This window comes from Gouania willdenowi, chromosome 10 (assembly GCF_900634775.1).
Source record: "Gouania willdenowi chromosome 10, fGouWil2.1, whole genome shotgun sequence".
In the NCBI taxonomy this organism is placed as follows: domain Eukaryota; kingdom Metazoa; phylum Chordata; class Actinopteri; order Blenniiformes; family Gobiesocidae; genus Gouania; species Gouania willdenowi.
The window spans coordinates 4,816,648-4,888,736 of NC_041053.1; the positions used below are offsets into that span (position 1 = coordinate 4,816,648).

The 72,089-nt window shown below is 38.1% G+C and overlaps 1 protein-coding gene across 1 annotated transcript; it reads left to right on the plus strand.

Moving 5' to 3' along the window:
- The first annotated feature begins 23,897 nt into the window (after positions 1-23,897).
- LOC114471535 (uncharacterized) lies at positions 23,898-55,947 on the plus strand. Its single transcript, XM_028460377.1, has 6 exons — positions 23,898-24,044; positions 53,948-54,017; positions 54,106-54,174; positions 54,359-54,430; positions 54,791-54,865; positions 55,736-55,947. The coding sequence occupies exons 1-6, from the start codon at positions 23,898-23,900 to the stop codon at positions 55,945-55,947; spliced, it is 645 nt and encodes a 214-aa protein (XP_028316178.1).
- Positions 55,948-72,089: the final 16,142 nt, after the last annotated feature.

Below are 72,089 nucleotides of genomic sequence, written 5' to 3' on the forward strand. Positions count from 1 at the left end.
CATGATATGTACCGGTAATATCTGCCCTTTTTCTATTTGAGCACCTGCCCATTTACAGGTCTCTGCACGGGCCTGGTAACGAGAGTAAATGTAATTGATTAGTTTCCACCTCTGGCAAAGAGACAAGAAACTGCTTGAACCTGTCAAAAAAAGGTCTTTGGAAACAATGAACTTGGTGAGTCACGCCTCTCTTATTACGTATTACAAACAATGTGTGTGCCTTTTATTTAAAAACACAAGGAACGCAATAGATAAATTCAATAAGTATTGTCACCCTCCGCTGTTGCCTGGTAAGTTTGGAATAGAAGCTCGTACACAGGAAACACCAAAAAACAAGTTGATTTTTCTAAATAAATGGCCGAAAAATATTTGACACAAGAGGCAAAATTTTCCAATTTAAATGTATTTTGGTATATGACTGAATCAATGAAAACAATAAATGAGCATTTCACAAAGCACTAGCTTAAAATTAAGCTATATTCATGCTTTTCTGGATTTTTGTAAACTTTCTCAAACAAATGTCGACAGTGGTCGACTATGAAGTCATTTATCTACTGACTTTGTTCATTTGTCACTCATGGATTTATTCATTGGAGACACTTCTGCTCCCACTAGCACCGTTGTCCCTGCTAGCTGCTACATGTTTAGCATTGAAGTGATAGCTGCTACATGTTTAGCATTGAGGTGCTAGCTGCTACATGGTTAGCATTGAGGTGATAGCTGCTACATGTTTAGCAGTGAGGTGCTAGCTGCTACATGGTTAGCATTGAGGTACTAGCTGCTACATGTTTAGCAGTGAGGTGCTAGCCGCTACATGGTTAGCATTGAGGTACTAGTTGCTACATGTTAGCATTGAGGTGGGAACTGCTACATGTTTAGCATTAAGGTGCTAGCTGCTACATCTTAGCATTGAGGTGTGGGAACTGTTACATGTTTAGCATTTAGGTACTAGCTGCTACACATTTAGCAATGAGGTGCTAGATGCTACATGTTAATCATTAAGGTGCTAGCGGAGCCTAGAAGAGCTCCGGTGATCCACAAACTCTTTCTTGCACAATTTTCACACAACTGGGCTTTTGTTTTCCATCCGCTGTTTTTAAAAAAATTAAATGATTGTCCATGAAGCCATGCAATGACTTCTCCTCTGGTTCTCCTGTTTCTTGTGTTGTGGTCTGTGTATCAGTTTTATGGGTACACCAGGAACTTGAAAAATGAGAAAGGCTTTGTGCTGTTTTAGAGCACAAAAAAAAACTAATTAATTGTGGTTAACGTTAAAGTCCTACCACGAGTATTAATGTCTGAAAAAAGAAATATTTAACCCTTTTATTTAATTTTATTGGAACAAAAGTGTCCCAAATTATAATGTAATTTTACTTGCAGTAATAAATAAATGTAAATCCAATTGTATTCTCTCATGTTAAGGTCTTTGATTTACATTTTCAGAGCAAGATTTGTTAACATAACATTTCTTATTGATGCAGCAATAGTGAAACTTCACGCTACTTTTCAAATCTTTGAGCCATTGAGTTTTAAACTAAATATTGTGTCTCATACTGTATTTATCAGTCAGAAAGTCAGCTGCCCGACCATACAGAGAACACCTTAATCCACTTTGAAAAGGTTTTCACATTCAGTAATAAGAAAAAGAATTAGAACGCATCAAGAGACTAACAGACCAAGTCGGACTAAAGATAATCGCTCATATGAGATGGTTATTGATGTAGAAAGCTTAGAGAGGAAGGAGGGCCGACAAGAGGATTAAATGTCCTAAGAAGGACAACGAGAAGGAGGATGGGAGGAAATACTTGAGATGGAAAAAGAAAAAGTCAGATATGAATGCAAGGAGAAATGAGGAAAGAAAGAAGCCATTGTAAAAGACAAAGTGGTGAGGAGAAACCTGAGAGAAGGATGTTTACGGGCAAGCTTGGCAGATGATGGTCTAGCATTACTGTACTTTGTCATCCTGCAGCCATCCATCGTGGGATGAGAGCTACTCCTCTGCTTTCAGGAAGGAATTGTTCTTAAGGAAATGAAATCAGCTCAGCTATGATTGAGTTGAAGCAGGTCACTTTACCTGAACCATAATATTTTATCACGGTGCCACAATGCCATTACCAGACAAATGGAAAGAATGCAACGTGTTACTAATACTGCATTCTGATCACATCGTCTACTAGCATTGAATTATTTTAATGTAGAAATGAAAAAAATAAATAAATAAATACCGAAGAAGGCACTAAAATTCTTAACCCAGTAGGTTCTCAAACCAGAAAAAAAGGCACCCAGTGAAAAGTATTTATAAGATTATTCTATTTCGCAATTGAAAATTGCCACTTGTAGGAGTTCTTATTATTATTAATATTATCCCCTGACACAAAGTGTTAGAAGGATATAGGTTTGACCTTCGTTCGTCTGTGCGTCCATCTGTCCGAGTTAAAGTGGACAGCTTTTCTCAGAAACTGTATAAGATAGGAAAACCAAATTTGGTGTGTGGCGTCAGGGTATCAGATCCTTGATGGAGTTTGAAAAAGTGCGCAATTATTTTTTTCCGGAGTTATTGCCCTTGTTCCATTTTTCTTTACTCTGGGTGAGTTTGTGTGTTTTGACCTACCACTGTTGCCGTAGTAGTTGGAAGTCACCATCTGAAAGCCCACGGCCTACTGGTCTCTACTAACTAAGTTCTCGTATTTTCGGCTTGAGAAAGCATATGCTTGTGAGTATGTTTAAGTGTACTGTTTGATAACACTCCTAACACTGTGTTTGTGAAAGTTAAGCATAAACGGTGTTATATAAATCACCGCCAATCGCGGTAAATGTTAGCATGGGGTTTCCCAAAGATGCTAGCATGAAGCTAGCAAACATTTTGTATAGTGGTATTTTCTATTTATAAGAACACTAATATGTATTTGTATGTTCAGTTTACAGTGTTTCCTGAGTAAAGACTCATTTGCTAATAAAATGTTCATATATTGTAGCGTCAGGTCGAAATGAGTAGGCCAGAAATGTGACTTTTTATTTCCTTTTCCTTACTGCTAAATCAACGTAAGAGCTGGATGAAAATAAACCACAAGAAAACAAATAAAAACAGTTAGCTTAGCTCTTAGAACACAGGCTAAAGTAGCTCAACACATCTACATAGATACCCAAAATTAACTAAAAGCATTTACATTGTCCTTTACATGGATTCATATATAATAAACATACCTTGGTCCCACTTTCGCCCGTAGCTAAAGTTTTTTCTGCTCTCCCAGTTATTATTTCTGTACACTTCTTGCTTTACTTCTGTGTTTGTTCCGTTTTTCTTACACTGTCAATTTCCGTGTTTTCATACGTATCAACACCTTCAAAATAAACTTCCGGTTTAACAGGAAGTGCTAAATTACTAACAACAAAGCACATAATTTAACGTTTTCTTTACTTTGGAGTCACTTACATATATGGTTCTGGAATGTCTTCTGATGTTACTTCAGTGCATGCGTCTGTGAACACCTGACAAGGGCCAACTCCATCAATGAATTTAGTAATTTTATATTCTGATGTGATAATATTTTCTTATGTAAACATCTAATTTATTCCATTTAGGACAATTAGGAAAAGGTTGTGAGTTATAATGAGAACCAATCTGGCATGGGACGTTGATGATTATGTCTTGTTTTCTTTCTACCGCAACTCCTTTGTCCTGGAACTCCTCCTAGGCTATTAATGTAGCACTAATATGTCATCTTATAAGGGCAATGTTATGTATCAAAAACCAAAAATTTCCATATCTCTACAAATATTTATTGTACAAGTTTGATGCTTACATTTATGAAAAGCTCATCTCAAGTGGAGTATTTTATTTCATTGGACCAAAGCTGTACGACCAACCAGTAAAAAGATCGGTAGGGGTCAAAGTTCATTACTTCACTAAAAAAACAAAAAATAAATTTACTATAACTTGGCCACAAAATGAGATACAGTGCTTTGACTGGTACTATTGAACAACATTTCATTTCAATTTTTCCTGCATTATTACATTTGATGTAATTAGTAAAAATAACAAACTTCAATCCAGATACAGGTTGCAATTGCTGTTATTTTTTTTTTTTTCAAATTGCCAAATAAGTATTCCTCTTGTGAATACAGGTCTTGCCTAGTTATTATTATTATTATTAAAATAAAATTACAGCAGGATATTTTTTTTATCCAGTATACAGTTATTTTAGATAACACAACCAGTAAAAACTCCAATTATCAAATTGAATAAATGAATGAATAACTGGCAAAAACAGGCAAAACAAAACCACAGTGCTCCTTTCAGGTGATGGAATACGTTTCAGCTGATGGTACTTTTGTCTCTTTTTTTCTTGTATTTTGTGTGTTTTTTTTTAATACATGGAAGATGTTGAATACTTCCTTGATCGGAACAAATAAATGAATGAACCAACCAAATAATGTAATAAAAGAGCATAGGGCAGGATTTGTGAAAAAATAAACATTTTAAGTCTTTTAATGCTAATGGGTGATGAAGTGTTCAAAATCAAATTTACTGAGCCCACACACATTCTCCCTACTACCTTGAACAGAATACAGTATGTGATGCATATGACGCTGATGTGCGATTTCGACAGCTTGAGGCGTCCACTCTTCTGGAACTAAAGAAGATGACGACGGCTTGGAGACTGAAAGAAGACAAGCGCGTTGGACAAAACTACTGTTTGGTTTCCCGGAGGCATGCGCCGAGGTCTTGCAGTTAAACACATTTTAACTGACAGTTAAATTCTCCTTTTTTTCTCATACAAATGACATATTTACATTTGTTTTCGTGGTAAGCCCGCTTTTATTAACAAACAACTGTCAACATCAGATCAACAAACGGGTAACAAGCGAACGTCAAACACAAACAGGGGCACAGTGCACGCAACAGACCCATTGGATCTATTTACAAAATCCATGAATCAAAAAAAGGATCATCCATGTTCTTGTGCAGAAAAAGGAGTGTTTCAATGGTGAATGCTTCATAGCTGTCCTCCTCTGCTCCATGGTCCTGCAGCGCTGATCCTGCTCTCATTTCTGCTGCAGCAGGAATGGAAGAAGGTTGTGCGTAAAGGACACACTGGCCTTCATTTATCAACCTTGTGTGAAATGCATTTGATTTCAGCAGAATAAAGTATTTTTGGGGTTTAGTTTAGAAATAATTTTCATTTCCTGAAACAGTTTTTGTAGAATGAATTTCTGGAATATTTTCAAACAACTGAAGTATTTTTCCACAATAGCACAGAGAACCCAAGTATGTTAACTTCCTGTCCATTTATGATCAGTGATGTGTGTGATCAGTGAAAAAGCTGGAGAACGGCTGCTGGGTGCAAATAAACTGCAAGAGTCCTCAGACACAGAGTTTCTGTGTTTTCAGCTTTTATTTATTTTCTTTGACCGACCTTGTCCGTACAGTAAATCACAGATAACAAAAACTGCCAAACTTTGTTTGAACAGATGCTTCTGCTGTTTTCACTGATTGAAATTTGTTGATATTTCGGCTTCCACGGAAACACCCGAATACAGTCGAAATCCGAGTGACGTCATATCATCAGATCAGAACAAAGAAATGGAGTCAAACCAATTAATGTCCTCCTTGTCTGGTGAAGACAATGCACATTAATGACATGCTGTAAATGAGCCAGGTTTGGTCAAAAGAGGCTAGTTTTCATTTGGTGTCCCTTGCCAGATTTTAAAAGGTAGGAAATGTTTCCCAAAGTTGAAGTCACATGACCATTTGTCAGGCAACCTGTTTATGATGGAGTCAACAACAAGTCCTAATTTCTACCTTTGTGTGTACATTCTCCCAGTTTTCAGAGCAAATATTTGATGTCATCGTTATCGTTCCCAGCAGCTTTAATATCAAGGTTTAATTTACATTTGCCTGGTCAGAATATTATTATTCATCTGTTTAGTGCCCAACTATCTTTTATTTATATTTGGAAACTTATTTTTAAAAAAAGTTTTGCAAAAGCACGTGACCTCAATTAATCATGAGTTAGTCACAGGTTCTTGCAAATATTTCATGTTTTTATCCAGTCTCTGTGGCTGTTCTTTGGGTTTTCTGAGTTTCTCCCACAGTTCCATATAAGATAATGTCCGTGTGATTCCGATGCACACTCCTATGTAATGGACTGATCTCCTGTCGACTTGAAGGCGTTTCCCAATGTGAACTGGGATTAGCACCAGCATACCGTTAAAAGAGTGTAGAAGATTAAACGAGAATGATGTAAATGTGTTGAGTCATTCACTGGAGTAGATGAAAGTAACCTTTAAACCTGATGTGTGTCACCACTTTGACGTAGGTCAGCTGTGAGCTTTATGGGTGATGGTTCCACAGTTCAGACTCAAACTCCCACTGGGAGCATCTGAACTATTGCAGTGATGTTAAAAAGGTTCAGCTCAAACTCAGGTGTTACTGGGATTTTTAAAGAAACAGTGTCTCATCTCTTTGGTCCTGATGAAAAGTAGGAAAAATATTATGCATTGCTGCTAGGGATGGGAATTGATAAGAATTTAGCAATTCCGATTACATTATCGATACTGCTTATCAATTCAATTCCTAACCGATTCTCTTATCGATTCTCATTGGGTGAGGGAATGAAATAATACAAATGGATCTGTTTGCTTTAACTCTTTATTTGTCTCTTTAATATCAGCTCTGTTTTAATCCACCAGGTAAGGCAGATATAGATTGTTTTCACTGAATAATAATTTATAAAACACTTTGGCTACAAATATTTGAAAATATTTACAGTGCTTCATTTAAACTTGAACAACTTGATCCAAAGCTAATTCAAACAAAAAACAAATAATTATTCTGTAAAAAAATAACATATCAACCAAAAGTACAGCTGCACTTATCAACTGTGGTAGATTAACTCTTTTTGTGCAAAAAAACATAGCAAGTTTGCCTTGTCAGGAAGGATACAAGATCGCTCTGGACTTAGGATGTCTCCAGCTGTGGAGAACACCATTTCAGATGGTGTTGAGGATTCTTGTACACAGAGATATTTCTCATTTAAAGCTGACACCATTGGCAATGTGTCCCTCTTCATCCACCACCCTACAAAATCCATGTTAACAAAATCAACCAATGAAAACGGAATTCACTGTTGAACGCGGAAATAGACATTATCGGCATGAAACGTCTGGAACGTTTTTTTTTAATGGGGAACTATTTCCAGGGACTGCTCATTAGGTGCACCACCCGCCCCCCTCCCATCCTGGCTTCAAACAGGCTTCAGGAACCGATAAGCGAAATTGACAGGCAAGCAAACAAACGATTCCTAGGAATTGGATTACTGGGAACCGGTTCTCAGAAAGAACCGGTTTTCGATTCCATTCCTAATTGCTGCATAGCAACACAAAAACTCTGGACATTTACAAGGCCTTAAAAAGTGTGGGTAGCTTAGAGCTACTTTTGCATTGAATGACACATGATCTGCTCTTAAAGCTTCTGTTTGCACCTCTTTTCACCTCTTTTTTATCAGTCTTCTATCTGTTTCTGTGGTTTATTTTTCATTATCATGTTCCTATGAAGTGAAGCATCTATTTAATTTCTCCTGTTGACATTTATTTTCCATGGGATGTTGTACAGCATTTACCACTGCAGAAATGTCATTGAAAAGAGATCAATACACCTTGAGGAGTCATTTGAGTCAGGGTTTGGTTGGATTAAGAGATATCTATCAACTGAAGTGGGAGCATACATGTGAGTCCCCCTCTTCATTCACTTCTTTTAATGTCAAATGTATTTGAAAGAAACTTAAACTAAAAAGGGAATGTTCTGTAACTTTATCCTCTTCGTGGTTTTTGAAATTGATTTCCATATCCTTGATCTTGTCTTGGTCTTGTCTTGGTTTTGGTCTTGTCTTGGTTTTGTCTTGATCTTGATCTTGATCTTGATCTTGATCTTGATCTTGATCTTGTCTTGGTCTTGGTCTTGTCTTGGTCTTGTCTTGGTCTTGTCTTGGTCTTGGTCTTGTCTTGGTCTTGTCTTGATCTTGATCTTGTCTTGGTCTTGTCTTAAACTTGATCTTGTCTTGGTCTTGTCTTGGTCTTGTCTTGGTCTTGTCTTGATCTTGTCTTGATCTTGATCTTGATCTTGTCTTGGTCTTGTCTTGGTCTTGTCTTGGTCTTAGTGCATTCTGGTCTCGGTCTCGTATACTATGGTAAGCAGTCGTGTTCTGCTCAACACCAGTCACTGAGTCCAGTGTGTCCAGGGTTTGTTATCTATTCTTTATACTGAGTTAATAAGAATTATTCAACTTCTCAAAGGTATAACCTGAGTATCTTTTGAAATTCTCCGAATCAAGCCAAACATGCTTAATACAGTTAATGGAGTTAACTTTGTACACAAAAGAAACAAGCATGTGCACTCGGTTGGTCAATGAAAGCATGATAAATAAAAATAAAGTTTCAGATAACCTCCATTAGAACCTTGCATTAGGTTTTAACATTCAGAGGATGATTTAAGAAGTCATTTGGAAGAAAAATAAGATATTTTAGAGGTTGCACAAGCTGCTCAAAGTTTCCTGGAAATTGCCTAATTACATATACATTATACATATATAACATTATGAAAAATGAAGGCTCAGAGATTCCACCAAAGCGTTGTGATGCCTTTAATCAAGAAGATTATGAAGGGTAGAAAATCAGATAATTTATTATCACCAGAACAATAAGTTTCTTTGAAACTCTGAATTTGTCACAAACATTCTGAATAATTCATCCAGCAGATGTAAACAAAGCCACAATGGTTGCTGTACTTTCTAAGTAACATTTTTACGCAAGTTTCAGTTTTTGCAGAACAAAACCACATGTTATTCCAATATGCCTTTTTAATTTTGCTCACTACGTTATAGTATGGAGTAATTGTCTCTTAATATGAATACATTTTCAAAAAATGTTGACCCAAATCATTTGGACTGATGTGTAACCAAATGCATGGTTCTAATGCACAGAATCTAGAAAAAAATAATGACCACCCTAATGTGCACGTGCTGAGATTAAGCTCAGATATTTAGTCATTTGCTACACTTGCTAAAGCTATCATTAGACCACTTTTTGTTGAGTGAAAAATATGGTGGAAATGTGTGATATTATTCCCCAAACATATGGTTGAGAGTTTAGTGCGTGTCATAGAGATTTACATTTGAGGAGGTGAAGTCCATCATATTCTTACATATTATGTCATATTTAGTATTTGACATTTCTGTCTCACTGACCACCGTTTATAAAGACAGACTTTGTATAATATTTTCCTACATCATGAATGTCAGGTTATATTCAGTATCAGGTTGCAATTTCCGCTTGAAGTTTTTTTTGTTTTTTGTTTTTTTTTCTTACCTTGTCTGCATTTTCTATCAACAATATGTGTAGTGAAATAATAATAATAATAATAATAATAATAATAATAATAATAATAATAATAATAATAATAATAATAATAATAATAATAATAATAATAATAATAATGTGAGACAATACCACAAACCGTGATTCTTGGGACAACACATATACTGATGTCCAGTGTGAATTGGAGACACTGCCTGCTAGGACTAGCACCGTTGTCCCTGCTAGCTGCTACATGTTTAGCATTGAGGTACTAGCTGCTACATGTTTAGCATTGAGGTGCTAGCTGCTACATGTTTAGCACTGAGGCTAGAAGACCTCCGATGATACACAAACTCTTTCTCGCACAATTTTCACACATCTGAGCTTTGGTTTTCCATCCACTGTTTTTATTTAAACTAAAATTAACGTTCTCAAAGCACAGCAACAACTTCTCTGGTTCCCCTCTTTTTTATGTTGTGGTCTGTGCATCAGTATTATGGGTATACTGGGAACTCTTGCAATGAGAAGTGTTTGAAGTGCCAAACAAAGGGATGAACTGTTTTTTTCTGCGTTATCTTTCTGTAATGAATTTCTCGCAGTTAACGCGATAAAGTCCCAGCCTTAATTTAAACACTTAAATGACACAGCAGCGGAGTTTGCCTATTTTTAAAAGCAAATACAGAACATCCATCCATCCATCTTCATACCCGCTTATTCTCGTTTAACAGGGTCGCGGGGGTCTGCCGGTGCCAATCTCCGGCTCTCATAGGGCGCTGGGCGGGGGTACACCCTGGACAGGGCGCCATGAAATACAGAACAAATAAGTCAAATAAAAGTAAAAAGACATTATATAATTCTATCTTTACTCAATATATTCATTTACAAGATGCAACATGGGTTTTCTTCCTTTCAGAAATGTGTTTTAAGACATATTGTTTTGCGTGTGACATGACCAAATGATCATAATTATTAGCTTTTACTTCTAAAATGTACTTATTGTGGTTTACTGCTGCTGCTTAATGTATGCTCCTCTCACAACTTCTCTCGTTCTGTTACTTTATGTATTTATTCTCACCTCTGCTCCCAAACGGCATCTTAATACTTCCTGTTTTACATCTACTGTAAGTGGTGTTATTGAAATGAGCTGAGGCGAACATGTTGAAGTGGTGTGACCAGGGGAATTTATTCTTCTTCTACTGTATATATTCATTTTTAGCGTGCATTAATACCTCCTCAATGGACAACATATTGAAAGAATGTAATTATACAAGAAGCCAGGCTGGATTTATCTACTGCTTCTTCTGAGCAGGTGTGTGTGTGTGTGTGTGTGTGTGTGTGTGTGTGTGTGTGTGTGTGTGTGTGTGTGTGTGTGTGTGTGTGTGTGTGTGTGTGTGTGTGTGCGTGTGTGTGTGTACACTCCAGTTTATTTAAAAAGAAGAAGAAGAAGAAGGAATGCTTTCTCTAAGAACAATAAATCTCCACAGTTTTCCTTGTGTTTAATTAAATAAGCTGCCAAGCTCAGGCCTTTTTTCACACATCCAACAATCTATGACTGTGTGCATCTCATGAATCTAAATGGAAGCCGACAAAGGGCATTGTTTGATATTTTTCTCATTATAATCCCATAATGTTTCCTTAGGGGTTGATCATTTGTGATATCTGTGCTTTTAAAACTAGTCATTCATTAGGCGTCAGTTAAAAAATCATGTGATGTCTTTTGAAAATGCAGTTGTGACAGTTCAAAACACTAATGGAGTCTTGGAAAACAAGCTTCAGTCACCGGCAGCAAATGAGCTTCAGTTTTCAGTAGGATTGTGAGAATTCTTTTTGCTGGTGTTGAATATCTTGTGTGTAAACAGTAAAAAGAAACCCGCCAGTTTGTATAATGTTGTAGAATTTTTTTTATTGATAATAAATATTAATATTATTAATAAAACATTTAACTCATCTATTGTTAGTAAGATTATATATTCGATTATTAGATGAAAAGACATAGACATAAAGTGACATAGAGCAAGGCAGAAGTTGGCCCGCAAGCATTTAGCTTTGGCCCGCTGCCCATTTTGAAAATTTTAATTTTTAAAAACATTTTAAAATACATAAATGTATATAGTTGGTAGTATGGAGTTTTAAAGGATTGTTTCAAGGCAGTGGAAAATGTAGTGTTTTGATCCTATAGACATTTAGATGTTTCATAATTGTATGCCATGAAACACAATAAAGGAAAGTGTTCTTCAATGTCATACTACTTTAAGTGTGTATTTTGCACAGTTAAGTTACTGACATTTTATTTCATGCACTGCAACATGAATGTTTTTTTTTTATTCAAAATCTCAAAGAAAACACATTTTTGTGCGTTTACTTTGCACAAAATTACGGGTAGGTCCCGTGCTGTCAGTTGCCCATTACTGGAGTAGCACTAGGAAGCACTATGGCTTCGGTTGACGAGGACCCCCGTCCCTCAGCAGCTTCACATCCAGAGCCAGGAGGACGGTGGGAAAAGGCAACCACAGTAAACATGGCGTCAGTGCTGCTTCCCTCATCAACATTCACACACGTTCTAATCAATCACTCACTCACTGCTGCATCCCTCCCTCCTCGTTAATATGTAAATTCCAATTTCATCCTCCATCCTTTGTAATATGTAGATTGCTATTTCAGCTGAGCAGTATACCTTATGTATGAGTAGCATCCACACAAAGGAAGAATGTGACCTTGAATGTTGCCTGGCAACTTAACGCAACTCATCCACTTTAATCATTTCAACTCTTTTGCCATTATTGCTGAGAATAAGGACCAGAAGGAATAGAACTTTTACCCTCCTATTAACCTTAAATATTACTCACACATTGGATCCCTGGGCTCAGACTGATCAGGGATGTTTGCTCCAGAAAATCATTTTCACAAAAAAGTTTTTGTGTCAGGGACTTTGTTCATATGTTGAATACATAAATAAACCCTTGATAATGAAACCATGACCTGTTCTCTAGCGCCACCATCAGGACAAACTGTTAAACTAGGATTAATTTATAATTTGTGGTGCACATTCATGACCCCCCCCCCCTTCCTTTAATAAACATATTTATTTATTTGTATCTCTATTTGGGGTTATTCATTATAAAGTTTTCTTTATATTTTTCAGAGAAAAAATACAAATTTTGCATGAGCTCAGGTTTGGAATATCCTCTATGTCAGTGTTTCTCAAATCAGGGTATGTGTACCCCTAGGGGTACGCGATGGCACTACAGGGAGTACTTGATAAAAAAATAAAAAAATAAATAACAAATATGTCACTTTCACTGTGAAATAGATGAAAGATGGACACATTTAACACAGCTTAAATAGATTGGGGTCAAATTGACCCCAGAGGAACACCAATGCGAGCAAAATGTGCTCAGCACATTGGAAGAAAAAAATAATCACGATAATTTTATGCTTCATCAATTGTACCCATCAAAATAGGAAACAAAAAAAAAAAATAAGGGTCAACTATTAGTCTTTGAATGATAAACATTTGATATTAGGAGGGCTAATAGATCAAATTGAATAAGAATAAACAGCTAATTACAGGTGTGTGTGCACAGCTCAGTGTTGCTCATGTATTTGTTGGATCAGGATCAGTCGCTCGCTACATCTTCCTCATCCATCATCTGCACTGATCCCATTCCCACTAAAAGCGTACACATGTATGAGGCTGTAAAGGCACGTCTCTGAAAGCACGCTCCGTCTCCTCCTGTCACCTCACATCTGTGCCGCCATTTAACCCTGTACTTTCTGATCGGGTTTGTGTAAGACTGCACACGGACACGACACGTATGCATGTGCATGCTTTCCCGTCTGCATGTCCTCCTCCATCACTGTGTGGATGTGTGAGTTCACGGCATAGTCATCGTATTAGCAGCACTCAGGAAACCAGCAGAAAGACATGCAGTGTGTGTGTGTGTGTGTGTGTGTGTGTGTGTGTGTGAATGTGTGTGGTGTGTGTGTGTGTGTGTGTGTGTGTGTGTGTGTGTGTGTGTGTGTGTGTGTGTGTGTGAGTGTGTGTGTGTGTTTTCCACAAGCTGTGATAATGTGCATGTGGGCAGAAATTAACAAGTTTATGCTTTTCAAGCATGTTTTAATGTATATGTTTGTTCTCCATTACACATTGGAGTGAAATCAGAATTCTGTTAAAACGTTTCTATTTTTAAGTATTCAAGACACTGAGAAGGTTGAAATTTAACCCTCCTAATATCCTTGGGGACAATTTGATCCCATTTAATGTTTATCATTCAAAAATAATAGTTGACTTTCTTTTTTGCTTCATATTCCATGACTTTTCCTACTTTGATGGGTACAGTTGGATAAAATAACCCTTTGATAATGAAACCTTGACCTGTTCTCTAGCGCCACCATCATACCAAACTTTGAAACTAGAATTTATTTATCTTGTTTTCATTGATTTTATTTTATTTTTTCAAATTTAGTGACAGCATTAATGAGCACTAGAGTATGAACCCTTCTGGTTGTGGTGATGATATGAACTTTGACCTTTCCTGCAGCGCCACCATCAGGTCAAACTTTCAGTTTTACCGTTAGTGGATCTCAAAAATCATTCATTCAGATCTTTTATAATTTGGGGTGCACATTCATGACTCCCACTGAATAAACCATATTCATTGATGTTGGCTTTTATTTACTTATTAATGAGGCCAGACTCAAAACGTCACTCACGGAAGTCGATATCTTCTGTTAATGCTTGTTGAATCGAGCAGTAAATTCACATGGATATTCTATGAGCGGATGTTAAGAGCCTCGCTGAGATATTTGGGGTTATTCACTATAAAGTTGTAACAACAGTTCCTCTTTTGTTTTCTGGGCTTGGGACCAGCAGTGGTAGAATTAAAGTGTTAAAGAGTTTTTTTGTTTGTTTGTTTGTTTGTTTGTTTTAATTGATTTGGATAAAGGACATCCATGCAAGTTTATTTTTGTTTGCTTCATTAAGGTAGAGGTAGGACTGATGACATCATCACTGTGGAGGTATAGGACTGATGACATCATCAGATAAATAATTTGTAGTATAATTTTAATTATATAATTATGTATAATTATATAATTATACTATGGTGGTGCTAGAGAACAGGTCAGTGTTTCTTTATCAAAGGGTTTATTTATGTATTCAACTCATAAACAAAGTGTCTGACACAAAAACTTGATCAACAATTTTCTGACAATCATTTTTTGGAGGCAATATTTCTGGGATCAGATTGACCCCAGGGGTGAAATATGTTAGTATTATTTGAGGATAAAAAGAGGGGTAAAAGGCTGAACAAGTCCTTCTTTGCTACTGTAGGAATCCTTTTGTAAAAAAGAGCTATTTTTGTTTTACTTTGTGACAGCTCTTTATTATTTTATGAAAATCCTAAATCCCATGAACAAAAAACTTGAGAGTGGCGTCACATGCCACCTTGATGTGTGACGCCTGACAGCAGCGTCAAATGCCTTTGAACAAAATAAACGTGTGCTTCAAACACAGGTTAATAATGGATTACAATAGAATGAAACAACAATTATGTTCAGTTGTCGTGCATTTCTGAAGGGAACAGGCCTCGTCTTGGGCATTTTTCTTAGATTAAAAGAATGAAAAAAACCTTGAACATGTTTCAAATTCTGAATAAAGACTCACAGTTGTGCAAAGGTTTCACTGCAGCAAATCAGAGGGTTTAATATTTCTGTGCTCAAGCAAAGTGAAAGATTTAGGTTCGAATAACAAGTGTTTCAAATAAGTCTCTCAAGGCCCAAGGGCAAAATCCAGCCCTTCAGATCAGTGGTTCTCAACCTTTTATGCCTGCAACACCCAAAATAAAGGTGGAAAAGGTAGTAAAATTGGATTTAAAAAAACACAGACATTGTTTAAAAGTGGCAATATAGAATTGGCAAAAACAGACAGAAAAAGTGGTAAAAGGATTCAAAGTGTGAATAAATGAACGAGTAGAAACAATTAGTTTAAACTGGCAAATTATGGACATGACAAATTGTGAATGTTGTTAAATTGGCAAAAAAATAAGCATTGAATATGGTGGAAAGAGGTTAAAAGTGGCAATATTGGGTCAACATGTGTGACATAGGTTAAAAAAGTGGTTTATAAGTGCTGAAAATGTTTTGAAATTGGAAAAAAATGTGCAGAAAAGGCATTGACAATTGATGAAGTGGCAGAAATGGGAGTAATGTAAGAAAAAGTGATGAAAATAGGTTCAAACGGCAAGTTTGGTGGAGTTGCAGAAAAGTTGCAGAAATGAGCTGTAATTGTTCAAAAAATATTCCTAGATCCTTGAAGACAATGTCTCGGGACTCAAAATGGGCTTCTGACCCCAAGGTTGAGAACCCCTGCTTTAGAGCATCCAATGAGGGTCCCTGCGCTGTGGAAGACATCCTACCTGGTTCCTGTTCCAAAGACGCCACGTCACGGTTGCGTTGACCTCCCACATCATGAAGACATGCAGCTCTGACCATCTATCAGACCACACCTGGACCAGCTACAGTTTGCCTACCAACTACTGCACTGACACCTGTCATCTCCAGAAATGCTCAGACGACTCTGCAGTGGTTGGATGTATCGGGGGGGGGGACGAGGTGGAGTACAGGGCTGCTGTGGACAGCTTTGTCACATGGAGTGAGCTGAACCATCTACAGCTCAATGTGACTGTTACGGCCCTCGCCGTTACTTAGTGTTTAGTTTGTGTTCTTGTTGTTTGTTTGCTGCCTGGGGTGTGTTTCTGTAACAGAGTGGGATGTCCTTTCAACGGAACAGCTTTGATGATGCTCTCCAGGATTGGCTGCCAGCAGGAGGAGTGGTGGGCAACCCTGATTGGCTGAGGAGGATTACACCACTTTTGAAAAGACCAGCGCAACTGTCAGTCGAGGTTCACCAACCGCGGCAGCAGCAGCATCTTTGTTCGTCTAGAAACTCTGTCTCCGAAGTCGTATGTTAAGCTTGGTATCTTTATTATATAGTGCGTTTTGTGAAATTTTTTTGTTGTTGGCCGTATTCTTGTTTATTGTATGTTTTACCTGCGGGGCAGGACTCTTTTTGTTAAAGAATAAATTTGTGTTAATTGTGGAACCCGTTGTCGGTGGTTTTTGAAGACCGAGTTTTATTTTTTCGATTACGTTTTTATGTTGCGTCCTGGAGCTCCTAGACTGGGACGTAACAGTGACAAAGACCAAGGAGCTGATTGTGGACCTGAGGAGAACCAAAGAGGCCAGTCAGCCCTGTCTCAATCCAGGGGGTCAGTGTGGACATTGTGGAGGAGAACAAATACCTGGGAGTGGTAATTTACAATAAAATGGACTGGAATAATAATAATAATAATAATAATAATAATAATAATAATAATAATAATAATAATAATAATAATAATAATAATAATAATAATAATAAAACTCAAAGACCCTTTACAGGAAGTAAATCTGAATCTAATTGTTCAACCTAATTGTTAAATCTAAATGTCACGGGTGAAACTAAATATTTGGCTAATATGCAAATTCACTGAAAGGATCTAAAACAAAAGATTCAGATTCAGCATTTATATTTAAATGTAATATTTAGATTTAACATTTGGATCTATAATACTTGACAGTATTTTACATTATTTTGCGAGTAAAAAAAATCACAAATTTCACAAAAATTGCTGTAAATCTGGTGAAAAGTAACAGAAATAAAATCCCATAGGTTTTTTAAATGTTGCTCTATGTTGCTCTAAAAAGGTGCTGTTTATTTTAACATGCATAGCTTTACAATCAGTGCCCCATACAGTACATGTAGATACAGATTTTTCAGCGTGAGAAAATCCCTAAAATAATGTTGCCAGTAAAGTGCTGTGTTCTTTGATGGAAAAGCTGAGTAAAGCTCAAAGCCTGCAGCTACAGTTTACTGGTGTGGAAGTAATGGAAGCTTTATGTTGACTGACAGCTTGTTTGGAGGCCCTGCCTTCAATGGTAGAGAGAGTGGAGACTAGTGCATCACGTCAACACTCATGCCTTTCTCTAATTGTCTGCTCATCTAGAAGTAGATATTTCTACCCTTTCATTTTTATTAGATTTAGCGCTTTTTATATAATATGATATACATGTGATGCTATTTAAAAAGAAATATCTTTCTAAAATGTTTAATTTTTAATATATTAAATTAAATTGTTCTCGTAACAAACTATATATATATTTGAGCGTGTTTGTGTTTCTTCATTTCATTGAATGCACTTTTATTTTAAAAATAAATGTTAAAGACGTTTAGACATGGTAACTAGAGGTAACTAAAAATGCTGGTCCATTGAAACTAGAAGGTCACTAAAAAATGTTTTTATTCACCAAAGATGAGATCTTTGGTTTTGTTAGACATAGATCTTCTAATAAGGACATTTCAAAGGTTTTAGGCCATATTTGTAAAGGAAATAGTGGAGGATCCCTTTAAGAAACTCATGTTACTATTTCACTTGTACCTTTGAGTCCTTCACACTTATAAACTGCAGTAAATTACCCTTTAAGTGTCACCCCTTTAAAAATAGATTTTAAGCCCATTAATAATGCTGTCAGAGTTCATCTCTGAAACTAGAGGTACCGTAATCTTCCTCCATTAAACTACGTGATGTTCACAGACTGTAAACATGCTGATTGACAGGCTCTGACTACTGCAGGTTAGAGGTTATGTTGTGTGATTATAAAGGCAAAAGTTCTGCCTCCAACAGTGTGCTGTTATTTGAAAGAACAAGATGCAAACATAATGATTGAGCTTCCCATCATGCACAGACTGAGCTAACAAGGTGCACCACAATTCTGGGGGCAGAAGTGAAACGTTTGAAAGCAAATGTGGAAAAACTTCTGTGCTGTGCTGTAGATGTCACACTAACATACTACTCAGACATGTCTAATGTCAAAGTTAGTATGTAGTGCGTTCACATTACATAGTATGGAAAACATATGCAGTTTGCGAGGGGCAGAGGGAGCATTGCTAATATAATGTACTTAATATCCAGCCATTTTCAGATTTTCTACCCCCTCAGTGTCAGCCGTTTTTTTCTACTATGACTATCTGAAATCTGACACCAGATTCTGAAAGATTGAAGCCTCTACTTTCATCAGGAAAATATAACATAATATCATGTAAAATAAAATTAAATTATAATTTTTGTTTCTGGCTTGTTTTGTTCTCCCATAATCAGCCGTTGAATAGAGCAAGTTTTACACAAATCTTCAGTTTCAGAGCAAAAAGCTGAGAAAACAGCCTTTTTCTAAAAAAAAATAAAAAACCATTGTTTCCTTATATATATTTATTTTTTAAAAAACAAAAACATTGAGACAGGGCTTTTGATGGCAAAATTATTATTATTATTATGTTATCTAGGTTAGAGTTGAATGGATTTCTTACTGTATTTTGGCATTCCTCCAAGTCTCTCTCCCGTCAGTCTGCACACACGCCACTTCCTCTTCCTTGCGGACATGCCGAGTCTCTCTCTTTTTTTTTTTTATCGTTTTATCTGACCATCGCCACACTCTCCAGTAATCCGCTAAAGTTCCACACATCAACATCATCTCTCGTAGCACCATTTTCTGTCTCGTAAACTCCTTTCCTCTCTATCTGAGCTCTGCATTCAAAGGTGCACTGCTACCACCTACATGTCACCTATTTTTTGTCCTCCCACCCCCGTCGATCACACAGACGTTACTTCCTCTTCCTTTCGACACGCAGCGATGACCGTTTTGGACTGGTTTGTTAATGTGTGTGCTTATTTGACTTATTTGGTATACGTATATGAGTTGTTCAATGTGTATTAAGTTTAGTATTTAAAAGAGAAGGCAGACTTTTTATTTGTTATACTTTTAATTAAATTAAAGCCTTTATTGGTATATGATGTTACACATATGTTGTTACACATTGTTACACATATAAATTTGTCCTCTGCAATTTAACCCATCCCCTGGGGGGCAGTCGGCAGCCATTTTGCGGTGCCTGGGGAGCAGTTTGGGGTTAAGGGACTTGCTCAACATCCCACAGTGACGGCCCAGGTGGGGCTTGAACCGGGAACCCTCTGATTACAAGGCCAGCGTCCTTAACCTGAGGTCAGCAAACTCTTTAGCTACAATTACTGAGCGTGAATAGCATGAAATTAACAGCTTCCTTGGTATACGCATTACCTCCACGGCAGTGCATGGTGGACTGGAAGGGATCGGCCGCAGAGGCACCGCCCCATTCCCAATTCGCCGCTTCCCAGGGACGTGGACATGCTTATCTCGCTGAGCCCTCTCCGCTCTACGGTGAGGACGGAGCCCCCTCAACCCCAGCATGAACTGGCCTCAGTGCACCCCATCTGTCCACGACAGTGTGGCCAAAAGGGTCGGCCACGATGTCGGCTACCCACCAGACCCATCTTGAAACACGGACTGCTGTGTACCTGCACAGAGGAGCATGTTAACCAGCTCTTCTTCTTACACAATAATTTGATGATGCATATCTGCACATTCCCCCTGGCATGATTTAATAATTCATTGTGTTCTTTCATCCATCCAACTTTTATTTAAAAAAAACTAATTCCACAAGTGTTCTGAGAGCTGATATTGTAGGTTTCATGTTTTTAAAGCTGCTTTGATTGTGCACAAAATGCAAAATATTCAGTGTCTTGTGAGATTTATGCTGCTCGTTTACATTTTGTTTGGAAGTCTTTATTTTTTACTGAATAAGCTTTTGTGTTAAATCAGATTAAATTAGCTGAACAAGCTAATAATTCAGTTATTTTTATACATATTTATTTCTTTCGTAATATGATTAATGTTGGATTTGGTGATTTCATGTAAATAAAGATAGTAGTGATACAGTGTTTGGTTACTTTAATGAATGGATATCGACACATATACCTTTAAAAGAATTAAATGGCCAGAAAGTGAGGAAAAAAAAAAAAATGCATAAAAAATTGTGATATTCATTAATATCATAATAATCGTTGATTAATCAAATTGTATAGCACCTTAAAATGTAATCAAATCGACTTGTAACATCCCTTAGATGGCACACCCCTATTGGATATAAGAATATTTAGTTTAAGGATATATGATTATAGAATGTAAAAAAGAAACCATGAAGAATAATTCACATTAACACTAGGCAACGCATAATTAATTGAGTCCATTTTGTGCCATTGTCACGATATTCGTAAAACTGGGCTGACAATTGATCTGTTGAATAAGCCCCGCCCCCCTTATTTTCTTTTGAAATGTCCGTCAAGTCTATCGGTGTGTGTTAGCGAGTCTTTTTGCAGCAATACCTGCACGATATCCTCCAGATCCAGGTAAAAGGGGTTAAAATATGCTGTGGAGGGATGCGTTCAAAATATTAAAATAAACAACAAAGGGGGCATTACAACAAGTTTTCTTATATTGTTTGTATCCTCCTTAAGCTTTAAAATCATTACCACAGCTAATGGGGATTTTAATAAAACAAACTGTTAAGTTAGCTAGCTAGCTGAACCTACAGGTCACCCAAGGCTAAAAAGGTAGCAGCTATTAACAATGCTAAGTGCTAACAAAGCCTGTTATAGGTACGTGAATGTATAGTTATGTCAAGGCACTGTAATATCTTTCAACACCTTATTTAATCAAAAGTAAAAAAAAAATCATGCTTTATTGTCATTTTGCCGAACATACATTAGTGCAGACAAGATGAGATAACGTACATAAACATACACATCACCCATACTACACATACACTCATACTGACACACACACCCCTGGGATGTTTTTATATTTCAAACGTGAGATGGTTAAAAAGGTATGAATAGTCTACAGCAGCAGCCAGAGTACACGTATAAAAAAACAGTTAAAAATGACCTTGTCTATTGCAGTAGCAGTAACATTATTGCCATTAGGCTGGTTGACAAAAGCAACTTATTGTTCGTTTGAGTAAAACATGAACAAACAATACAAATTATTAATGAATTAAAAAATTACAAAACAAATGTATATTTGTATTTAGACAATCAGAATAAGTAATATATAGATATTTATTATGTGTAAAGTTGTTTCGTTCATCTGTGTCTGATTGGTGGCGCAGTAATCTGTACCGTTCACTATAGTTAGAAGTTGTGCATGTGCAGTGACTCCTCTTCAATACGAGTCAATGGAATGTCTTAATTCAAACGTATAAAACAGTACAATACAAAAAGTGCAATTACAACCGACGGGGAAACATACAGAGGCACAGCTTCAGAGTAAAACATGACACAGAAATATTGAAGATAACACACAAATCAAAAGTCTTGATGGCTTTCATATTAGTGGAGTGTTTGATGGTTTTCACATATTGTTTGACTTCATTTTCAAAAATAGAAAGCAGTGGTTTCTGTTTTGTATAACGACACTTGTGAATGTGCCATTTAGCTTAAAGTACAATAAGGTTAATTATATAGAATTGTTCCTTTCTCATAGATGGAGCTGTGCAGAGTTGAATGCAGCCAGATTATTTACACAACAGCCTCCTCCTGCCATGGGAGGGGCTGACGTCACAGTGGTCCGTCATAATAACAATAATAATACATTTTATTTAAAGCGCTTTTCAAGACGCTCAAAGCAGTGGCGGCTGCTGGTCTTTCATGCAGGGGAAGCTCATTTTCTGCCTACTTCAGAAAATGTATCTGTTTATTTAAATGTGAATTCTAGTAGAATTCACATTTTGTTGTCAACAACTATTTGTAGATTATCGCACACGCACGCACGCGCGTAGCTGCTGCGCGCTGGAGTGTGAGTGTTTGGTCAAAAGTCTCACAACACAAGCAGTAACAGTCTCCACAAACACCAAAAACAGACACTAGGTTTGTCAGAAGTTAATTCGCTATGAGAGGATCAGCAAAGTCTCCGTGTCAACACAGAGCAACGGACTGAAATATTTGAAAAACCCGCCTGTGTGCTTACAACGTCATACTCTCTGATTGGCTCATTTCGCTGTCAATCAAAATTGAATTAGCCTGAGACAGATCATCCAATCATCATCCATTATTCCAGCGTCCGGAACAGACAGATCCAGCCCACTGCTCCATAGACCTCCTGTGAAGCCCGGCGTCCGATGGGCGGGACTAAGTGCGTCATAACCGAGCATTTATCCAATGAGCGTCTAGTTTGACTGCAGTGGATCAACCCCTAAATCCTCTCCCATTGAAGTCAATTGAAGCTGAACTTCACCACTGTTTATTAACACTGTGACGCTGCGGTAATGAATGAAGAACGTCACGCTGTCACTGTCAGTTTCCTGTTATAAGAAGCTGATTCTGAACTAAACATACATGTGTTCTGTCATATATTTAGTCAATGAAATGTACACACAACACTACATATTTGACCACTGATTTTAGGGGAAGCTGAGGTTCCCTTGTAGTCTTAAAGCATCCGCCACTGGCTCAAAGACACTTTACAGCATAAAAACAACAAGAAAATATGACAGAGAAAAGAAGTGGGTGGGTGGTTTAAACATTAAAAGCTGAGCGAAACAGGTGAGTTTTGAGAAATGATTTGAAGGATGGGAGGTCAGTGCAGTTGCGGATGTGGCTTGGTAGGGAATTCCATAGGGTGGGGGCAGCTACAGAGAAAGCTCTGTCACCCCAGGTTCTGTGTGAGGAGGTTTGCATCTGAGGAGCGGAGGCTGCGGGAGGGCAGTGTTGGGGTGGAGCAGATCTGTGAGGTAGGAGGGGGCCTGATTATTAAGGGCTTTCTAGGTGAGAAGGAGGAGTTTAAATTCGATGCGCTGAGGAACGAGGAGCCAGTGGAGGTTTTGGAGGACAGGGGTGATGTGGTCACGGGAGAGGGTGTGGGTGAGGAGGCGGGCAGCTGCGTTTTGGATGTATTGGAGGTTATTTAGGAGTGTGGAGGTTTTACCTATTGCAGTTTCAGTGGCGGGGAAGGAAAGTGAAGGACGAAGACGAGAGGAGTTTTTGCGGTGGAAAAAAGTGGTTTTCATGATTTGCTTGTTGTGGTGGTTGAAGGAAAGGTTATTATCAAAAATGATAAAAAAAAAAAAGTGGGAGTGGTGGCCTAGTGGTTAAGGACGCTGGGCTTGTAATCGGAGGGTTGCCGGTTCAAGCCTCACCAGGGCCGTCACTGTGGGATGTTGAGCAAGTCCCTTAACCCCAAACTGCTCCCCAGGCGCTACAAAATGGCTGCCCACTGCTCCTCAGGGATGGGTTAAATGCAGAGGACGAATTCCATTAATGTACTAACATTACATGGCCAATTAAAGGCGAAAGCCCCGATTTAATCTTAATCTTTAATGATACCAAGGTTACGGCACTGAGAGGCGGGACACAGGGTGGAGTTATCAATGGTGAGGTGAAAGTCAGAGGCTGTTTGGGTGAGGGAGTTTGGACCAATGAGGAGTATGTCTGATTTGTTACTGTTTAAGATAAGGAAGTTTTCTTGGAGCCATTTTTTGATATCGTGTGGTAAAGTGTGGAGTGGGTTTCATAGGTGATCGACTTGGTGGAGATGTATAATTGGACGTCGTCGGCGTAACAATGAAAATGGAGACCATGACGACGAATAATTTGACCGAGGGGGAGGATGTAGATGGTGAAGAGGAGAGGACCAAGCACAGAGCCCTGGGGGACTCCTTGGGACAGGGGGGCAGTGGAGGAGGAGCAGTTGTTGATGAAGATAAATTGTTTTCTGTTCGTGAGGTAAGATTGTAACCAGTTGAGGGCATCGCCAGTGATATTAAGGAGGGACTTTAAGCAGGAAAGTAGGATGGAATGGTTGATGGTGTCGAAAGCAGCAGTGAGATCAAGAAGAACGAGAATTGAGAGTAGGCCGGAGTCAGATGAGAGGAGGAGGTCGTTGGTCACTTTGAGGAGGGTTGTTTCAGTCCTATGTTTGGGGCGGAATCTAGATTGAAATTGTTCGAAAAGGTGATTATTGTTGAGATGGGATGTGATTTGTGAGGCAACAACGCATTCCAGAACTTTTGACAGGAAGGGGAGGTTGGCGATGGGTCGGAAGTTGCTCATGATGTCTGGGTTGAGACCAGGTTTTTTGATGACGGGGGTTACGGCAGCCAGTTTCAGTGATGAAGGGACGGAGGGAAAGGTGAGGGAGGAGTTGATGATTTTTGAGATGAGATGGGAGATGGTGGGGGAAGAGTGCTTAACAAAGGGGGATGGGACAGGGTCAAGTACGCAGGTGGAGGTTTTCATGGTGGAGAGGATTTTTAACAGTTCAACTGGGTGGACAGGTGTGAATTTGGAAAGAGAACGAGTGGTAAGGGGGCGGAGGCTGGTAAGGAGTGGGCGGGGGTGAGAGAAATATTTAAGGGATTGTAGAGGGTGTTAATTTTTGATTGGAAGAATGATAGGAAGGAGTTGTATTTGTCTGTGTTAAATGAGTGGGAAATGTCATAAAGCCGCTTTGACAGGTGAAGCCGTGGGACGATAGAAGGAGAAGCAAAATGAATAAAGAGAAATTAAATAATTCTGTTTTCCCTCCCTATCTGCTGACTCAGCATGGATAAAGACAGGTAGGACCCATTTAAAACACTTTCAGAGAAGACAAAGAAACCTGAACAAACTATTAACAAACTAAATGTGATGATGTAAAATCTTGACTATGTCCATATTTTGTAAACAAGGTCTTAAATTATATTTTGTCAGCTCTTAAATTATGTATATTAATTTACCATCTCCTTTGTCACCCCCGTTTTTAATTACTTGATAAACTAACGAACCTGAAAAAAAGTATAAAAACCCTGACACACACTCACTCACTCTATTGTATACACCAGAGTTTCTCAAATTAGGGTACACAATGGCATTCCGTGAGAGAGAGAGAGAAAAAGAAGAAAAATTAACAAATGAAAGTATTAAAAAATATATATTTTTTATAATGTTTACTTTGAGTTCAAAATGATAATACTACTAAATATTACCAGCAATTCACAAAACGACAACAAAAACACCAAATAACAGAGAAAAACATACTGAATAATAAAAAGAACAGACAACCAACAACAAAATACGCACCAAAAACACACACGAAGAGAGAAAAATACTTAATATTACCAGCAACACACACAATTGGTACAAATTACACAAACATAACAGAGAAACATACAAAATTACATAAGAAACAACCAAACAACACCAAAAACAGACTGAGATGAAATAATATAAATAATACCAACCACACACAAAAACAAAATACACAAAATTACACCAGAAACACACACATTGACAAAAATGCACAATGATGATAGAAATGATACTGATTAGAACACTAACTGAAAAAACAAGGAGCATTATCCTGGTCCCACATCAGGAGGGAGGAGACCATAAATGATACAGTTTATAGAAATACTGTAAATCTATTCACGAGGCACTAAATGAGATTCTTTAAAATGTGTGTTATCTCTCATTCATTCCATCAACATGATTTATAATTGTTTTTCATAGTATTCTGAGGTAGTTTGACATGAGGGGGACTTGAATTCAGAAATGAGAGAAAGGGGGGACTTGAGCCAAAAAAGTTTGAGAACAGCTGGTATATACTACTACTATATACTATATTTGTTCTTACTTATTAATGGGTTATGTGGAAATAAATATGGTTGGTTTGAAAGCAGTTCTGCAACTCCAATTGTCCTTACTTATTTGTTGAAAACTACACAAACCCTGTTTTTAGTGTATGTTTACTTTGGAGTTGTCGCACCACCTGGAGAAAAATGCACCAGCCGCCACTGTTGCAAAGACGTATGATTGGACAATGACTGTTTGTGGGCGGGGTTTTGCAAAAGGTCAGTTGTTTCTCTGTGACAGTTTCCCAAATCCTTTGCACTTACATACTTAACATCCACGTGAATCCCAGGACCAAAGCTCTCCCAGTACATTTGAACCAATGAATAAAGACGACAGCTTTAGAATCTATATTATTCAATATGTGTATCACAGGAGAATTTTCCTGCACTTATTCCTGCAGGTACTTCTAAGGTAAAGCAAACAAAAAGTCTATGTAGAAGGAATGTACTTTTCAATGTAATCTTCTTTTAAAAATGCTAATGGAAGGAAAAATCCATCTTCCCATTGATCGATGCTTCACTGTGTGAACATTAGACCAAGCCTCATTTTTCTGGTTCTCGTTGACTTAGCGCAACATAAACCCTGTCTGGTGTTTTATTGGAGAACAGCCTTCACTCTGTTCGGCAGTAACTTCTTCATGAATTTTTGATGAAGGCAAATTATAAATCACCTGCGTACAGGTGGGTCAGAACGAACAACTATAGGAACCGTCTGTGTGTCTGTGTGTGTGTGTGTGTGTGTCATTACTCTCTCTGACATTATGGGCCCTTGCCACTGTCAAGGCCGTTGCGTTTGACCTTGGCCGCCCCCCCTGGCAGCTGTAACTGATGGCACTAACAGACCTAATGGCCACTGAAGTCCAATGAACCAACAAAACATAAATCAGTATTTTCAGCTCCTGTGAAAAAGAAACCAGTGCAGTTGGAATAGATCGAACACACAAATAAAAGAAAAATCAACAGTCTCAGTTTGGATATTTACAAAGATTTTTCCCAAGAACTGAATGTTTTAGGTTGCAGCTCACTAAATATGTAAATATGAACATGTTATCTATGATAGTCTTGGACTTTAGATGAAGGGTTGGAGATTGATAATGTTCACATAGTGAAGCATCGATCAACTGGGTCAAAACAAAATGAATCAATACGATAAACAGTTTTTTTTTTTTATATGTCACGGGTATACGGTTTATTATTAGAGCGGAACAGAATTTGTTTTTGCATGGCTGAGTTAGGAAGTCTAGATATATGAACAATGTACGTAAGGTGTTGGACAAGACGGAAGTTACGGATCTGTGTAGAGTGGGTGAGACGGAGTATGTCAAAACTGGTATTTTCAAAGCGCCAGTCTACGTTGTCTTCTTCTAAAGATGGTGTTTTATCTCTTTGTCTTGGTGGTGCATTGACATGTTTGAACCCATTTCTGAGAAGTTTTCTCAGAAAATTAATCCATGTGGAGTCCAATTTCGCCAGCTGTGAGGCGTTAAGATGACAGGCTTGGTTACTGTACGTAAGACAGCTGTGCACACAACTAGAAAGTTAGAAACTTTACCCGGGTGGACAGCTTTATCCGACGATGCGTGAGCACGGTTCCATTGGTTATGAGCTGAAGCAGTACGCTGGACAATGCAGAACAACCTTCCACATTTGATATGACATGGCCAAGGTATGTGAAGCTGGTAACATTCTCAACATGTGTCTCCTTTATCTTAACAATGGACCTCAGATCGTTTTCCCCTGGTGTAACATTGAAACACATTGTCTTCTTTTTTGCTACGGAAATTGTTAGCTCAAACCGAGTAAACTCTTCATCAAATATCCTGAGCATGATTCCTAGTTCAGTCGTGCTCTTACAAAACATGACAATGTCATGGCGATAACGTTCATCAGCAGAAAGAGGAACAGGGGAAGGTAAAGCCCATCACTGGCTTCATCTCAGCTTGATGTCCCTGCAGGCAGCGCTCAGGGATAACACACCATCAAACGTTAAAATCAAAATTATTTTTAATGTATGATGATTTTTACTTTCGACTCAAGAGCTTTCACCACAGAATTACCTTTTGTTTTTATCACTTTGATTTGAACACTTAAAGTCCTGTAAATGTCCCACTACACACTACAAACTCAATGAGTATATACTGTCTACTATATACTATAACATACATTTGACTGGGATGATGAGCGAATATCAATATGTGCTCATTTGATCAATAAAACTCATTTTACACATTTCATTCACACATTTTTGAGATTCCATATTGTTCGCCATTTACTACTGATGAAACTTCCTGTTAACTTCAATACAAAAGTCCTATTTACCAAAGCCTTAAAAAACTATTGGAAGACAAGAAGAGATGCTTTTATTTTGTAAAGGGCATGATTAATTTTTAGTTTGAATCCGGTGTCATGTACTGAGTTCGCGCCGTACTGAGATTATATATGCGCACACTTTTCCCAGGACCATTTTACATTACGGTTTAGTATGACTAGTGTGCCCACCGTGCATACTTAAAAAATGTCCCAATAAATAGTATACATCTGGGTATTTCTCACCTACTCAGTCATTTCATACTGTCTAATATGAACGAACTACATACTCAGCTGAAGTCGAACTTAGTATGAGTAATACGTTAGTATGACATTTAAAACACGGCCATGGTATAAGAGCTAATTTGTTCGTCTGTCTCTGGTAAAGCACGATGTCAGCATGTGACTGCATAGAGCAAATCATCACTGAAATAATATTTATTTTACCTTCAGTTTATTTTTTACTAACTTTTTTCCAATGTTCCAATTTTATTCATGTGACCATAATATTTATTCATTGTTCTCTGTTAAATCACACCCTCCTAATTTAAGCCTTTGAATCACTTCTTAGTTGAGTTTTTTATATTTTTTTCTGAATATTTCTCTTTTATTTTATCTATTTGTGTTTATATACTGTACCTTTCTTTCTCTCTTCATATTCAGTATGCATTTATGTATTATTAATTATGTTATGTTTGTGTCCTTTTTTCTTCAGGCATTCATTTACTACCATTTTTATTAATTACCTTCTTCTTCTTCTTCTTCTTCTTCTTCTTCTTCTTCTTCTTCTTCTTCTTCTTCTTCTTCTTCTTCTTCTTCTTCTTCTTCTTCTTAACCAATAAAAACAAATGATCACAAACACCAATCTAACAATCACTGTCTTAAATAGGCAATATCTTAAATATAAGTCAGGTTTATCCCTGTATTTGAGAACCAACTTTAACCATCCATATGATTTAACTGTCCCTCATTAGATAATTTGTTACTATTCCTTCATAAATCTGCATGTTTTCAAAGCCCTTGTTGTCACAAGCTGTTTCAATTACCAAAATCACTCTAACATTGCAAAAAAGTTTTATGTTTTGATATTGAAATGTATCGCAAAAGTGCAATGGAAACACTCTTTCCGCAAATACAAATCATAGGACATAACGTACCTGGTCACATGATCACTTCTCTCCGAGACACAGAAAGAGAAAACAGAAGAGCAGACCGGGACATTTGTCAGCGTAATTATGCATTATTATTCATGGTTTCTTTTTAAACATAGTATTATTAAATGTCCAATAGCTCGTATTTACCCATAATAAAATATATCCAGCTCAACTTTCTCAAAGCCTATTTTTTCAGGGACAAACACTTTTAGAACATCTGATTTCAACTTAATCTAAATCTGACAACACAACATGCAAGTACGTAAGTGAAGAGACAAGATATTAATAACACTCAGATTAACACTAAAAAAGACAAATGCACAAAATCTAAATCATTAACAATAAGAATAATTTTATTTTAAATAATAAACTTAATACACAATAAACAACTCATATAAATATACCTAATAAGTCAAATAAAGCTGACACAATAGACTCCTAAATGATAAATAATAATAAATCAATCAGTGATCTTGAACATAATTTGTATTGCTTTAAATCAGCAGTAAATATCATATTTAATTAACTACAATAACTGATTGCTTGATTTATAAATGTATACATTTTCTAAATAGATATAAACATTTTATCAATCTATGCTTTAACCTATATAATTTGTGTATGTCTTTATCTTTGATGAGCTCATGTTAGAACCTGACAATCACTAATGTTTTACGTATCATAACAAAAGAAGACACACGTGCAGCCATGTGCCAGCGAAGGGAGGAGAAACACTAGATGACAACACAGAATAAAAATGCTGAGAAAACTAGGTTCTGGGTCCAGGAGTGAGCAGACCCTGAGGACCACAGCTGTTTATTAGAGGAGTGACCGTTATATCCTATCGACTTGATATTGTTGTTGATTCATTTCTGTTCATCTACGTACTAACAGCATTACACTTAAAAGTTATTAGTGCCACATTAGACGTGAAACAACAAAGGAATACAGAGTGTAATAAGGAGGTTCTGAGCATCCATCGTCATGCAGCAATGTCTCGCGGGATGAGATTTTTCGGGAGTTACAAGGCTCCTGCCCAAAACAACTTTCAATGAGCAAATATATTGCTTTTATCTTGTGAAAAATTGTAATGGAAACACAGCTACTGACTCCTAGTGGCTTCTATTGGGCATTTAACACAAACATCAAGGGAAAGAGTCATGTGGAAGATCAAAGGCAAAAGATGTTCTGTGTTAAATGAAACAACAAGCGGACTTCTCCTTCTTATACATCTAATAACCTTGCCTTTAACAGGGTGATCCAACACCCGTCTCATCTCCTCAGCAGAAGGATGGAACACAGATCAGGTCACTGGCTGTAGAATTTGGTGAAACCTGAGCTGCACTGATGAAGAAACCGTGCACTTGTTGGTTTTTGCTGATAGCGAGGACACGTAGCCACTCCTTTCAATGTGTTCAATGTGTTTGAAGACATACATGAAGAAGACATGAGAGCATATTTTTACACATCATGAAACTATTGAAGCCAGCTGCTGTAAAGGCTCTCATAGACTCTCTTTTCATCTTCCAATCAAAGCACATTAAAATCACGTCCAGTATGTTGCAGGTGAAGCACATGGAATTTAAACATGGATCAATATGGACATATGTTTATAATAATAATACATAATAAAACACATTAAGAGTATTTAAAAGACAATAACAGAGAAACTGAGAAAATCTTACAATCAAGAAATAATCACAAGCGTGAATTAATTTTCTTTTGTTCCTTGTATAACTCCATTTCTTCACTGATTCGTTTTGAATATCATCCAGTTTGTCTCATATCTTGACTTCATGGTTTTGTGGAAACTGGAAACGTGAACAGAAAATCTGAGTCTCTTGTAATTAGGGGTGTAACTATGCATTTTAACAATTCAATTTGAATCACAATTCGTTGTTGCCGATTCGATTCATTGATGATATTGGTTCATTTAGAGTGGTTTAATCCGAAATGATTCAGTAACTCAAAATCAATTCCAATTGCTCAAAGTTTAAAGTTTTTAACTTTTTAAGTATTTTCCAGTGACACTGTGTCACGACAACCAATCGGCAATGAGTTTCTCCCTGTGTTACAATAATGGTAGGATCAGCCATGTTTTGTGTGAAAATGAAAATTGATCCGGAAACGGGCCTTGAATATGGTGGTAGATGAAGCAGCAAAAAGAGCGACTATGTTTAAGCAACTCATCACGGGCGATTTAAGAAACTATAGTCGATGAAATCGCTTTGATGGTGAAAACTACCTTTAGTTCCACCCTTGTCTCTGCAGCGTTGACCTCTTTTAAAATCCCTCCAAACCGACTTCCTAACATGACAAATATCCAAAACCAATGACTGTGTTTATGACTGAAACAACAAGTTACAAAAATGTAGAACATATTATCATTTCTAGGAATCATACATAATATTAAAAAAAAAAATTATATTGTGTCAAAATGCTGTTTGGGTTAAAAAGGTTTCACTAACACTTGGAAACATGTTGAACTAAACAAGTTGGAGTGTCTGAATCCCATCAGGGCCATCCACCTTATGTCAAAGTTTCAATTTACCTCTTTTATTTGATCCTGTCTTGGGCCACCGATTCATCTTCAGTTTACCACGCTTACTGTAGCACTTCAGGTTCTTTTTGTACCCCTTTAATATGGTTTTGGCAGTGTACATACCTTAAATACCAGAGCTGAAGGGAGAGTAGGCCACATCAGACAGTTCTAGGTACATAAAGCGTAAGTGTGCACCGACAGACCCTAGAGTGGTTAAAACTCTTTAAGATTTGTTTGCTCTGATAGTCCTCCTTGTTTGGTTGGTGTGAACACGCAGATCAAGAATTCTAGAGCGACTGTTTTGATATTAGAACATTTCCAATCAAAGTCGAGAGCGATTAGCAATGATTAGGATCGATTAGGAGTGCTCTGAGCGTGCGGCATTGTGGGTGATCAGGAGAACCAACGATGGCCAAAATCAGGGTAAAGATTGTCGGTAAAGAACAAACAGAAGTAATAAGTTAGTGAACACTCTACAGCACTGGTTTTGACCCATAGATGAGAACCTGTTCTTCAGGTTTCTGTTTCTCTGCCTAGAGACGTCTCTACTCCAGTAAAGACCCCTCAACTAGTAAGCTCATGGAACTAGTTACAGTAACTAGTTACAGTAACTGGTTAGCTCATGGAACTGGTTACAGTAACTAGTAACAGTAACTGGTTAGTCATGGAACTGGTTACAGTAACTAGTTACAGTAACTGGTTAGCTCATGGAACTACAGTAACTGGTTAGCTCATGGAACTGGTTACAGTAACTAGTAACAGTAACTGGTTAACTCATGGAACTAGTTACAGTAACTAGTAACAGTAACTAGTTAACTCATGGAACTAGTTACAGTAACTAGTTACAGTAACTGGTTAGCTCATGGAACTGGTTACAGTAACTAGTAACAGTAACTAGTTAGCTCATGGAACTGGTTACAGTAACTAGTTACAGTAACTGGTTAGCTCATGGAACTGGTTACAGTAACTAGTAACAGTAACTAGTTAGCTCATGGAACTGGTTACAGTAACTAGTAACAGTAACTGGTTAACTCATGGAACTGGTTACAGTAACTAGTAACAGTAGCTGGTTAGCTCATGGAACTGCACCAGAGGCTGTTTGGAGCGGATCAAACTGTGCCATATCAAGTAGATTAAATGATCAGCTTCTCTTCCACCCATTCAGACCCAGTCCACCACTAAACTGGTGTGAAAGTAACCTGAATGTAAAAATATGATTGTTTTGAAAATGTTTGATGTCAAACCACTGTAGGAGGATGAGTTATTATTAATGGGTTATATAACTAAGAATATTAATTATGATTATTAATATTACTTCAAATTTTGCAGGGTGCCACTCTTTTTAACAGGAGAAATATGTCTAAGTTTTTAGACTAAACTCATCAATGTGAAACCAGGGAAAAGTGAATTCTACCAGCAACATCTACACCATAATCACAGCTTTAATGAATCAGAGGAATCAAATATTATGTTTAACCTTTTATTCAAAAGTCAGCAATTAACACAGTCAAAATATCAATTGAAATGAAATAATTAAATCATGATAAAATGCATTTCTAGGCTAATAAAAGTGAGGATTATATGTAATAAAGTGAAATCACTAATCTAGGAGAATGCTAGTCTACTAAATATTGAATAAAAATGCAGGATACATATTCGAATAATAAGATCATAAAATCAAAGAATAAAATCATAAAGAGAGCTCATAAAACAAAGAGAGGAAGACAGACAGGGGAGACGAACAAACATGAATGAGATGAAGTGTGTGTGGAACATGTTGTGAGTGTGTGTAAGTGTGTAGTTATGGAAGTATGTATGTGATCTATTGTGGATGAAGTTGCTGATGAAAGTTCATTCTGGTACCTTGAAGATGATGTCAGGGTTGGACCTGGAGGTTCTGTATTGTAGAAATGCAGCAGGACGTGCCACCGTTGAGTTCTGTTGTGTTTCCACAGAGTGTAGCCCCTTCAGCCGATCCAGGCGGTTCTGGTCTTCACAGCTGGGTTAAAGAATGGCTCGTGGCTTACCACAGTGGGTCGCGGGCCGGGCTTCTTTCGGCTGTTACGCACGTCACTAGATGCTGGATTCGTCCGAACCAAGCAGCTGTTGATTCCAAAAATCTAACTGTTTCAACTAAAAATAAAATGAAATAAATGAAAAGGTGGGGAAGGGAAACGCGTTGAGTATGAAACGCCAGCGTCCCAAAACTGAAGTTAGGAGCGGCTTTCTTCCTTTTAAAAGCTTATCTTTGGGACTTGCCTCCCAAGAAGGAAACTTCGTTGATTGGTTTAAAGTTGCCAGCATCTCAGCTGGCTGCCCTTGGGTGTGTCTGGGGTGTGTGTGGGGAGTGTCTATATGTGAGAAAGACAAACAGGAGGGATGATTCCTAGATTTACACACAAACCATAATATTGAGTTCAGCATATTCAAATAATCTATTCAACATCATGTCTTGAAATATCATCTATTACGAAAGAGTTTGATACCAAGCACGACTGGAAAATAGCCTAGGATCACTTTAGGAACCGGTTAATGAATTTTACTTGTAATTACTTATAAACATAAATGTCAAAAATCATGTTATGCCTCTTCTTTACTATATGGTTGCAGTCGATTCCTCAAACTAACTTTTGTGATGTTTTCTGGTATTTTAAGCACTTTTTAAATGATGGAACATTTAAAAAAGCATTATGTGGGTATTAAATTATCTGAAAAGAGTGGAATAGGACAGACAACATTTGCAATTTCAATTTCTGTAGAAACCATTCCAATAATGTTTTCATTTGTAACTTTTCAAACATAATACAATTTCTTTGTTCTCCCTTCTTCACTGGGACACATCTCAGAGAAGGGGCCTGGAAAGTGTCCTTCTGTGACATCTCACCACAGGGGGTCAAAGGGTCATTGGGACAGTTCTGTGATCTTACAGCATCCCAAAAGTATCTGTTTGTAAAGGAGGGAGAAGACGGATGTTCTTCCCCCGTGTGGAGTCGTAAAAAGAGTTTGTACTGAATATTTCAAAGAGTTGGGTCAGTCTTTTCGGCTACGTTATTGGGTTCAAAGGCCGCATAGTGGGGTTAGCTATGCACCTCAAAGTTGCGGGGACAGTTATTGTGTAAACAGTTGGTGATAAAGAAACAGGATCCTTGGTTAATTCCTGCTAGGAAGAGGGTCTTTAGGCTCGATGTGGTTTGGTTCCCTACACCACTACGGGTAGCTCGAGAACCACCAGTGACCTGCGGCCCACTCTTTGAAAAAGGCTGCGGTCTTTATCCTTCAAGAGGTTCATCATGAGTCCAAAACTAACTTTAATTAATTATTGTTGACCATTGAAGTGAATGTATCATAAATAACAGAGTAACTGGGTTTCTTCCTATTAGTTTCTAGGTTTGTGATGCATATTTCTGTCTTGTTTAGATTTCTTTTGTATTCATCAGTTAATTTAGCTTCAGTCTTGTGGGGTTTTTTTAGGTTGTGGTTGTACAAAGTGCTGCTCCACTTTCTGCTGTGATGGATGTGTTCCTGTCTGTGTGTCCCTGTCTGCTGGCTTTGTATTTAAAATGATTAGATGTAGAAAATATAAGAAGTTGTAAATCCAGCTTTAGGCAGAATGGGACGTACCACCTTGTCATAGAGCTGAGAGCAGAGCGTCAGTCTCAGCTGGATTGTGTATTAGAGAGGGTTATTCATACAGGGTGCCCATGTTAAAAGACAAAGTCTGAGGGTGAGACTTTAGAGACAAGGATTTGCTCCAAAGACATATCGGGGAGATTATGAAGAAAAACAAGTGGACTGAATGGAGGGCTTACTCTCCCTGCTCCTCTTCATTCTGGAGGGATTTCTGGTTTGTGCAGCTAGTGCGAAGGGAATAGAGAGGCACACAGTGATTGACAGCTGTGTCTGAAGGGATTATGGGTCGGAGCCAGGAGAGGATTGTTGGATCTGTGGATTGAGTGGGAAAAGTGTGACAACATCAAATAACAGGCTTAGGTTTATATTACAGCGTTTTACCGGGCCCAGGTGTGTTTGTGTCTGCACATACATACATGCGTGTGTCTGTGTACAGTATGTGTGTGCCTCTTGCATGAAATACTGAGAAATGTAATCCATTGTCTGATTTGTACCTAAACATAGGATTACTACTGCAAAAAAGAAAGAAAGAAGCAGGGACATATTGGAAAGGGAAGATAAATGTATAGATGCTGCACCAGTCAATATCTCAAGAGCTTGCTCTCATTTAGTCTATTGATGAACTTCAGATAAAAACCCATATTCCCACAGATTAGTCTGCATTTCTTCAGATGATTAGGCAGTGGTGTGTGTTTGTTGATCTGGGCCACACACACACACACACTCACTACTCCACAGCTTTAGTGCTGTAACTCCACACAGGAGCAGAAACATGGTCTCTGCTGACACCCTTTGGGGAACAGGAAAACTGTTTTTATTCTACTTTATCAGCAGAGTGATCCAATAAGTTTATAGTATGTCCTTCTCATCCTATATCTCCTTGTCATCCTCTCATTATATTAATGAAAAGTAGCATCAATTGTTTCACTTAAAGGTGATGTTTATAATGAAATATCTGACTCTGATGTGATGTAAAAACTAGCAAAAGACACATAAAATATGTAACCTAGAGGTTTTAGCCTCCAAAAAATGTTGGTCTCTGCTGACACCCTTTGGGGATCAGGAAAACAGTTTTTATTATACTTTATTATCAGAGTGATCTAATAAGTTATTAATCTGTCTTTCTCATCCCATATCTCACTATCATTATCTTCTTATATTAATAAATGAAAAGTAGGGTCAATTATGTGACTTAAAGGTAATGTTTACAATGAAATATATGTTCTCTGACTGTGATGTAAACACTAGCAAAAGGGACATAAAATGTTTAACCTGGAGGTTTTGGCATCTAGGCTGGAAATGATAAAAAAATGTATTGATTATGGGCGGGGCTCCTGAATCAGTTAAGACACATCCAGTTTTTACTATAAAATCTCCAAAGAACAATCTATGCTATGCAAAAGAGCAACTCATTACTCACTATAGCTCCCTATTCACAATTCTGTCAGTCCAACCTACTCCCACAGATTGGTTGTTTATTAGATAAATAAGAAACCATTTAAACTGCTGTTGAGAAGACTCGTCTAAGTTCTACGCACCAACATCACCTGCCTCACCCTGCTTTTCTAGTCAAATGGTCTGATGAACTTACTTTGTTTTACTGGCTTCTATAAATAATCCCAAGGACAATAGAGTTGTTGATTTATGTCAGCCCAAAAAAGTCTTTTCTTTCATTGTAACAAAAATGTAAATTGGGAACAAACGTGTCTCAGATAATCTGATAGGATAGTAATCCAAATGTTCCTATTTTTACAAAATGCAGATTAAGATAATATGATGTCGTTTGAAGAATTAAAACACAGGTATGGTGTAGATAAGAAGTTGCAGCTTAGAAGTTTTTATCAAGACCTGCCGAAGGAATGTAATCACATCGGGGAAGATTTTATCCAACAAAAAATAAAAACAGGAAGTCTGTCACAATAATATAAGCTTTTAATATCCATTTAGAATGAATCTTTAGAACAACAACTGGACTAAGAATCAATCTGTTCCAAAACACAAACAAGGTGTAAGGCGTATATTGTAATTGGCAGTGACGTGCAGTCAGGGTAGGCAAGGTAGGCAGTGCCTACCCAAGGGTGAATTGATATTTGGATTATTTGTTTTAATTATAATTTATAATTGTATTATAATATTTTTCAATTTCCAATAGTCTACAGTACCTATAAGTTTAAAAGTGTCAGCATTTTGTGCTTTTCATATCCCAAATGACTAAACATCGCTAATAATTGTTTGTTTCTTTAAGGATGTGTTATGATGTTGATTTTGTTAGATTAACACTTGCCAGCAGAAACATATGGAATTGTCATTGCTGTTGACATTGGTGGAGTTGATTTGCAATGCCCTGCCTACCCAGCCCTAGTATTCATGACATGTCACTGGTAATTGGTTAACATTTTCATTTAAATTATTAAAAAATAAAAATTCAAAACAAATACTTTTTAAAAAGAAAATTATAATTGAAAGAATTGAAGTGATCATATCAAAAACATACCAATAAATCCTATTTTTTTCATCTTGGGATCACAAATACAAGAAAAGCCAGTGCTTAAATATTTGATAATTTTTCTAAAAAAGAAAACTGAACATAAAACACTCCCAGTAACACTTTAGTTGTGGGTTCAATATTTCCCTAAATAAACTGGCATACATGTGAAAAGGAAGGATGGATTAATTTGGGAAGTTTTGGAAATAATTTAAAAGTCATTGAATCTGTAAAGAAAATGCTGGTGAAGTTGTTGAATGAATGTGTGTAAAACCTAAATAAAGACAGTGATGATCAAAGAAATACTACAAATACTCTTTTGATCATTTGTTATATTTGTATCATTTGTTTTCTATAGTTGTTGTGCTACAATATGTACAGTAGTGTTTCATTGTTGAATGTTAATCATAAAAGAAAAAAAAAAAACGTTTTAAAAAAAGACATAAAATTGACGATAAAAGAAAACAAATGAAAACATATCCAGCAGATTGTCCAGCTTACTGATAAATACATTAAATAATATGTGTGTCTCAGGGCCATCAGCTTTCTTGTAAACAACACAAGAAAGGGAAAGATAAAATAAATTTGTACTGAAATTAAAAATTAAAACTTTTCTACAAACTCATGGATAACTCAGGTGTCCTACTGGGAGCCTCCTGTCCCACGGTGTGTGTGAGATCGTTTCCTACCATTTCCTCCACCTTGTAGGAACTCCAGCACGGGGTTAAAGATGGATGGTGATAATCAATGCAGCTGCAGGTGGTTGACTAAAGTCTCTGGTTGGATTGTGTTGCATGCAGAGCTAAAGCGTCTATTCTCCGGGTGGGTGAGAGCAGAGTGGGAAATGTCCGGGTCCACATTAATATCCACCTCCGAGGGTTGGCTTCAACTATAATTCATATTGTGTAATCGATCGCTAATTACATTTATGGTTGTAACTGTAATTGGAAAAAAATCTGTTGCTGTTGTAAACATAATTGAATTTTAATTGAGTTCATTTAATTGACTTTGTAATTGCAATTTGCATGGAAATTTAAAAAACAACCGTCAATTACAGTTTAAACGGACCCGCCGGCGGGGGCAGCTGCAGCCTCTGTGACTCTCATGCGTTTTAATGTTGTAAAGAGTGAATGAAATCACACATTTGATACCTCGCTGTAATCCTAAAAAACTATAGAAGCTAAAACTGTAGCCAACCCACATTCAGAACAAAAGACCACAGCACACGCACGAGAGAGAAAAGTCGACAACTCCTCAAACTCTGCCCTTTTCCAGTGCTGAGTCACAAAATAAACACAAAGCTCTATATAGGGTACCTTAAAGAGCCTAAGTGAAACTACAGGCCGAGCTGAATCAACTAATATACAGGTCAGGTATGTTACGTATCAAAACGCCGCCACAGAATCAGAAAATACACATCGGAAAAAGTCAGCAATGATAACAAAATGTGTCTTACCTCTGTTGCTTCTTATCAAAAGTTGCTCCAATGTGCATAAAACCCCATTGTTTGATAAATGCAAATTGTGTAGTCAGACAGATAACGCTATTACACACATCTGAGCACATCTCAGTTCAGAAATCCATCCAATGTACGCATAGCGCTCATGCATAAAATAAATCTTTACCCAGCTCTAATTGGCCAGGGCTAAAGCCCACTCCCACAGTGTTTGATATCAGCAAGTTCTACAGGCTCTCAGCTTTGAAACGCTGTCAATCATTCTGATTGATCAAAGCACTGCTGAAGTCGACACATGCGAAATGGCACCAAAGAGTGGAACCAAAAATAGCATTATCATCATGGCATTATATGGTAACCTGAATAAAAAGGGAAATGTGTTTATTTCAAGCCAAATTGCAACATCTATTGATAAAACATATAAGACTAACAATGATTTGAATCAATTTGACTGACATATTACAGTTACAAACTTGTGGAAAACTTTGGCACAGTTGTGGCAAAGTGGGCTTCTGCCTGAACTTTTTTGTGCAAAAATGTGAATCTTTGGCTTAATGTTTATTATCATATGGCTTTATATTTGATGTAAATGTCTAGTTTTTTTTGGGCAGACTACAGATTTCTGTATTTAAAACGTGATTTATTGTCACTCAGTATCATATATTTCCAAAATTTCACATAATTTGTAACCACTAAGAGTTCTACTTCAATCTAAACAAAAAATAGCCATGTAGAAGCTTAGAAAAACATTATTTGTTATGGGTATGTGATTTTCAGCAAAAAGTGGCTGGGGCTTAAAGGAGACGTATCATGCATTTAAGTCCTTCCTTTTTTACATTTAAATCATACCGTTGTGGTCTATATAAAGCAGAACTGCAATGCTTGGGTCTGAATTCCTCATTATTATAGCTCCACCCCTTTTCTACCCCGTTTCTGATGTGCTTCTGAGAGCAACTTTTTTGGTGCGGTCTCTTTAAATGCAAATGAGACACTTCATACCCCGCCCCCTCTCCAGGTTTCAGACTCCACCCTGTGTAACACTCCACCCTGTTCGGCCATTTTTGTAGTTTGATAGAAGAGATACGATTATTTAGCGGTGCAGAAAATGTTTATTCACACGTTATTTACAAATGTCAACAACAGAAGACTTGTCCATCCAGCTTTGCATGTTCCAGCCAGAGTCTGACCCAGTGGAGCGAGATGAAAATGAAGATGATGAACCTGCAGAACCCTAACAAGTGAGCTAACACAAGCACCGAGCTAACGCTAGCGCCAAGCTACGTCACGAAATGCATTTTAATACAGTCTTTTCAAAGACAAAAACAGCAAAATGAAATGACTAATGAAAACTTTAGACTTAAATTAAATCACGTAGGCCATATTATCAAGGATCTAAAACGAGCACACAGCGCTAACATATGAAGACGGTGCAACTGCTAATGCTAACAAAACAATGACAGGGACGTCTTATCATCACACTTTTTAGCGTTATTTACAGCTTACCGAAGTGCTCTGTTCATCGTCTCCAAAGATAGAAGGAATTGAACCCTCAATCAGACAAAGTCTTTCTGTAAATCCTTCTTTATTCTGGTGGAGGTTGATGAAGCAGTCATCATTGAAGTGCTTCACACACACAAAAATGACCTTACCCACAGATGTGGGTACATTTCTATAAAAAATAAAACTCAACCAGGCACTTTGAAAAGGTTCTGATGCTGGGAGACGGTGTAATGAAGCGTGTGGGTTACTACATCCAACAACTGAACATTTTGACTTATCCTCTCGTAACTTCTGCATCCTTGAGCTTGGACTACAAAATAAAAGCGAGAAATAAAAATGGCGGATTGCTCAAAGTGTTGGGCCTGGAGTTGATGTCCTAATTTGGCAGTTCCGTGGCAAATACTGTGATGTTATTGTACAGAAAACATAATAGAGAATAGAAAAATCGAAACAGATTGAAAAATATGACCAAAACAGAATATAAAGATATCAACAGAGCACCTGAAGAGATTAATTTTTACTTTTCTGTACTTCTAAACAATCTAAATATACAACAAAATGAATTTAAGGGTTAAAAAAGTGGATTTAGGATGATATGTCCCCTTTAACCTGTGGAACCATGTCACAGTTCTTTGTTTTACACATACGTAGTAAACAATCAATAAAATATGTTTCATTTCAACTTTTCCAACAACCTGTCACTTCTATTGTGGATAATTTTATGTATTTTTAAATTATTTCATTTGAGAGCTATCGTGTCACCAAAAAGTCTTAGACAGCCACACCAAAAGTATTAATACTGATATTTTATCTGATTAGGAAGCCTAGCAAGCTAACCAAGAGATGAAAAACAAATTGGATAAAGATATTATTTTAGTGTATTTTACAGCTGAAAAATACAGCATGATAATAATTCAGTTTTAATTCAACATGGATAACTGAAGACATAACTGTAATTGAAATATGTAATTGACCCCAACCCTGCCCCTCCTCTTTAGGCCCTGTTTGCACAACAACATTTTGCTTTTGTCTTTGTTTTGGTTTCCATAAAGTTCCACATTCACACACAACGTTTTCAAAACAATTCCTGTTTACATGAGACCGCTGGAAACATTAAATGATGTAGTTTACATGCCAGGCCAATAGATGAAGATGTGATTTTGCAATGAACTAAAATAAGTGCCCGTGTGGAGACCCTTCTTCGGAACACAAGTAGAATGATCTAAGGTGAGTGTGATTCTGCATCCAAATATAAGCAAGACAAATAGCTTCATGTGATGCTACAGACGCTACGCAGAGGTTTACTGCTGCTCTAAAACATGTGTAACACTGCTGTAACACACACTATACACATATGACACACACAGCTACACAACCAGTCGTTGTTCATGCATTTTTTAACATCAATTCATTCATGTACCAGAGGACAGCTTCCATTCACCTCCTCAGCAAATATTTATGAGTCTTTCACTTGACCGTTCATTAATGTTTGTCCCGCCTTCCATGCTGCAAAAGCAGAAACTTAGTTATGATTGGATTTCATCACGTGAACATTATAGTCTATAGTTCTTATTAGTCGACGAGATTATCATATTGATATATTTGATGTATTTTATTAACATACATTAATTTGTATTATTATAATACATCTTTGCAACATTTATTACATGAAACAGGAAAACCTGGGTTTTAATGCTAAAAAGAACTTCCACAAATGTCACACTTTTTTTTCTTTCTTGCCTGCACTTTGATTTGAAAGTTTACTCAAAATTAGTTTTTTTACAGTTAAATGTAACACAGGAGGGAAAAAGTAGGAAAAAATCCCAGGGTCAAACAATGGAGAGAGAGAGAGCGAGCAGTGGATTTACAGATCAGTTCCAGTGTGGAAAAAGAGTGTATAATCATGCAGGAGAAGAATGTGTCCCTTAGCCGCCTAATAAGGCCCCCTGTTAAAAGACATGTCACTCTTGGAAAGGAGAGAGAAATAAGGATGACTGGCATGCTGAATAATACAGGAGCAGCCACAGAGGGAGGGGGGTAGGGGGAGGGGAGGGATGGAGCACAAATACACGTCTGAGAAAGTGAAATGAACCTAAAGCTCCGATTCCACGCTGATGATTTGCTCATTTATTTGGCTTTAATGAGAGGTCTCTGTTTATTCAAGGATCAAAGATTTCAGGAGCTTCACTTTAAAGAGATCCTAAATCGTTCTTAAGCTCTTAAGCATTTTTAACGGAGGTCTACATGTTTGACACTCTGAGGGGTGGATTCACTAAAGGTTTAGGGGTATAAAAACGTGTGCAAATGTCACTTCATGCGCTAATAAGCCGTAAAAACTCGTAATGCACAGCTGCCGCACATTGCAATGCGCCTTTAAACCATTTAGTGTGTCTCCCTCTGATGAATACGTAAGGTAGGCAGAGCTCACAAGGGGAGCAAAAAAATGGGAGGAGGAAATGCAAATAAATTATTGCAGTGGGTGCAATGCAATTAATCAAATCTGGAACTGTTTGTTTTAGCACCGGAAAATAGTATGACTGACAAGCAGGTGCAAACACACACGCAGAGATCAGCTGCAGTAAATGTTGACACAAAACACAGCGGAGATGGAAAAAAAGGCTCCAGTTAACCTTTCTAGTATAGGAAAATAATTGAGTAAAGTGTGTACAAAGGAGAGAAAAACCTGGATGCCTGAAGCCCGTGTGGAGTCCGGTATGTGTGTCCCCGCTGCGGTGCAGAGCCAGAGGGTCGCTGTGAGCAGACCTCCATTGATGTCGCTTCGGACGCACAGCTCCAGTGAGCTTCTGTGACTTTCTCTCCATGTTTTGATGGTCAAACTCTCGTGTTGTTGATGTCAGGCCAGAATCAGCTGATGAGATGCGTAATTTACGCAGTGATAGCACAATGTTCACATATGAGAGTTTGCATGACACAGCTCTGCTCAGACCTGCTGGATAATGGTCAGTAAATCATATTCAAATGGTGCTGATTGACTAATTGACAGACTGTGTTGCTGCATTAACTCAGATCAATGGCATCAACAGATCAATAAGATGGTTTCTGTCCAAATCTGACTATATTACATGGACTGATCAGAGCTGACGGAGCAGCCATATTAAATTAGGGGGGAAAATATTAAGTTTTTAAGTTGTTTTTTTTAAAAAAAAAACATTTTTATTTGTTTATTTAGTTTTCTATATTATTAAATGATTGTGCAGCAGTTCATGTACCTCCAATTTAACTTCCTCAAATGTCATTGTTTGCGTCTGTGCACTCACGTCTCTACATTGAACAAGCAAAACACTCATTTAAATAGGGCTGTCTGCATCACTTCTGCATGTGCGCTAATCATTGCTGCAATCTTAGTGAATTCCTCACAGCAGGTGAAGAAGCTGCGTGACCAAAGGATTTAGGTACGCAATTGGTTTACCACCCTTTTTTTCAGATCTTAGTGAATCCACCCCTAGTTTGTTTTCTGATGAAGTGCACCATTCAACCATCAAACCAACTGCTCTGATGATGAGGTTAAAGGGATCTGATGGTTGCCATGGTAGCGTATATTTCCTGTTTTAAGATGTCTTCCTTGTTCAATGGATCTATAGTAAGATGGCTGATAGTGGAACTGATGACACCTCACTAAGTACTAAAAGTTCAGAATGAAAAGATATCTCACCATAAAGAAGAAATGGTGAGGAAATATCTGACAGTAATTATGTCATGTTTAGAACATGATACAAAGTTAAAAGTGACCAAAAATGGTAGAAAAGGTGGTAAAAACACAGAAATTGGTCCAAAGTTGCAAATCAGAGTGAGCAAAACCGGACAGAAAAAGGGTTTAAACCAGGGGTGCCAGGGTGAACTTGATCAGGGTGCCAATTTCTTTTCAAGTGAAACCTCAGGGGGTCAAATTACACTTTCAACCTGAAAGACCAAACACTGACTTAACACATGAAAATGCTGTTTGAAATTATTTATGAAGGCCTACACATTAAAAAGAAATTGCATTGGCACCACAATAGCCTCACAATGAGGCCTATAATTACATAGCAGCCTAAAGCAAGTTACCCTCTAAAAACATAACGTGTTTATTGAAGGCTTGCACATGAAAACATACCAATGCATAATTAGGCCAATTAAAAGAAGGCCAGGTCAAGTAGGCCTAAATGAGTCACAGAAAGTAAGTGCCAGAATAAAGCAATCCAACAATAGACCAAGTGACTGAATAACTAGTAGAAATTAGTAAAACAAAAAGGTTCTTGACAAAATAGCCAAATATGACCCTATTTCAAAACATGACATTGGCTCAATAACAGATGGCACATTAACTTTACCAGTCATCACCAGTAAACTCCAACTCACATTTCCACTTACCCATGCCTATGGCACTAACCTACTGTACAGCCTACATCAGTCAACCCCACCCCCTTCTATTCCCTCCCACCCGTATCACACAGGATTATGTTAAATAGGGAGAGAAGCCTTCTACAGCTACATTTTACTTGTGAAAGCCAGACTTTTAACTTTCACCAGCTTAGCTCAGCTGCAGTTGAGGCAGCAGCAATGGACCAACTGACGGATTCCACCAAAATTAAAGGTCCCATATTATGTTATTTTTCACACATCTCCATTTGTTCTGACAACCCCAACAACATAGTATTTGAGCTTTATTTTCCCAAACTCGCCAGTTTTCTGGAGTTTTAGCCTCTGAAAAGTGACTTTCTGACCAAATCTAAAACCGGGCTGTGTGAGTGGGCATCTATTGACGCGGACTCCACACAACAGTTTATCACTAGCGACTTTCTTTTGCTATTCACACACTTGTTGTTGTTTTCAGCCAGAAAACTGCACAATACAGTAAAACACATGGCTATTTAAGTGGATATTGTGATTGTGAGTCAGAAAAATACTGTTTTATGAAGTGTATGAACCGCACAGCTTCAACAGCAACAGTAGCTGTTTCAGCTGCTTCAAACACTTACCGGAGCTGCTACGCTGCTTTATTGTCATCATTTCATGTAGAGATTACAGGAATAGTCAATTCAAGGTGATAGTCTGAACCCCTGTGTCACATTGTGTCACAAACACAGTGTTGCCAGATATTTGGTTCATGTTTGGGCTGTTCTAAGATGTGATTGGGCTGTAAATTGTCCATTAGATAAGAAAATTAAATTAAATAAAACAAAAAAAATTAACCATATCAACCACGGGCCGGATGCTATGCACAATCCGACCGGGTCCGGCCCGCGGGCCGTAACCATGGCACACACACACACACACACACACACACACACACACACACACAGCGTCAGCATTAGAAAATGGCGATCTATAAAGTGTCCTGCTGTATGTTCTCAGAATAAATCATGTTGTTGCTCTCAAAGAACAACCCGTTGCTCTGTGTTGCTCAGTGAATGTGTTCAGACGTGAATGTCAGTGATAGCCTGTAGTCGGATCTCTGCTCAGTGATATTTTGACAAGTTGAACTTGCCATGATTGACAGAAAAGTCAAGTTTTTTTTATTTATTTATAGGGGCCATATGTAGAATTTGCAAGCAATTTCTGCCACCACCAGGAGGCAATACGCTTTAGAAAAAGAAGAATCCTCCACTCTCAAGCTCTCACGGTGTCAATGGGACAAATACAAGTGTATAGTAATTTCAGAAGATGACATCTTCAAGTATTTCACCTCCATGTGAACCAGTAAATAACCCTGCTCCCAGCAGAGGCTGAGAAAAATGAGTTCATGATGACCTAGTTCAGGGACGGCTCTGCTGTAAATAGGCTTATACTCACCCAACCGGTGTAAAGTAGACACTACAGGTTGGCTGGGCCGGCAATATTTAAGTATGTTAAATGTATCCATAGCCTGCCACTCTATGGATACGCAGCCCCTTCATTGGCCAGTTTAGGTCACGTGATAGGTGCACCACGTTACTTAAAGTTACGTCATTTGTAATTTAGCTCATATTTATTTTTAGCTACCCATTTATCCTTTTTTATTTTAGCAGTAACTAACAGTAACTTTAACCCTAACCCTAACTCAATCCCTAACCTTAAAATGTTTATTTTTGTCGGAAATGTATTTTTAAAGGTGGAATTTGCTGTGTTCAATTTGTTAAAATAAAATAAAAAAGTTCACAATAATTCCACATATGGCCCCTTTAAAGGAACATCTAATTTACAGAAATAATCAATTCAAATTGTTGGTGTTGTATATGAACAGTGAGCGTCTACAGCTGATCTGTATTGATTAATATCACCTCATTCTGTATACATATCACCATAGAGATTATCATGTAATAGATAAACACACTCTTACCTTATAACATTCAACTCTTCCCCACCCTTTCCATTTTCCTACCCTGACTCACTCTTCCCTGTTCTCTTCCCCCTCACCTAGGTGGAAACAGTGCCCTCTTTTTTAATATTCTCGCTTTCATTAGGGAAGGCTGGTGATGGTAACAATGATGCAATAAAATAAATTAATATATAAAATATCTATTGGTGTCATAAAAAGATTGCACTTCAACAGCATGTGCAGACAAGGTGTGGAAAAAAAAAAGTATTATACAAACAAACTTTTGATGAAGTACAATGTCTAATATCCATCCCATTTGTTTTCTCTTTTGGTATCTTTTATAGTTTGCATCAAGTCAGTCCACTAGTGCTGTAAGCCACCACTCAACCAACTATTCAATCTGAATTTTGATTTTAAAAAAATAATAATTAATCAATTAATTAATTAAAGATTGGGATGCAATGATACACTTAACTTCTTTTTGAATTTGAATACATAGAAATCATATTTTTTTATTTAAATTGTCAATCATTTTTTTTGAACGAATGTATTTTCTTCTTACAAACCATTTGAACTCATAAACCAAAATAAACTGCATATTTTTCTTAAGGTGTGTGTGTGTGTGTGCGTGCGTGCGTGTGTGTGTGTGCCGCAGTTCGGTTTTAATTCCGATCGTTACCTGGTTTGGAAGTTGAGGTAAATCAGGTGATGTGCTTGCACAATCACCTGATTTGGATGCTGACTCGCACTCGGACCATTGTACATGCACTGTACACACACACAGATGTGAATAGTGTCTGATTGAAACGGACGGGTTAGGGCTTGCTCGGGTTTTCCTTTTTTGGCCGTGACGTCTAAACAAGCATCACAGCGCCCCCTATTGTTTATACAGAGTATTGAATTACATACTGTGCTGTACCCATTTTAATCCACTCTTATTTGCATACATTTTTAGACGTGGTAGTGTATGTTCTTACATCCCTACCGTCCACTGACAGCCAATAACAGACATACGAGACGTGGTAAAGTTCTAGCAGAACCCGACTTTCATAGAATGGTGAGGGGTTTGCATTCCAGAGGAGAGGCTCAAGCTATCCAACCACCGCTACCTAGCATCAGGTTTGCTACATTATCATTACCAGGAAAACAAACTTGATAAACTGAGAACAGCAGACAGAGTTACTGCTCTTCTGCACACTGTGCAGAAATAAATCTTTTTATGTATTCCTGATTCATTTCCTTTTTGTTTTTTTTTAAAGTGACTCTGGATCAGTTTGCTTGATTCCTAGCGTCTTAAGTTTCTCAGTGGAACTCGTCGAGTGTATTGAAGTAAAAATAGGCAACTTTGAAAAATCTGTGGACAGTCAAACTTCAATGATTCCACTGAGCTTTGAAGAAGTGATCATTTTCCTTCATTCACTAACCGACTCTAAACTACTGCTACTCTGTATCTGCATTGGCTCTACTAACAAATAATTGTGTGCATGTTTCCCTTTTCTTGCTCTTGCAATATTTTTCATCATCACCTTTGTGTGTCTAAGTCCTGCCCTGTTTTATCTTCCTCCCACATTCTCTCACTGTCGTATCCTCCATCTTCCCCTCTCCTACGCTTGTTTGAAGAATAATTTAAACCTGTGTGTGCGTGTGTGTGCGTGTGTGTGTGTCAGCAGAGAGGATATGTCCTTTTATCTTTAACTGGTCAGACCAATTTTAAGGTCCCTTTAGCTTTGGGTCCCAGTAGCTTTCAGTGCTGGTTCTCTTCCTTCCTCTCTCTTACATCCCTCACTAATCCCTCCATCCTCCAGCTCCTCTGCTTTCTTTTCTTGCATGTCTTTGCTTGATCAAACTGTTTTTATCCTATTGTTTTCTATTCTCTTCCCTTTTCTGTTTTGTCAATTCCCCTTGTTACAAATCCTGGAATTTATCTGCAATCTGACTTTAGCAACTTTAGCCTAAAACCTTTGAAATATACTTATTAAAAATGGGACCACTTTACAGTTTTAGAGCCTATGTTCCTCTATCTTGAAATCACATGACTGATGATGTCACACGACCCCACTGCCTGTAAATATCCCATTGTTTTCTAGTGGAGTGAAGCATTCAGCCCTGCTACTGCTCTACATTTGTGATGTTGCTGTCTGGCTAACATTAAATGATCTAAAAATCAGTCTGAATGCTTCACTCCAATAGAAAACAATGGGATGTTTACAGGCAGTGGGGGCGTGTGACATCATCAAAAGACAATTAAATGAATATGGTGCATAAAAATGAGTTTTGTTAGGCATAGATCTACTAATAGGTACATTTCAAAGATTTGTATCCCTTTAATTCAACATTGCATTAGCTCACAAAGTTCTACCTTTGAGACACTCAACTGACCCTGGAGCTACAGAAGGTTTTCATACGTTAGTTGATTCACGAGTCCAAGTAACTGTTACTGTTTCCAGCTGTTTGTATGCAGACACACATGTGCTCTTAAACACCTTTTCCTCTGATGGAACAGAGGAAATTGAGCGTTGGTTGGTTACATGTGGCATAACAGCTGCAGATAATGAACAGATGAGTCCATTTATCATTGAGCGGTAAAGTTCAAACAAAGCTACAGCCGATTCATCACCCGACTGGAAAATTATGAATAGAAATAAATGAAGACAAACAACTTAGCTGACAAGTTTTCAGAATAAAGGTCAGAGCGTGTATGCATTGATCTGTCATCAACGGCAACGGTAACAACACGAGTCGGATAAATGACTTTTTCCTGAACATTAAAGAAGAGAAATACTCTGTTTTTCATTTTATTGTTTTTGACAGCAAGAAAAGTTCACTGACGTCTGTTTTAATGATTGGCAGATACATCATTTACAGTGAACCACAAAAGAAGTCAGTGGAGGAGGTGAGCTGACTTCACCCAAACGACAAAGACAGGGAAATGTGGTGCTGGAGAAATTGTAACAACAAGATCACAGCTTAAGACTTCAGTTATCATCTGTTGATTAAAGCATGCTAACAGCACACAGCGCCAGAAAGTAGTACAAGCAGTTTAGTAAGTTGAATCAAGCTGGAACTAGTGCAAGCAAGCAAAAGTTGAAAAATCTTCTTCAAAATTCTATAAGGAAGTTCTTTGAGTGCAAAAAAAGAAAAAGTTTAGCAAGTCGTTTCACAGAAACACCTTACTTTTTGATTTAGTCAGAGGTGGGTAGAGTAAGTAAGAACACTGTTCACTTTTACTTGAGTCGTGTTAATCTAAAGTAAAAGTAGCTCTGCTGTACAGTTTACAACACTTACAGTATGAGAAAATATGTCAGAAAATTGAGTTTCCATTAGTGTGCAATCACATAAAAAATGTGAATTGTTTTCCTTACCTTAAAATGTGCCTTTTTTTATCTATGTAGCATGCTTCTATGTTGCACAGCCATGTTTCTACAGTAATTCACAACAGACAAACTAAACACTATAGGAAGTTTTTTTTTTGCAACTTTTGCAGCCACCAAAGTTGCCTGTTTGGCAGGCGAGTTGTTTGCAATCCTGTAACATCACAACTAGATGCCAGTTATTCCAACACACTGTACCTTTAATCATGGAATTTGTATTGTTTTTCTAATAGGAGCTGAAAAGATCATCCTGGAAGAGCTGGGGGAACTTCATCTGAAGGTGGATCATTTAATGGCCATTGTACAGTCAAACGGAGCTCCACACCAACATCCCCAGAGCTATGATGACCATAACCAAATACGCCCCATCTCCGCATTAGAAGAGTTAAATGATTTTGATAAAAGACTTGCTCAGGATAGGGATTTTAAGAAAAGTGTGGTATGTTATTTAATACACACATTTGAAAGACTTGGACTGTCTGTAATGACACTATTAACACTTAAATGCTCCATTTTCATTACAGGTTGCAAAGCTGTCCTTGACTGGGGGAAAGTCGGTCAAAAAACAGTGTGGCAAATTTGCTCAAAACTGTTCACACCTCAATTAGCCACGCAATTGAACTGTTGTGGGAGAAAACAGAAGACTGGGATCAAGTCAAGACCAGTCACTGAAATTATACAGTGTAAGTTCAATCTGAACTGACAGCCAAACTGAACATCACCCATGTGGGTGATGATGATGTGGATAAATAGCATATATGTCATTATTATTGTCAGGGTAAAAAGATACGGAATTTTGATCATTTCCAGGTCTGGATAAGTATAGAAATGAGAGAATGGAAAAAAAAAATGTTTTCACACTATATACAAGGTTCAAAAGGGGTATTTAAAGTTTTTTTTTTTTTTTTTTTTTTTTTTCTCTCACACACAAACACACACACAGCTGAAGTCATTGAACAGATAAAAAGAGTACATAGCTGGTAAATAATTTGTGTTCTAGGACTTAAAATCCAGCAGCGCAGGCCATTTTCACATCTCAAAATATACATTAACAGATGTTTTTTGCTTAATATTCTCTTCCAGTGTCAGTTCATGCAAACGGTGTCCTGTCAAACATTTCAGCTGAGATGGAAACAGCCAGGACAGGCTTGGAGGATGGAGGAGGCAGAGACCAGGAATGATTGAAACACACACACACACACACACACACGCACACACACACACACGCTCTTTAAGCAATGTTTTGTGATGATGTCAGCACAGTCATTTCAGGATTCGTAAGATAGACTCAGACTCTGAGACAGATCCGAGTGATTCAGGTGACTCAAAATTAAAGAAAAAGACACAACACAAGAGACATCACGGGAGAGAGTCAAGTTACAGTGACACTCAATCAAATCAAGCAGAACCAGAAAACACACGACAAAACAAGAGAGACTACTGTTCAGAGGAGGACTTGGATGAGCCAAACCTGAAAAAGACTGAATACAAGCATTATTACAAAAGTAATAGTCACAGCAAGGATTCAGATGGAGTGAAACACACAAAAGAAATATGACAAGAAGAAAGCAGGACTCAGATCAAAAAGTAGATACAGGTGGTCTATGGAAGGAGACTTAAGTTCCCAAGAAGATGAAATTGATGAACATACATCAAAAAGACACAGAAATAGACGCTCAAACACAATAGCGAAAAATGAGCATTCACAGACCTTGACAGAAAACAGATCCCTTGTTGTTGGTGGTGTTCCTGAAGTTCGTGGACAGAAGAAATACCATGAAAAGAAAAACTACTGTTTGTTCTGTTACAAGCCTCAATCCAAGATTGCGCGACATCTGGAACGTAAGCATCCAGATGAAACTGAGGTCGCTTCAGTAATAATCTTGCCAAAAAAATCCAAAGAACGGAGGAGTGCTCTTGATCTCCTACGCAAGCAAGGAAATAGGACACATAATATTGAGACATTGCAAAAAGGAAAAGGGATGCTGGTAGCATGCAAGCGACAGAGTAATGACCACTTTATTCCAGCAGACTATCAACACTGTTTTGCTTGCTTTGGGCTTTATAAACGCAAATCTCTTTGGAAACATGCAAAACAATGCTCACTCGCTGTAGAAGCTCGCAAATGTTTGCCTGGCAAAACACGAATCCAGACTCTCTGTGCAGGTTCTCAGCCTGTGCCTAAAGAAGTGAACAACAAAGTGTGGGCACTTGTGAACCGCATGACTCAGGATAACATTACTCAAGCAATAAAAGAAGATAGCCATATCTTAAAAGTTGGAGAAAAAATGTATAATAGACAACGAGAAACCGCTTCACAACACAACAACATACGTCAGATTATGCGAGGCCTTGGCAGACTCTTGATCCAAGGAAGGCGGGTGACTCCTCTGAAAAAGATGGAGGATTACATCCATCCAAAGAACTTTCATCATGTCATCCGGGCAGTGAAAAAAGTAACTGGCTTCAATGAAAATGGCAACAAGTTTGATAAACCCACTTTTGCTACAAAGCTAGGGCAAAGTGTCCAGAGAGTGGCTGATATCATTGAGGCTGAAGCACTTCAGAATAATGATAAAAAGGTGCTTGTTCAGGAGTTTAGGCGTATGTACTGTCTCACTTGGAATGAGATGATCTCTTCAGCTGCATACCGCACGCTAGAAGAAAAGAAATGGAACAAACCAAAGCTTATCCCTTTAGCAGATGACGTAAAAAGAATGCACGTGTATGGCTGTGAGGCAGAAAGACTACAATGAACAGTTGCTGAATCATAAAACTCCCAAGAACTGGAGCAATCTGGCCAAAGTTACACTTGCACAGGTGATCCTTTTCAACAGGAGGAGAGAAGGAGAAGTCTCAAATATGAAACTGGAAACCTATGTTGGAAGGGATCGATCTCCACTCAATAAAGATGTAGCTGAAGCGTTATCAGAGGTCGAAAAAAAGCTTTGTCAGCATTTTGAATGAGTGGAGATCAGAGGAAAGCGAGGCAGGAGAGTACTGATCATTCTCACTCCAACCATGGTTCAATCCCTGGACCTGTTGGTAAAGGAGAGGAGCTCATGTGGCGTGGGTAACAATTCCTTCTTGTTTGCCAGACCAGGATATGACTCAAGACAGAGGGGGTCAGATTGCATTCGTGAGCTCGCGAGAAGCTGTGGTGCACACAAACCTGAAGCTTTCTCATCAACAAAGCTAAGAAGGCAGGTGGCCACTCTGTCAAGAGTGCTAAATTTGAATGACTCGGAACAGGATCTGTTCGCGGACTTCTTAGGCATGTGAACAAGGGAGGCTGGCAGACTTTAAGGGAAAAGGACTGGACCAAATATCAATAACGCCTCATGGTAAGAAATTATTCTAAAGAAAATGTGAGTGACAGGTATGATTACCTTCACACATATTGAAGAGCTGCTTCTGTTTGCTGTGTTGAAGATGGATCCCACGTCATAGAAGAAAGTTCAGGGATGTCATCTGAAGATGATGTAAAGGCAGATTCAACAGGTGAATCTGACAACAGCTCAAATTTGTGTGTATGATCACAGTAAAACACTGATTAGATTTGATACTTTTTGGAGTATTTTTTGTATCTGCTCCCTAAATCTAAGCACAACAGTCCTAAACATCTCTACATACTGCTTAGTATTTTTGCTCTGTGAACATTGTTTTCTCCCTTTTGGCTTTTTAGGAGGAACTTCAATGACTCAGAACCAGGAGGAGCATCACAACCTGCAGCTTGATGATGAGCAACGTGTAGAAGGTATGTACAAGTCTGATTTTTCTAATGTACTCTGTTGATAACAAATGTTTGAATCTTGACCATTACACTAATTGAATGACTTGAAGGATGGGATTTGTGACCTCTGTTCAATGTTATTATCTGCATGTTTTTTTAGGAGGAACATCAGTTTGTCACGAGAACAAGGACATTTCAGGAGGTAAATGTGCTGCAGCTGTAGTTGGTAATTAGTCCATTTCTGGGAAGTTGAACTTCCTATCACAACTGTGTTATAGGACAGCTCTACTCGAATAGTGAGAGAAGCTGATGCACCTCTGTGGTTACCATCTTACATTTTGAATTGCAATGTTTCTAAGATGATTATTTGCTGATATTTTTTAGGGAAAACTACAGTGACTGAGATCAAGAAGGTGGCCGTAGAACAGGAGCTGGTAGTGGACAGTTGCAGCTCAAAAGGTGAGCTCACACATTTGTCATGCTGGTCATCTTCAAGTGTAGAAAAAACCCTGAGAATACAGGAATAACAAGGCCTCAGCATTGGTTCTGTGATCCTGCTTCTGGGAAAACAACTTCTACAGGGAGGTTAAATGTTGCTCTGTCTTCAGAATGTCATTTTAAATACAGTGAGGACATGCTCATTGGTCAAGTCAGTTTGCCACCAGGGTATTTGATGAAATTAAATTAAAATCAACTACACTGAAGACATGAAACCGGTAAATTTCTCAGCTCGGCCCAGTTTAGTTACTTCATGGAAGTGCCTCTGCTAGGGCTGGGTGATTTTTGCCTAAAAAAAAATCTCCCATTTTTTTTAAAGAAATGTGTTTCTTGATTCGAAAGAGGACCAAATAACTGTAAAAATAACAACCTAAATAAGTATAGTAAAAATGATTGATTCCCATTAGTAGTTTCCTCTCTTCTCTCTGCTCCTGCTTTGTGTGCTTTGCTTCTGTTTCCATCTTTCTCATTACATCTCTCTTTTTCTTTTCTCTACTCTTTTCATTGACTCATCATACCTGATCTCATTACACCTTTTTACTTCCTCTGCTTTCTTCCTTATTTCACTTTTTTCTGTCCATAACTCGATGTTCCCCTGCACAGTTGCTACGGAAAAAACTGTGGCGGGAAGAAGGAAACATTTAGTTAATTTTTATTTCTTTAAAACTAGTTTGCAAATCGATTTTACTACAAATTCCATTAATTGAGCGATTTATTTTTTTGCTCAGCTATAGTCTTTGAATTTCCTACACCTCCACAGTCTTAACATTTCCTGACAATTACCTACATTATATTACTTTATGACAAATATTTATTTTCTCTTCTTCCAAGCTACAAACAAGACAACAAAAATAAAATGGTCTCTGGATGAGGTGCAGGCTGTGGAAAGGTCGCTGCTGACTCACATTCGGACTGGTAGGACTCCAGGGAAGGTGGACTGTGAAAGATGCATTGCTGCTGCTGATGGAGCTCTGTCTGCAAGGGACTGGAGGGCAGTTAAGTTCTATGTCCGTAATCGTATCGTCTCAGAAAGTAGACTGTAATTTCTTCACCTCATTTCTGGTGATTAGAGAATTTTTTGTTTTTGAGCTGACTTTTAAAATTTTAAATTGCACTTTTAATTCAGTGTTCAGGATACATGTTTGCAGGAATGTTTTTCATTTTTTTTGTGTACTGAAAGCAGCCAAGGTTGTATCTGCCTTAAATTCTTTTTGTTAAGTTTGATCTGTTAAATGGATGGATCATTAAAACATTAAACAATCTTTATTTGTCATTTATGTATATGAATACATGAAATATGCTCTCTGCATTTATCCCATCCCCGAGGAGCAGTGAGCAGCCATAGGGGAGTGGTTGGGGCTATGAACTAGGGTACCTGTTCAAGGTCCATCAGTGTTGTAGTGACCACATCCGCACTCCCGATTGACAACCCATTTCCTTAACCACTAAACCAGGGGTCACCAACTTTTCTGAAACTGAGCTACTTCAAAGGTACTGAATAATTCTTAGGTCTATATGGTTTGATATACACGTTTTAAATGCCACATTTTCACGGTTTCACTTGAATTAAAGGGTAATATAAAAAAAACTAGCAGTAACTTGAAAAGGTGAGAAATGTTTCAACGTGCAACACTTTTCTTAATTTTCATGCAATTGTTCAATTTTAATTGTATTTCATGGGAAATCCTTGTTTCTATTAACTAGCAACTAACAACTTGTTACTATAATAAAACATATAAAGTATACAATTTAACAATTTTGTAATATTTTTGAAAAATACACTTTGCATAAAGACATTTCCTCATAACCTGCAGCTTCCTTAACAAAATCTTATCTGCAACACTTCTTTACCTCAATGTCTCAGTGATAAACATTTATAACCAAGATGGTTAATTTAATACACAAACTTATCTCTGAAAACATCTGTCACCTGTATATATCTTTGTTTTAAGTCTGGCTAGTAGGACTGGGTGATATATCTAGATTCAATAATATATAACATTTTCTATTTTGGCAATATAGAAAATGTCAATATCGCTTATTTTGGTATATATTTTTATAACTTATTTTGTTTAATAATACTTATTTTAGGAGTCACTACTTATCAATACAGCATGAAAAGCTCAGTTAAATGGATTTTGGAGTGCCAAACGAGGCACACTACAGAACTCACTCACACATGCTGTCTTTTATAGCAGAAAAAGCCAAAAGTGACATATTTTGTGTAGCTGTGTCTTGTCTGTCATTTTGCATCAGAAAATTTACCCCCAAATTGTCTTTCTGGATAGACTTTATTAATTATCAGGAATCACAATTTTGAGAAAGAATAGAGATATTTGTTTTGATTCATATCAGATTTTAGCTCGTTTGCTAATAGTGTTCTGGTTAGAAGAGGCCTGAGGGCACCTCTTATGATCCATGTGGGCACCATCTTGATGTCCCTTGCACTAAAACATGGTGTAAGCCATCATAAGATCATTGAGCAGGCTGGATATTATATCAATAAAAATGTATGACCCCAATCTCTACAGCTAAATCTGTGTATTTTTGATTCTACACACATGGGTGGACCATGGTTTGTCTTCTGCAACAAAAAAATGAGCTGACCACTCACGCCCTGAAGATGTTCACTGTTCATCTTTACAGATTTTTTTAAATCTTTATTAAAATGATGTAAACTGACTGGAGATTTTTAGGTTTATGGAATGAATCTCTCATTGATAATGAATTCGGAAATAATTGTTAATCACCTCAAATAGAAGTCCACCTATTGCAGATGAGTGAATATCTCTGCAGACTAGAGGGTTTCCTCCATCTTTGCTCTGGCTGATAACTGGGGACAGCTTTTTCTTAATAATGTCTTACTTAAGAAATGGACTCGTCTCTTCACAGCGTCTGAAAATACTACATGAAGACAGAAAGATGTCAGCCTCTCTTCATTCATGTTCTACCATGAGGAGCTATGTAGTGAGATAATTCAACAGGTCAGAATGGGAATACATGGCAATGTCAATATTAAGTCCCGCCCCTATTAACAAAAACTATCTGTTTTATTCAGCAGTGTTTGTAAAGGTTGTTTGCTCTTAAAAACAAGATATGTCATACCATCAGTCTCACTTGATGGGTGCATAACTGTTTAGATCTCTTGTGTAGAAATGTCATTGTCGTGGTGTTTTTATGATGGGGGTAAACAAACACATAAAGAGGAGAGGTAACTATTAGTTTATTACAAAGAACAGAGGGTGGAGAGGAGACAGACATTCAGAGCCCATGGACAGTATTAGCAGGGCTGGGTTAGTAGGTAGGTGGGATGTAAGAGATAGCATGAATGACATGAACAGTGAGATCTTCCATTAGATTAGTGATATACATCATTGTCAATCACTGTCAATGAAACACCAAAGCTTGGAGATGGGCTGAACATGCTGGGATAAAGGCAGGATGAGCTTGTGGATCCATGAGGGGGCCATGACAGTAAGGAAGGGGGCAGCAACCTAAAAACAGGCTGTTAGCACAGACATAACACAGTTCATTTTTTTAAAACATAAATCTGAATTCACACAAACATCTTTAGGATAAAATAAACCCTTTAAACCTGCTACAAGTTCATTGATCCTCATTTTCCTTTTTAAAAAAGTATTGTGCATTCATCGCTATTTTAATTTTTACATTAAAAACACATTGGGTTATTTTTTTACAACTATTTATAACATAGACAGGTCTAATTGGTTAGAGCTCAAATTTCTACACACTTTTAGTTCCATTTTTGGCCACAGAGGGAGCTCTACTACACACACTTGCAGTTCCATTTTTCACGATAGGGGGAGCTCTTCTGAGGCCCGATACACACCTGACACACACATTAGTAAAAATACCTTCTTCTGAGGTCCATGCAGATTTTTACACCAGGCCTGTTAGAATAGCATTTACTATCTGTTTCAATGGTTATCTAAGTTAGGACCAGGGTTTTGGTCCTAACTTGTGCAAAGGTCCTAAGTAGAAAGGTGCTTTTACTGCTCGAGGTCCTCGGAAGGGTTGTAATGTAAGAACACACATACACACACACGCACACACACACACACACACACACACACACACACAGTACATATAGGTAAAGAGTTATGTATCCTCAATATGCATTCGGTTTTCTACTTTTGTTTTGGATTGAATGTTTTGATTTGAAATGTTCTGGTCCATAATAAATGTTGATATTCAACAATCTGATGCGTGAGTGTTGTTTAGTTTTTTTCAGGGAAAATGAAAAACAGTATTACTGAAGCATTTAAAAGTTATTTTCATACTTGCTTTACGATCAATAAATGACAAGTATTTCATTCATAGGCCTGTAGTGGGTAAATGGTGCCATAAAAAATACAATTTAACCTCCGTCCTACACAGGGAACCACTGACATTGCAGAATGCATTCTTTATACTGTTATGGCTGAGCAATCATAAAAATGTGGTTATAATAGAAGTCTATGGGGAAGTTTCACAATGAAAATTAGAAAAAGTTCAAATCTGATGGTACATAAAAACTAATAATGCTTCAAAGTCAGTGTTGTTACTAATAATTACTACACATAACTGTGGTAACAGGTACCAAATCTTAATGCTCCGGTCATTTTTTAGTCTGAAAACCAGTCATTTTGTGTGTTTCCCCCCAAATCGGTGACACCACTTATAAAATTGTAGAACTGTAAAATGTCACTTCCATGAAGCTGTTTTTGTGCTGGGGCTCTTTTGGCTATGCTGCTGAAAATACATTTATGTCTCTCTTTATTTTGTCCACACATAATAAGCTATTTAGTAGTGTATATATATATATTTATTGTCGTTGTTGTTGTTGTTGTGATATTGCCATATTCCTAACAAATTGAAGTAAATACTCTTCTATGGGTATGGAGATATTTATAATAATTGAATGATCCGACCTAAATAAAGGTTCATATAAGCTGTAGAGAGGTCGCACTGAGTATTTTTAATCCATTGTCCAAACATCCATTTTTCACCAAACACTCTCCATAATACGTCTCGCCGGTGCAACTTTATTCATCAGAATCAGAATCAGAATTCCTTTATTAATCCCAGGGGGAAATTGCTTTGTTACAGCCACAGAACACATCACAAATAAAAGAATAAAAACATTAACAAAGACAAAAGAGAGAATAAACAATAAATAACTGTATAATTAATTAAAATTATGTTAAAAATAGGGATCAGAAACACACATTACTGTAGTAGGAAAAAGTAGGATAAATAATAATAATAATAATAATATACAATATATACCAATGTGATTCAGATATTTACAAAAATAATACAAATATACAAATGTGATTTAGATATGTACAACAATCAAGCTGTGAGATTATAGTGATGCATTGTACAGTTTGATCACCACAGGCAGGAATGATTTCCTGTGGCGTTCTGTGGAGCACCGTGGTTGGATCAGCCTGGTGCTGAAGGTTCTAAAGGTTCTAAAGGTGCTGAAGGTGCTTCTGTAATTGACCAGCACATCATAGAGTGGGTGGAACATGTTGACCAGGATGGATTTCACTTTGGACAGGCTCCTCCTCTCTGTCACCACTGTCAGAGAGTCCAGTTTAATCCCCACAATGTCACTGACCCTGTGGATGAGTCTGTTGAGTCTGTGACTCTCAGTCTGTTCCTCCAGCAAACAACAGCGTAGAGGATCACACTCACCACCACTGACTCATAAAACATCCTCAGCATTTTCCTGCAGATGTTGAAGGACCTCAGCCGTCTCATAAAATAGAGGAGGCTTTGGTCCTTCCTGTAGAGGGAGTCAGTGTTCCTCCCCCAGTTCAGTTTATTGTCAATCACCACTCCCAGGTATTTGTTCTCCTCCACGATGTCCACACTGACCCCCTGGATTGAGACAGGGCTGACTGGCCTCTGTGGTTCTCCTCAGGTCCACAATCAGCTCCTTGGTCTTTGTCTAATTGAACTGTAGATGGTTCAGCTCACTCCATGTTAAAGCTGTCCACATCAGCCCTGTACTCCACCTCGTCCCCCCACCTGATACATCCAACCACTGCAGAGTCGTCCGAGAACTTCTGGAGATGACAGGTGTCAGTGCAGTAGCTGAAGTCCGTGGTGTAGGTGGTGAAGAGGAAGGGAGAGAGTACAGTCCCTTGAGGGCCCTGGTGTTGCTGACCACTTTGTGAGACACACAGTGTCTCAGACATACATACTGTGGTCTGCCAGTTAAGTAGACCACAATCCAGGACACAATGGAGGAGTCAACCTGCATCTCTGCCGGACGGATGATGTTAAAAGCACTGGAAAAGTCAAAGAACATGACTCTCACAGTGCTCCTGGCTTGTCCAGGTGAGAGTAGACATGGTTGAGCAGGATACTGTACATCAGTGAGATGTATGTGTGCTATCTGGGTTATTACTTATATTATATATTGACGGCCAACGTATGGTTCTTTAATCTTATTTCTTGTGTTTGATCTAAGGGTGAAACGAAGTAGAAAATCTCACTGCAATAAAAGTTAGCACATTAATGTTTGATATTTAAATGGTTTCCGTAAAAAAAAAAGGTAAAACTCTTCCTTATTTTTTAAAACAAATGATGTAATTTTAGCTTCTGTTCTGAATTACTTCAATGTGCATTATGAAACTTGGAGTTCTAATATATATTAAATACATTATTTGGTGTTTAAAGCAGAGCAGGGAGATGATACGCAGGCCTCAACACCCAGCCAGTCACTTTGACAGGCGTTCCCCTGAGCAAGGCAGCACGGATAGACACGGCAGCAGATCTGAATAGACAGCAGAGCGAGCCCACACGCAGCATGATAGACAGCACAGGCACAGATAATGATGGCCTTTTCACTGCTACTCGTTGTGCAGAGATGGAATACTTTCTAAAGGGGACGACAATGAGGATTCATCAGTTATCATCAACTTACCAGGCTTTCTGCTGGAGAACGGAGAGATGACAGGAGGAGAATGGAAATGACTGCTTGCAGTACACATCATTAAATGACAGAACCATCTCTGACCAATGAGAGGGAAGTTTGTATTCAGAACAGCGACAGGTCGACCTGCCTCGCTCACTCAAAACACATCACAAGCAACGCAGTCGCCAGAGAGCAACATTAGCTCTTTATTTTGAAAGTTCCTGCATGTGACACTGCACCTGTGTTGAAACAGGAGCAAGGATGTAAGGATTCATCCTAAATCGGCTAAAATGTATGCTAATAAGAGGGGCTTATGTATATGCTTCAATACTCTGCCTCAACAATAGGGGGCGCTATGACTGTTTTAGTGATGCTAAAGTCACACACTCAGCTGAACCAAGAGCAGCGGTGGGAGAAGAGCTTTAATCGGGCCAAAAAAAGAAGACCCGACCCAAGCCCGACAGAACACGGTCCGAACCTGTCCAACCCCAATGAAGCCAATGTCTCTTTAAGCCTGAACCGGTTTCATCCTGTCACTATTCACATCTGTGCGCGCATGTACAATGGTCCAAGGCGAGTTTCTTTAATAACCCAGCTTTATTTACTAGTCCCTCGTTCTACATCCAACTATAAACATGACAAACAGTTTCATGTGACGCTACATGCTACGTAGTGCTCCATGGGACAGCACACAGCTCCACAACCAGTCAGCATCCAATTCTAAGTCTTTCTCTCACTAAATTAAATAAAATCGTTACTGCGCAACATCTGAACCGTGGGATAACAATTGAAATTAAAGCTGCAGTGTGTATGTTTTTTTGGCATTGTTTGGTCAAAAATCCATAGTCATCTTTGAGCATATTGTAAGTATGTTTAGAGTGGAAAAATAATCTTTCTCCTTCACCTGGCTCTGTAAATTTTGAAATCTAGGAGCGTGACGCTGGATGTAAGCCAATCAGAGATCTTTCTACTAAACACATGTGCTCCATGAGCTGTTTTTGGCATTACTATTGGCTGTTCAACGGAAGTCAGGCGTGTTCAGGTACCCACGGTAGTAAAAGTGTAATCACGGACGTTATCACAGGTATACAGAAGAACTCAAATGCAACGCAGGAAGGAGTAGACAGATACTGAAATATCTAAATAAGATTGAATAAACGGGCCCCAAACAAAACAAGGAGGAGAACTGAAATATTCCCCAATCGGATTTATTTATTAAATAAGAACACAGATTCACACTTAACAATCAGAGTCAGGAACTCTCAATGTTTTCACAGAGCTTGAAAGTCTATCTTCACAGGTTGACAATCTAGCAAAAGACTGACTGCACTGAGGGAGTTTATATAACCTTCCCTGACTTGACGAGGTAACGAGGAGCAGCTGTGGAGAGCAGGAAAACATGGACCGGAACAGGCAAAAATAAGGAACAGGGAGGTAAACCATAACTAAATAATCAGACTCATGGCAGACGTCTCAGCAAAGGTCTCCATCGTGGCGTTAGACACAACAGTTACACAGCAAATCAAAAGGAAAAACGCAGACGGAGGTGGAGAAGCAACAGAATAAAGTATTATTAATAATGCATTGGATTTTATATAGCGCTTTATAATAGACACTCAGGGGCGGATTCACAACAGGTTTAGTGGTATTAAAACGTGTACAAACGTCACTCCACGTGCTCATAAGGAGTACAAAGCCCAGGGAATCAATACTGCGCGTCAGAATGCACCCTCATTCCATTTAGCGCGTTTACCTGTAATGAATGTGTATAATAGGCAGATCTCCCAGGGTAAGCAAAAATATGGGAGGAGGAAATGCCAATAAATTAATGCAGGGGACTTAATGCAATTCATGAAATCTGTGACTGTTTGCAGTGATAGTTTTAGCATGGGAAAATAGTACAATAGTAGAGAGTTAGACTCACGTTCTCAGTTTGTGAATAAAGGAGTTCAGCAGTAGATAAATCTCTACAACATTTACTCTGTTTGGAAAAGACCAAATGTAGCGTTAGCCTCTCTGCTAACTAGCCTGATGCTAGTGTGTGCATTGTGCACAGATGTTTGAGGGTGTGTTTGTGCATTCCGCACAAGTGTTTGTGTGATTTGCGTGTGTGTGTGAGAATGGACCATCCTAAGTCAATATACTGCAGTATTTTTTATATCAAGCGCCTACAGTCTAAATTGGTGATTCTCAACTGGTGGGTCGGGACCTGTACTTGGTGGGCCGCAGACAGCTGGTCAAAAATAAATAAATACTTAATGTCTCATGTTGGACTTTTTTTTTGTAAGAAACTTTTCTATTGACAGGCAAGCTGTGAATGCATGTTGCACAGGAAATATATAGATTTATGTTTTTAAAAATATTGTGTGTTTTCAACAGCTATTTTTGTAAAACTAAATTTGGTTTGTTGAATTCTAAAAAAAAAAAGTGGGACCCAATGACAAACTGTGGGTCCCAGGGTGAGACCAGATGAGAAGCCCTGTTCTAAATCAACCTCTATCTGCAGATCTCACACACTTTATTTAGTAAGCAGATAATACTTTACATGCTCTGCACCTGCAATGTCAACAAAATTGTCATACTTCATCAAGAAAAACATACATTTCAATCTGTGAAACTAAATGAGAAGAGTAAGCTTTAAGAGAGCAGTTTTACTGCACTGTGGCACTTTTATTTTCTTATTTGTTAACATGCATGTTGGCTATTTTAAGATGAGGCACTATTCATTTTTACATTAGACATTTTTATTTGATATTTAATCTTGTACTAAAGTTTGAAGTTAATTTTATTTTAATGTATTCCTTGGTTGATCAAGCTACATCACAGAAGTGCTCTGTTTAGGGTTGAATGTTCTCATAATCAAAGGACTCAGACTTGGGGGCAAAAAAACCTGATGGGGACATCCCTAATGACCATGGATCGATGTAGATTCAGACGCTCTGCTCCAGTCTGTCTTTCTTTCGCTCCATATTTTGACAGTCAAAGTCTTGTGTCTTGTTGATTCAGGCCAGAATCAGCTGATCAGATGTGTAATTTACGCAGTGATCACTGATGGCGCAATGGTCACATATGATAGTGTGCATGACACAGCGCTGTGTCCTATTAATCCTACTGGATTATGGTCAGTAGATCATCTTCAAAGAATGCAGAGTGATTGACAGACGTGCTGCAATAACTCAGATCATTAGTAGATCAATAGGACGGTTTCTGTTCAAATCTGCCTATTATTCATGGACTGATCAGAGCAAAGTTACAGGTCCTGATGGAGCCCCCACATTAAATTAAATATTTGTTTATTTAGTTTTCTACATTAATAAATGTTTGTGCAGCAGACAGAGAAGTCCATCTGCCTCAAATGTAACTTCCTCAAACGTCAGTGCTTGTGCGCACTGACGTCTCCACATTAAACGAGCAAAACGCTCATTTAAATAGGGGCGGTCTGCACCAGTTCTGCTCGTGCACTAATAATTGCTGCAATTTTAGTGAATTCCACGCAGCAGGTGAGGAAACTGCGTAGGAAAGCAACTGCATTACCACCCTTTATTTCAGATCTTAGAGAATCCTCCCCTCAAAGTCATTTTACAGAATTAAGGCATTATTCTTTCACTCCACACTTAGTGGTGGTAAGCTACTATTGTAGCCGCAGCTGCCCTGGGGCAGACTGATGGAAGCGAGGCTGGCATAGTGCGCCATTGGCCCCTCCGACCACCACCAACACTCACTCACACACTACATTCATACTAGGCAATGGGGGTGAAGTGCATTGCCCAAGGACACAATGACAGATACCACTGGGGTGACTGTCAACCCACTGTGGCACCTGGAATTCTCAGTGGTCTCCATCCACCTACTAACCAGGCCCAGACCTGCTTAGCTTCAGAGATCTGAGGAGAGGCTGGTATGGCCACACACAGGTACAAACATACTCGGGAGGAACGGACCGCTTTGTGTCTTCATGGCTTTTTAGTTTTTTTTTTTTTTTGCTACAGCGAGTCTCTGAGTGCGCAAACAACTACACTAGGGCCCTACATCTCACCTGGGCCATCACTGTGGGATGTTGAGCAAGTCCCTTAACCCCTAATTCAGAGATGGGCAAACTTTTTGGCTTAGGGGCCAAATGGACTTTTAAAAATTGACAGACGGGCCGGGCCAGCCCTAATTCTAAAGAAACATTTATACCATTAAGGAGAGACAGGCCTGTTAGTAGAGCAGTGATTCTCAAAGTGTGTGGTGGAGAATGGAGACATGACAGGTTGAAATTTTCAATTTCATGTCAATCTTCTTAAAAACCCTTTCTTCATTGACAATAAAGATCATTAATAGGCAAATTTAGAATCCTAAAATGTATCAGAAATTAAAAGAGCATTCAGTTAAAGACTGTATTAGATATGCGACTGGGATCAAAATGTAACGTGGAACTAAAATGCAAACATAATGATTTAAGTCGGCATGTGAAGTGGAGCGGAACCAGAAACAAACTTTTATAGCTGATTTAAGACGTTTATTTACTTTATTGTTTTCATAAGGTTTTTGGCACAGATTGCAAACAAAGTTTTGGTGTTTCGTGAATATTTGGGCTGCTGTACTTTTACATTTGTTCTTTTATGCTGGTAAATAATTTCATTTAGTTTTTCAGTTTTTATTTATTTATGAAATATCCTTGCATTATGAAACATGATGATACTTGTTCTCTGTTAGTTCATTTCATACTTGTACTGAATTTCTTTCTTTTTTTTGGTTTCCTACTTCACTTTTTACATTTATTTTTTTTAATTCAGATAATGAGTTTACTGTAGTTTTTGATTTATTATGAAATATTATATTACTTGTTCCCTGTTGGTTCAACACATTTTGACATGTGTTATTTGTCAGAATTATTTGGGGGGCAGTGGACTTGAAAGTTCACATAACACACACATACACATTATATATATATATATATATATATATATATATATATATATATATATATATATATACTTACTCATTATTTTAATTTACATTTTTATTTTTGACATACATTTATGTTTAATAACGTTTTTTTTTTTTTTTTTTCAGTATTTTGTTTTCTTACAGAGGTTAAAAACTAATGTTTTCTGAAAAAAAATTATTGTTTCTAAAAAAAAAACGTAATTTTAAAAAATTGATGTGGAAAACACAATTTGGGAAAAAAAAACATATGCATTTAAATGTAAATCAAAATTGTAATATCTATCAGAAAAATTGCAATTAGGTTTTTTTGTCAAAATCGTGCAGCCCGAGCAAGTATTGCAAGAAAATAGAAATTACAGAGACACACTCACACACACACAGTGGCCTTCACACACGAAGCAACATCGACTTAAGACAGACTGAACAGGGACACAGAAACAAACATGGAGACATACATAGGGACGAAGACAGACATAAATGTTGCTGCTTTTTTTAACATTTATAATTTTTGTGCTATGTAAATGATGTTTCTTTAATGTCTTTTTGTGTGTACATTGCTCAACGCCACACTTGCTTTGGCAATTTAAATATGTTTGTCATGCCTATGAAGCTTTTTTTTTTTTATTTAATTGATTATATTGCGCTTTGAGATGCTTATGATGTAACAGACCAACACATCTGAGAGGAAAGAAAGAAAGAAAACTTCTTGAAGGGAGGCCAAGCTGGTCAGTTTGTCTGAAATGGAGAGTCAAACTTTTATGGCAGTTTCTAGTTACACAAATGACTTCCAAGGATTTTCCAGCCTTTTCTACAGCTTCAGAGGATCTGCCAAGAAGGACGTTTGTTGTTTTGTCCCCAAGGAACTTAAAGTGAGTACAAACAGAGCCCAGAGGGACTCATTGGATCGAGGCCTGTTCTCAGCGTAACATTGCAAAACGCTTCAGTTGACCTCAGTAAAAGATAAACAACCAAAAGTTGGTGTGAAAAGAGATGATGTGTAAAGTCCTGTGTTACTTTGAAGTTTAGGCTGAAAATGAATTTGTGACAAAACTATTTTCCCTTTACCCTCATCCTTATTATGAATAGGAGTACAATGTCTGCATCATAGTAGGTGCAAATTCAATTTGCTCTCACTATCATGACTTTTGTCAATAAAGACCAACAATCAATCAATCAATCTTTTATTTGTATAGCGCCAAATCATAACCAATGGTATCTCAAGACACTTTACAGTAGAGCAGTCTTAAGGACGGACTCTTCATTTTATGGATACACACATATGCATATATACGTATATACACATACATATGTATCCCACACCCAACATGAATTCATCATGGCGGCAAGGAAAACCCTCTGTTAAGCAGCAGGAACCTTGTGTGGATCCCATTCCTATGATGAACAGCCATCCACGTTATGCTGTGTTGGGTGTGTGCAGAGGAGAGGGTGGAGACAGAGTTGTTGAGACTCTGTAACTCCACACTGAGGATCCCACGGACCTGCAAGACAAAAGCCAGAAGGAGTACAGGAGCAAACACACAAGGGAAGAAGCAGACATAGAGGGAGTGTTACAGAGAGGTATGGGACCCTCTCCGGTCCCTCTCTAACCTAAATGACCTCTCTCTTAACGCCCTCTCCAACCGAGCATGCCAGACCCCCCCCCGGCAGTCTATGCCTATTGCATCTTAACTATGAGCTATGAGCTGGTTCCTAACTAAAAGCTTTACCAAAGAAGAATGTTTTGAGCCTAACCTTAAAGGTAGAGAGGGTGTCTGCCCCCCGAACCGTGGTTGGTAGATGGTTCCAGAGAAGTGGGGCCTGATAACTGAAAGCTCTTCCTCCTATACTACTTTTAGAGACAAATGGAACAACGAGTAGGCCAGCATTTTGAGAGCGTAGTGTTCTGGAGGGATTGTATGGCACTACAAGCTCCTTGAGATAGACTGGTGCCTGTCCATTTAGGGCTTTATAAGTGAGAAGAAGAATCTTGAATTCTATTCTATATTTTATGGGAAGCCAATGCAGAGAGGCTAATACAAGAGTAATGTGATCTCTTCTCCTAGTTTTAGTCAGTACACGTGCTGCAGCATTTTGAACCAGCTGAAGTGTCTTAAGCGACTTGCTCGGGCAGCCTGCTAAAAGAGAATTACAATAATCCAGTCTAGAGGTAACAAAAGCATGGACTAGCTTTTCGGCGTCGCTCTAAGACAGGATAGATCTGATTTTAGCAATGTTACGGAGATGAAAGAAGGCAGTTCTTGAAGTTTGTTTTATGTGAGAGTTGAAGGATAAATCCTGATCAAATAGAACCCCAAGGTTTCTAACAGTTGTGCTTCGTGCCAGAGTAATGCCATCTAGGGCAGTTAGGCTAGCATAGGTTTCTCTAAGGTGTCGTGGGCCCAGTACAATGACCTCAGTCTTGTCTGAGTTAAGAAGAAGAAAATTTTGGTCTATCCAGGCCCTAATGTCCTTTAGACACAAACACTATCGAGGGGATGTATTTGGTTATACCCCGATATCTTGCATCGATCAGGCACTTTTGGCATTCTTCTGGCCCGTACAAAATAGGTGCGAGCCAAGATTGGCCCACATATGATGCTGCAACTGTGGGTCAGTTATCTTGAAACATATTTGGGCCAGTTTTTGGCTGAATTATGGCAAATTAGCGTAGATTAATTGGATGTGACCCAAAAGTGGCCCATATGTGAGAGACCATATCTGTTTGGTCTGTCCTTGACTGACATCTGGCATTGTGATGGCTTGGTTGTAACCCGGTTTTGGCAAACAGTAGCGGAGCACCCAAGTGCATCATTCCATATGATACTGGACCAGAATAATTTTGTTATCTGGGTATTCAGTGCTGAAGTTGGGGGGCATATGGCATGCACCCTGAATTAAATTGGGGAAAATCTGACTCTAAGAGTTCACAAATAGAAACAAAGCCTATTCCAAAAGGTCTTTTTTTTTTACTTTATTTCGTCAGACATCATGCATGTTCGAAGAATTAGCATAACAGTAGTGATGCACCAAGAAAACAATCAAGCTGAAACAGCGAGCGATCAAACACCGTGGTCAGTGTGCGCTTGTTTGTCCGTTTTCCAACACATGTGACACTAATGTTTGTTCTAAGCAGAGGTTGAGACGGAGCATGGAGTGGAAACAGTGATGTTTCCACCATTGAGACCATGATTGGGAAATTAAAAGCTACGTCAAACACAACACCAGCCATATTTGAATCACACACAGGCTCAAACATTGATGCAGTACTGAAAGAGGAGCAAATGAATGGAAAGTTCAAAGTATAAACACAGAAAACATTTACACACTTTATGTTACAGAAATGAGAAATAATATTTGGAACGGTTAGATTGGTATTAATTTAGTTATTAGTTTTTATTTTTTATTTGTGAAGTTAAACACTCCCACACACAAATCAGCTATTACGCTGGTGTAACCCAGGTAGAAAAACACACGATTTAGTTGAGATTAATACAAGAGAGTATTTATATTATTAGTTTCAGTTGTATATGTCAGCAAAAATTAAATGTCCTATTGCACTTGAATGCATCACTCAGTTCACATGACCCCACTTGGAGGGTACCGAGCCTTCAACAGCCAATCAGGGGCTACGCAGATCACGTTCAGCCTATCAGCTCGAAGGTGAGGCGCATACGTGTTGTCCTCAGTGTAGGGAACAAAAGCACCTCAAACATAAATCTTCCCCCTTTGCTAGCAGGAATGAACCAAGGAGCCTGTCTTTGTGTTATCATCGAACTGTTTACACACAACTGCCCCCGTAACTCTGAGATGCAGGACTAACCCCACTATGTGGTCTTTGAACTTCTTACCGGAGCCGCTAAGACTGAACCAGCTATGTGAAGTACTCAGTATGAACCCGTCTTTTACGACTCCCCTTCCGGCCAAACAAAAGGACCAGAGAATCCAAGGACAGTTTTCCCTTATATTACCTCCCTGCGACATTTATGATCAAAGAAGAACATCCCTCTTCTCCCCCTTTTTAAAACAGATACTGTGGGATGCTATAAGTTCAAAGAACGGTCCCAATGCCCTTTGACCCCCTGTGGTGAGATATCACAGGAAGACGCTTACCAGACCTTCACTGAGAGGTCTCCTAGTGAAGAAAGGAGAACAAAGAAATTGTATTATGTTTGAAAAGTTAGAAATGAGAACAACGAACATGTGTTTGACTGAAAAATTACAAATGAAAACATTGTTGTGGAATGATTTCTCCAGAAATTGGAATTACAAATATTGCTGTTCAATCACACTCGTTTCATGCAAGACAATAACCAACAGAATGCTATTTTAAAGTGTTTATCATTTAAAAGTGCTTAAAATTACCAGAAAAACATCACAAAAGTTAGTTTGAGGTATTTACTGCAACCGTATAGTTAAGAGGAGGCATAACATGATTTTTGACATTTATGTTATGAGTAATTACAGGTAAAATGCATTAATTAGTTCCTAAAGTGATTCGAGGCTATTTCCTAGTCGTGTTTGGTATCAAACTCTTTCGTAATACATGATATTTCAGGATATGATGTTGAAAAGATGTTTTGAAATATGTGGAATTAATTATTAGGCATTCTTTTATGTTTAGAATCATCCCTTGTCATCTGTCTCTGTCTCACACTCACACACACCCAAGACACACCCACAAGCTGAAAGCAGAGACATTGACCAATCACCGACATGATCACAGAAGGATCCACCCAGACGCCTCCTCCAAAAGGCGTCGCCAAACGTCCTTTAAAAAAGGACGCGCGACCAGAAACTATAGTTTTTGGACGCGGGCGTTCATGCTCACCCGTGTTCCCTCATGTTCCAGCTTTCATTTATTTCATGGTAGAAACAGTTAGATTTTTGAGACAACAGCTGCTTGGTTCGGACGAATCCGGCACCGAGGGACGTGCGTAACAGCCGAAAGGAAGCCCGGCCCGCGACCCGTTGTGGTTAGCCAAGAGCCATTATCGAAGCCAGCTGCGAAGGCCTAACCGCCCGGATCGGCTGAAGGGGCTAAATTCTGTGGAACCGAAACAGAACTCAACGGTGGCACGTCCTGCTACATTGCTTCAACAGCACCTCCAGGTCCAGCCTGACCTCACCTCCAAGGTACCAGAATGAACTTTCATCAGCAACTTCATCTACAATAGATCACATACATATTTCCATAACTACAAACTTACACGCATTAACAACTTGCTACACACACAGTACATCTCATTCATGTTTGTTCGTCTCCCCCTTGTCCGTCCTCCTCTCTTTGTTATGAGCTCTCTTTATTTTATTCTTTGATTTTAT

Coding starts and splice junctions, on each gene's coding strand:
- LOC114471535 (XM_028460377.1), top strand. CDS start 23,898: ATGACGACGAATAATTTGACCGAGGGGGAGGATGTAGATGGTGAAGAG. Junction 54,175..54,358: donor TGTAAAGGCAGATTCAACAG/GTGAATCTGACA, acceptor TTGGCTTTTTAG/GAGGAACTTCAATGACTCAG. Junction 54,431..54,790: donor TGATGAGCAACGTGTAGAAG/GTATGTACAAGT, acceptor GATATTTTTTAG/GGAAAACTACAGTGACTGAG.